We start from the raw sequence: 72089 nt of genomic DNA, 5'->3' as shown, positions 1-72089 counted from the left end.
AGTGTTAGGGTGACTGAGTGACTAAAGATGATGGCAGCAGCTGCGGTCTTGGATATTCCCCATCAGTGTGTGCGTGTGTCGGATAATGTGTGTGATTCTGAGGGGCATGCTAAATATAGTGTGTGTTACATACAGGGCAGTGAAGGGCCTCCTCAGGCTTAAGACTCTCCCGTCTCCGTACACAGCCTCAGTTTGTACCAACTGCTGTTGTTGACAGAGTGCTGGTCAAACACATACACCACACAAAACACACATCACAACACACACACACCACACTACAAACACACACACACACTTCCTGAAGGGCCGCCCCCAGGTGGTAAGGGTAGGTAACAACACATCCGCCACCCTGATCCTCAACACAGGGGCCCCTCAGGGGTGCGTGCTCAGTCCCCTCCTGTACTCCCTGTTCACTCGTGATTGCACGGCCAGGCACGACTCCAACACCATCACAACAGTGGTAGGCCTGATCACCGACAATGACAAGACAGCCTATAGAGACCTGGCCATGTGGTGCCAGGACAACAACCTCTCCCTCAACGTGATCAAGACAAAGGAGATGATTGTGGACTACAGGAAAAATAGGACCGAGCATGCCCACATTCTCATCGACGAGGCTGCAGTGGAGCAGGTTGAGAGCTTCAAGTTCCTTGGTGTCCACATCACCAACAAACTAACATGGTTCAAGCTAGAGGTCGACCAAATATGATTTTTCAACACCAATACTGATTATTGGAGGACCAAAAAAAGCCGATACCAAATAATATATGTATTTATTTATTTATAATAATGACAATTTTAACTTAATTTAATACAATAACATCTATTTAGTCTAAAATAAAAAATGAAACATGTTCAATTTGGTTTAAATATTGCAAAAACACAGTGTTGGAGAAGAAAGTAAAAGTGCAATATGTGCCATGTAAAAAAGCTAACGTTTAAGGTCCTTGCTCAGAACATGAGAACATATGAAAGCTGGTTGTTCAATATTCCCAGTTAAGAAGTTTTAGGTTGTAGTTATTATAGGAATTATGACGTGTCTACTATTTCTCTCTATACCATTTGTATTTATGGTGTTTATGTTTTTATGTTTATGGTTAGCTACATTTGTGCAAAGATTGTGGGTTTTTTGGCAATGTGTTTTTGTTAAAACATTACCCGTTTGGCGAAGTTGAAGTAGGCTGTGATTCGATGATAAATTAACAGGCACCACATTGATTATATGCAACGCAGGACAAGCTACTTAACCTAGTAATATCATCAACCATGTGTAGTTAATCACTAGTTATGTGAAGATTGATTGTTTTTTATGAGATAAGTTTAATGCTAGGTAGCAACATACCTTGGCTCCTTGCAGCCACAAGGTCCATTTGACGCTGCATTTGCTTAACAGGTGGTCAGCCTGCCACACAGTTTCCTCATGGATTGCAATGTACTCTGCCATAATCGTTGTCCAAAAAGCCCGATTACCGATTGTTATGAAAACTTGAAATCGGCCCTAATTAATCAGTCATGCCGATTAATCGGTCGACCTCTAGTCCAAGCACACCAAGACAGCCGTGAAGAGGGCACGACAAAACCTTTTCCCCCTCACGAGACTGAGAAGATTTGGCATGGGTCTTGAGATCCTCAAAAGGTTCTACAGCTGCACCATCGAGAGCATCCTGACTGGTTGCATCACTGCCTGGTATGGTAACTGCTTGGCCTCTGACCGCATGGCAATACAGAGGGTAGTGCGTACGGCCCAGTACATCACTGGGAATAAGCTGCCTGCCATCCAGGACCTCTACACCAGGTGGTGTCAGAGGAAGGCCCTAAATATTGTCAAAGACTCCAGCCACCCTAGTCATAGACTGTTTTCCCTGCTACCACACGGCAAGTGGTACCGGAGTGCCAAGTCTATGTCCAAGAGGCTTCTAAACAGTTTTTATCCCCAAGCAATAACACAAAACACAAACCGGCTGCGCGCGTGCGCCATCGTGCGCTATCGTGCATAAATGTATTTTGGCCCCCCACACCAAACGCGATCACGGCACGCAGGTTAAAATATCAAAACAAACTCTGAACCAATTACATTAATTTGGGGACAGGTCGAAAAGCATTAAACATGTATGGCAATTTAGCTAGTTAGCTTGCACTTGCTAGCTAACATTAATTTGTCCTATTTAGCTAGCTTGCAGTTGCTAGCTAATTTGTCCTGGGATATAAACATTGAGTTGTTAGTTTACCTGAAATGCACAAGGTCCTCTACTCCGACAATTAATCCACACATAAAACGGCCAACCGAATCGTTTCTCGTCATCTCTCCTCCTTCCAGGCTTTTTCATCTTTTAACTTATATGGTGATCGCATCTAAACTTTCATAGTATTACCACGACATCCGGCAACAAAGTTCTTCTTTCAATCACCCACGTGGGTATAACCAATGAGGAGATGGCACGTGGGTACCTGCTTCTATAAACCAATGAGGAGATTACTTTCAGCAAGATCTGCGTCAGAATTAGGAATGACTTCTATTTTAGCCCTTGGCGTCGCAGACGCTCGTTGGCGCGCGCGAGCAGGGTGCAATAATTGAATAACATGGATTTCTAATTGTATTTTGTGACGCTCGCGCACGCGACATGTCCGGTCTGGTCAGCATGTAAGACTCCCGAACATCCTGAACATCTTGCTACCAAGACTATTTGCCCCCCTTTTATGACGCTGCTATTCTCTGTTATTGTTACGGTGAGTGAATGAGGACCCAAAAGCGAACTAACTTAAACAGAGCTTCTTTAATAACCAAACATAGGTAGGCTCAGATAGACCGGCAGATTCCGACAGGACAGGACAAGGTTACAGCAAACATGACGATAGTCTGGCTCAGGCATGAAACACAACAAACAAGAATCCGACAAGGACAGGAACAGAAACAGAGAGAGATATAGGGACCTAATCAGAGGGAAAAAGGGAACAGGTGGGAAACGGGGTGAATGGGTAGTCAGAGGAGACAAGGAACAGCTGGGGGAAAGCGGGGGAGAAAAGGTAACCTAACAACGACCAGCAGAGGGAGACAGGGTGAAGGGAAAGGACAGAGACAAGACACAACATGGCAGTACATGACAGTACCCCCCCACTCACCGAGCGCCTCCTGGCGCACTCGAGGAGGAAACCTGGCGGCAACGGAGGAAATCCTCGATCAGCGCACGGTCCAGCACGTCCCGAGAGGGAACCCAACTCCTCTCCTCAGGACCGTACCCCTCCCAATCTACGAGGTACTGGTGACCACGGCCCCGAGGACGCATGTCCAAAATTCTACGGACCCTGTAGATGGGTGCGCCCTCGACAAGGATGGGGGGGGGGGGGGGGAAGACGAGCGGGGGCGCGAAGGACGGGCTTGATGCAGGAGACATGGAAGACCGGGTGGACGCGACGAAGGTATCGCGGAAGAAGAAGTCGAACTGCGACAGGATTAATGACCCGAGAAATACGGAACGGACCAATGAACCGCGGGGTCAACTTGCGAGAAGCCGTCTTAAGGGGAAGGTTCTGAGTGGAGAGCCAAACTCTCTGACCGCGACAATATCTAGGACTCTTAGTTCTACGCTTATTAGCAGCCCTCACAGTCTGCGTCCTATAACGGCAAAGTGCAGACCTGACCCTCTTCCAGGTGCGCTCGCAACGTTGGACAAAAGCCTGAGCGGAGGGGACGCTGGACTCGGCGAACTGAGATGAGAACAGCGGAGGCTGGTACCCGAGGCTACTCTGAAAAGGAGATAGCCCGGTCGCAGACGAAGGAAGCGAGTTGTGGGCGTATTCTGCCCAGGGGAGCTGTTCTGACCAAGACGCAGGGTTACGAAAAGAAAGACTGCGTAAGATGCGACCAATAGTCTGATTGGCCCGTTCTGCTTGACCGTTAGACTGGGGGTGAAAGCCGGAAGAGAGACTGACGGAAGCCCCAATCAAACGGCAAAACTCCCTCCAAAATTGAGACGTGAATTGCGGACCTCTGTCCGAAACGACGTCTGACGGAAGGCCATGAATTCTGAAAACATTCTCGATGATGATTTGTGCCGTCTCTTTAGCAGAAGGAAGCTTAGCAAGGGGAATGAAATGAGCCGCCTTAGAGAACCTATCGACAACCGTAAGAATAACAGTCTTCCCCGCTGACGAAGGCAGTCCGGTGACAAAATCTAAGGCGATGTGAGACCACGGTCGAGAGGGAATAGGAAGCGGCCTGAGACGGCCGGCAGGAGGAGAGTTACCGGACTTAGTCTGCGCGCAGACCGAACAAGCAGCCACGAAACGACGCGTGTCATGCTCCCGGGTGGGCCACCAAAAACGCTGGCGAATGGAAGCAAGCGTACCCCGAACGCCAGGGTGGCCGGCTAACTTGGCAGAGTGAGCCCACTGAAGAACGGCCAGACGAGTAGGAACGGGAACGAAAAGAAGGTGATCTATGCATAGTCAAATCACAAACTTTAAGTCGTTTGGCAGAACGGATGTACTCAAGGTTCCTAACCAAACGACAAAAGGAACGGTCGCCATTCGCCTAGGGCTAACCGGATACGTTCCGACGGCGATGCGCATGGGTGGACCTTGTCGTCAGAGAGGGAGCGCTGAGAAAGGATGGCTCCCACGCCCACCTCTGACGCGTCAACCTCGACAACGAACTGTCTAGAGACATGTAACAAGGATAGGAGCGGATGTAAAACGATTCTTGAGGAGATAAAAGCTCCCTGGGCGGAAACGGACCACTTAAAGCACGTCTTGACAGAAGTAAGGGCTGTGAGAGGAGCTGCCACCTGACAAATTACGGATGAAACGACGATAGAAGTTCGCGAAGCCGAGAAAGCGCTGCACTAACGGGCCAATCAATGACAGCTTGGACCTTAGCGGGATCCATCTTAATGCCTTCAGCGGAAATAACAGAACCGAGAAATGTGACGAAAAGTGCACTTCTCAGCCTTCATGGCTGGAGGACACGTCGAACGTGCTGAACATGAATCTGGAGTGACGGTGAAAAAATCAGGATATCGTCAAGGTAAACGAAAACAAAGATGTTCAGCATGTCTCTCAGGACATCATTGACTAATGCCTGAAAGACAGCTGGAGCGTTAGCCTACCCCGGGGGGGGGTGGTTCCCGGAAGGAGATCAATACTACAATCATACGACCGGTGTGGAGGAAGAGAGGTGGCCCTGGACATTTATTAAGGCACTGCAGGAAGCTTTAAACTGCACCCGAGCCGGCAGAGGAAGATGGTAGTGATGCGGAGAGGGAGGCGACGGAGAGCGCGAGCTCCTACGAGCTCGGTGACTCAACCCGTCGCTCAATGCGAATAGCGAGTTCAATCAAGGAATCCACGCTGGAAGGAACCTCCCGGGAGAGAATCTCATCCTTTACCTCTGCGCGGAAACCCTCCAGAAGACGAGCGAGCAAGGCCGGCTCGTTCCAGCCACTGGAGACAGCAAGAGTGCGAAACTCAATAGAGTAGTCTGTTATGGATCGATTGCCTTGACATAGGGAAGACAGGGCCCTGGACTCCTCCCCAAAAACAGATCGATCAAAAACCCGTATCATCTCCTCCTTAAAGTCCTGATACTGGTTAGTACACTCAGCCCTTGCCTCCCAGATTGCCGTGCCCCAGAGCCCGTCCAATAAGGAGAGATATGACGTAGGCGACACGAGCAGTGCTCCTGGAAAGTGTTGGGCTGGAGAGAAAACACAATATCACACTGGGTGAGGAACGAGCGGCATTCAGTGGGCTCCCCAGAGTAACACGGCGGGTTATATTCCGGTGGATCGAGGCGGAGATGGTGAACCTGTTCTGTGAGGTTGGAGACTTGGGTGGCCAGGGTCTCAACGGCATGTCGAGCAGCAGACACTTCCTGCTCGTGTCTGCCTAGCATCGCTCCCTGGATCCCGACGGCTGAGTGGAGAGGATCCGAAGTCGCTGGGTCCATTCTTGGTCGGATTCTTCTGTTACGGTGAGTGAATGAGGACCCAAAAGCGAACTAACTTAAACAGAGCTTCTTTAATAACCAAACATAGGTAGGCTCAGATAGACCGGCAGATTCCGACAGGACAGGACAAGGTTACAGCAAACATGACGATAGTCTGGCTCAGGCATGAAACACAACAAACAAGAATCCGACAAGGACAGGAACAGAAACAGAGAGAGATATAGGGACCTAATCAGAGGGAAAAAGGGAACAGGTGGGAAACGGGGTGAATGGGTAGTCAGAGGAGACAAGGAACAGCTGGGGGAAAGCGGGGGAGAAAAGGTAACCTAACAACGACCAGCAGAGGGAGACAGGGTGAAGGGAAAGGACAGAGACAAGACACAACATGGCAGTACATGACAGTTATTATGATCTATGCATAGTCACTTTAATAACTCCTACATGAACATATTACCTCAACTAACCGATGGCTCCGACATTTTTTAAACTGCATTGTTGGTTAGGGGCTCGTAAGGTAAGCATTTCACTGTAAGGTAACCTGTTGTATTCAGCTCGTGACTAATACAATTTGATTTGATGGGCCAGTTGCATAAAGGCTGGTATCCATGCTGAGTAGATATAGCCTCAAATCAATTAACGATCTGATTCCCAATAATTATTTCTAACCAACATTCCCTCTCCCTTAATCTATTCTGGTTGGTGCGGTGTACAATTCACTTCCACTCCTGTTTGACAAGAAACCATCATGTCCTGATAATACTTGGTTTGTAAGGATAATGGTTTTGTATCACAACCTTATTCGCATGTCAAAATCATTTCTCTGATTACCAACCCGTTTCTCATAGTTATTCAGAGTTAATTTCCATTACGGTACATCAGCATGTCAATATCATTCAATGTTAGAGGGATGGATGGAGGAGCTGGAAGGGAATGCTCTCTTTGGTAAATTCTCTAGCTATCAAATGTCCCGCCACAGTGGAATATTTGATCTGAGAGACGGTCACACACACACACACACACACACACACACACACACACACTGCCCTTGCTCTAGACAACGGATCAAAATGAGCGTGGGAAAAAGCCACCTTGTTCGAAGTGGACAGATACAGCTAGAACATTGAGTTTTCCAAATTGATAAAGTGCAATGCTGACCTTGTGGAGCAGCCACAAAGCTTCAGTCTCCTGACTACACTGGATATTGGCTTCATTTAGGCTAAATATTGCAGTAGTAATGTCTGTCAACAATTTCTTTAAGGATGGGTGGTAGTCATGGTTTTAAAGGGGGATAGGGGTGTATTTCCAGGAGTGACGATTTCCTTTCTGAATGAGTGTAATGTTCTCCAGCATTGGGATTCGTTGTGACTAGATTGGATACATGAGTGCTTAATGCGCTGTTGTGTTTTTCTGCTGCTAAATTAATTAGCTACATCACTGCACACACACTCATACACACACACACACACACACACACACACACACAGAGAGAGAGAGAGAGACAGAGACACACTGTATGAAAACACACTAGACTAGAGCTATTGTAATTATTTTGTGGAGAAGTCTTGGCATCTGCACTCGGGTTGACCTACAATTCTTATAAAGATAGGGGACATTGTAGCAATCATTATGTTCCAGCCCTTTTAAATGTTATTAATTGCAACCAATTCATTATTCTATTATATATAATTTGATTTATGAAATACATTTATGGAATAGCATCATGGAAACATTTGCATTTGTACTTCGCATCGCATGTAATAGTGATTCACTTTTTTGTAAAATTGTTTTGTTTTGTCTCAGGCTCGGGTTAACTACGATATTTGGAATTGGCCTATTGATAAACGAAATATCAAGGAATCTGTAGTTTGAGCGCCTATTGCTGGTGAACTGGATTTTGTGTCAGATTGACGAAAATGAAAAGGTTTTTCAAATCAAACTGTAGGCCTATTGGTCGCGTAAACAGTGTAGCAGATGTTATAGGAGGTGCAGCGAAATGCTTGTGTTACCAGCTCCCAACAATGCAGTAAACATGTCATACAAGTACACAAATAATAATAAACAACTAGAAACAAGAAAATCACGAATGTCAGGACGAATCCAGTTAACAAACCAAAACACTGCTTTTGTGTATCGTTTTTTCCGTATTTGGTCACTTAATTTAGGTTTATGAATAAACATAAATATAGGTGGCCCGGCTCCTCACCTTTCTGTTTGACATGCTGCGGTTTGAGCACCACGGACTCGTTTCCACAGGTGGTGATGTTTGTGAGTCCCAGACTGACGTTCATTGTTCTGTTTGACGCAGCGCCTTGCGCTCCCACACACTCCAAGAACGTAGAGGTCTCGTTCAGTGTTCGTAAATCCATTTTGAGAGTTAAAGAAAAATGTCAGAAGTGCACATTATATTCGTGCTATGTGCGAGCATCTGCTTTGGTCAAATGACTGCGTCCATAGAAATCCACCAAAATATTTTTAAGTGGTCTAATTCTTTCCCCAAATTATCCAACCAAATGATTGCTTACTTTGTCTGTAGATGTTCCAAAGTATATTTCCTACTTTACCCATTTATTGGGCATCCTTGAAGTTTCCAGTTGACAGTTTTCACCCCGGAGTTGAAAGGATCTCTGCTTTGCTGTAGGTTCGGGGATCCCACCTTTCCGCTGCGCTTCGTTGGTGACTGTGGCTCGGACTGCAGCGGTGAGGTTATGGGGGACAGCTGAGTGCGTGGGAAGGTGGGGGGAGTAGTTTGGGGATGGGGGTGCTGCGTTTGGATGCAGTGGTGGATACAGCATTTTTTTTAAATTGACGGCACAGAAGATGTCTGTATTTGTCGCTAATACTGGACCAGTAAAGCACTACTTGTGTGTGAGAAAAAAATAACTACATGTATTTGAGTGTTTACCAGCTTTTGTAATTTGAGTCTGATAATTATCTGTACAAAACAGTTAATCTGATAATATGTGTGGAATATAAAAATACCTTCTTGAATATATGTTTTCCAGTTTAAAAAAAATACTTTGCAAATGCATCTTATTTCAATGTGAAAGCTATAATGGTCTAGTCATTCCTTTTCCATAGACACTCTTATCCAGAGCAACATATAGTAGTGAGTGCATACATTTTCCGTACTGGTCCCCATGGGAATTAAACCCACAACCCTTGCAGTGCAAGGGCCATACTCTACCAACTAAGCCAGATCATCACACAACCACGTTGTCTCAATGTACTCAATTACTGTATTGTGCATTGTTTTTCTTTATGGTGATGAAAAGTCTACAAACGTAGATTACCAGCAAATGTACAATACCATAATGTACATTTGTGGTTTGTACGGATGGTAAATGAATACTGCACAAAAAGTGGTTGTTTTCCATGTTATTGGATCAAGAACAACATCTAATTGACGTGGATGTTTTGTGTCTTTGACCATAACTTTGCACCTTTTGATGTAAATATTTTAGGATAGGATTGTGTTCTTTCTGGATTCCATTAGCCAGCAGCATACCACCCTGCATACCACTGCTGTCTTGTTTCTGAAGCTAAGCAGGGTTGGTCCTGGTCAGTTCCTGGATGGGAGGCCAGATGCTGTTGGAGGGCCAGTAGTTGGAGGGCCACTCTTTCCTCTGGCCTAAAGAAATATATCCCAATGTCCCAGGGCAGTGATTGGGGTTACTGCCCTGTGTAGGGTGGGGTGTTAAAAGGGAGTCCTGACTCTCTGAGGTCATTAAAGACCCAATGGCACTTATTGTAGGGGTGTTAACCCCAGTGTCCTGGCTAAAGTCCTAATCTGGCCCTCAAACCATCACGGTCACCTAATAATCCCCAGTTTACAATTGTCTCATTTCTCCCCTGTAACTATTCCCCAGGTTGTTGCTACAAATGAGAATGTGCTCTCAGTCAACTTATCTGGTAAAATAACAGATAAATAATTAGAATGACAATCCCAGAAAAAGGTACAGGGCAACAAGTCTTACAACTATTGAATCCTGCAAGATACGGTTCTTAATTATACTGTTTTGCCTGTGCTACAGATGTCTATATCGGTCTTCTAACACAAGTAAAGGCCCAGTGCACTACTTTTGTGAGAAAAACAACTCATCAATCAATCAAATGTATTTATAAAGCCCTTTTTACATCAGCAGATGTCACAAAGTGCTATGCAGAAACCCAGCCTAAAACCCCAAACAGCAAGCAATGCAGATGTAGAAGCACAGTGGCTAGGAAAAACTCCCTAGAAAGAAACGTAGAGAGGAACCAGGATCTGAGGGGCGGCCAGTCCTCTTCTGGCTGTGCCGGGTGGAGATTATAACAGTACATGGCCAAGATGTTCAAATGTTCATAGATGACTAGCAGGGTCAACTAATAATAATCACAGTGGTTGTAGAGGGTGCAACAGGTCAGCACCTCAGAAGTAAATGTCAGTTGGCTTTTCATAGCTAATCATTCAGAGTTAGAGACAGCAGGTGCGGTAGAGAGAGAGAGAGTTGAAAACAGCAGGTCGGGACAAGGTAGCACGTCCTGTGAACAGGTCAGGGTTCTATAGCTGCAGGCAGAACAGTTGAAACTGGAGCAGCAGCACAACTAGGTGGACTGGGGACAGCAAGGAGTCATCAGGCCAGGTAGTCCTGAGGCATGGTCCTAGGGCTCAGTTCCTCCGAGAGAAGAGAGAAAAGAGAGAAAGAGAGCGAGAGTTAGAGGGAGCATACTTAAATTCACACAGGACACCGGATAAGACAGGAGAAATACTACAGATATAAGAGACTGATCCTAGCTCCCCGACACAAACTATTGCAGCATAAATACTAGAGGCTGAGACAGGAGGGGTTGGGAGACACTGTGGACAGGGCCAACCAGGCAAGATATAACCACACCCACTTTGCCAAAGCACAGCCCCCACACCACTAGAGGGATATCTTCAACCACCAACTTACTACTCTGAGACAAGGCCGAGTTTAGCCCACAAAGATCTCCCCCACGGCATGAACCTGAGGGGGGCACCAACCCGGACAGGAAGATCACGTCAGTGACTCAACCCACTCAGGTGACGCACCCCTCCTAGGGACGGCATGGAAGAGCACCAGTAAGTCAGTGACTCAGCCCCCGTAATAGGGTTAGAGCCAGAGAATCCCAGTGCAGAGAGGGGAACCGGCCAGGCAGAGACGGCAGGGTGGTTCGTCGCCCCAGTGCCTTTCCGTTCACTTTCACACCCCTAGGCCAGACTACACTCAATCATAGGAACAACTGAAGAGATGGATCTTCAATAAAGACTTGAAGGTCAAGACCGAGTCTGCATCTCTCATATGGATAGGCAGACCATTCCATAAAAATGTATTTATATAGAAGAACCCTGCCTCCAGCTGTTTGCTTAGAAAGTCTAGGGACAATAAGGAGGCCTGTGTCTTGTGACCGTAGGGTACGTGTAGGTATGCACGGCAGGACCTAATCGGAAAGATAAGTAGGAGCAAGCCCATGTAATGCTTTGTAGGTTAGCAGTAAAACCTTGAAATCAGCCCTTGCCTTAACCAGGAAGCCAGTGTAGAGAGGCTAGCATTGGAGTAATATGATCACAGTTTTTGGTTCTAGTCAAGATTCTAGCAGCCGTGTTTAGCACCCCCCCCCCCCTCTAACTCTCACCTAAATCCAGGTTTTGTTATATCAGGTCATACATTCCTGGAAGAGACTCTCGCCACAGGCATATCTGTTTTTATGTCCCCCGCGTGTAGGTAATATAATGCTAGCAAAGAGTATGCCGAATGGGTTAATGTGAGACGTCAACGTCACTACTAAACCCCCTTTTCATGTTGTATGGAATCCTTTGTGCTCTGGGAACAGTAGAAGAATAGCTAGCTGGCACGAGATGCTACAGCTAACAAAGGAATAGCAGCCATTTTGTTTTCCTGTGTCACTGCCTAACACTTTTAAATAATATCAAAATTGATTGGTTTTCTACAGAGACAACTTAATATTTTACAATATTAACCTAGATGAACCAACCTCTCAGGTTAATTAAAGTTTAATTCCCAAATAGTCTATACAGGTTTGATTTATCATTAACATTGATTAAGTCAGTAAAATTTGCTTTTGCAAAGTTTATTCAGGACTACCCAGTACTGAAAGAAGTACCGACTCCAGCAGGTATCCCATGTGGCTGCGGCCAAAGGGAGAAGTGAACCTAGTGGTGAATGTACCATAACATTTGCTCAACTGGTTACACTTATGATAATCCAGACAATCTCAGTTGATTGGATATCATCGTATTAATCAATTAAAATACATAAATTGTTGAACATACCTTTTCGAGTTCTTCCAAATAAATGAGACATTATAAACTTAACAATATTAACTTAAATGAATTCACTTCTCAGGTTAATTCAAGTTTAAATTCCCAGATAGCCTATCCAGTTATGGTTAATCATTATCATTGACTAATCAATTCAATTTGCTTTGAAAATGAATTCACATTTCCAACTTTCTTTCTTTATTATAATGATAATTATTTTTATTGGTATGTAACTGTTATGAAAGTTTGTCCGTTTTGTTTTGTTTTTAAACCCCACTTTAAATGTGTACATGACACTGCAACAAAATGTCCCCATGGGGACAATAAAGTCAGTAAAGTAAAGTACTGATGGTTCATTAAAGCCTATAAATACATTACAAACGTTGTTGCAGCTTCCAACGTATCCAAAACCAAAAGTTTGGAAAAATAGGAAATGGGAAACTTTTTTTTTTCTCTCCTCTCAAATGTTCTGCAAGCTATCAAGCTAATTAGTGAAAACTCACCAATAAAAGGACTGATCTCTGACCTCAGCAGTGATACTAACTATGCCATTAGCGGAAAAAAAGTAGAAATCGGAGACAAACGCCCTCCAAAATCAACCATTGGACTCAGGCCTTGTAAAGGTTCTCTCCAGTTTAGCCCTGATGTCTTGCCATCCAAGATTAGCATCGCTCCAAAACTGCAGTGCACAGATGAAGCACAAGCATCTCCAGTCTTCGAGGGCCTGATTGGTGTCACACTTTTTCTCCATCCCTAGTAAACACAGCTAATTAATCAAATTGCATTCTAAACTGAAGATCATGATTAGGTGATGCATTTTTTTTTAAATTGTTTTATTTATGTTATTTTGCCAGGTAAGTTGACTGAGAACACACACACACACACAGGCTACAACAGCAAAACTGTGACACCAATCAGGCCCTCGAGGACTGGAATTGCCCATCCCTGACATAAAGGGACAGCTGGAGAGAACAGGGAAACTGATGACAAACGCAGAAAAGGGAAAAATTCTGCTAGCCATCGAACTGCAATTGAAAAGTGAACAATTAAACGTAATTGCAAAAACTTATGACAATGAACAAGAACAACCTCTTCAACAAAATCGTCTTCTACAGGAACAAAATCGCATTCTACAGGAACAACTCAATTTAGCCAAAACTAAATAAGATGATGTCCACGCCAAAACTAGATAAATCTGAAGAGTTATCTACAGACAGGAGCGCTCAACTTGATAACATGCATGCAGTTTTGTTGAACACTACTCAAAGTAACAATGTTCTACTCAACATGCTGCAGACCAAAGACGATCAGTTAATGAACAGAATGACTAAGTTGGATGACAGGTCAGCAGAACTCATTGAAGTCACTGACCAAATTACTGATAAGAGAACTCAGGTGACGAACTCAAGCAACCGGAGCCCGGTACTCAAAGGAGGGAAGACGATAGAAGGTTTCAGACTTTGCCTCCCTCATGTGTCCCTCAGTCTTCTCCTCTTGGCCATTCGGCACTGAGTAATATGGCGCCTCATCTCCAACAAAGCCAAAGCTTGGCTTCTCCTCTTGGCCTTTCGGCCCCAATTTCCCCACAGGCCATCCCTCTCCACCTGCTTGGCGCTGAACACTAACAAACTCGTCAAGAATTTTCACTTTTGACCCCGTTCTAGGTCAGCCAAACGATACTGAGACGTTCCTAACTGACATAAAGGCATTGGATGGCTACCCGAACTTTACGGGTTCTGACAGGGTATACCTGTTGAAGCGAACATTGAATAGATGTGACGAAGTTAATTAGTCTACAACAGAAACACATGCTTAACGACTACTATAAACTTGCCAGAACTTAGAAATTAGAATTCAGTGGTTCTGCGACTCACAAACACGATAGCTCACTAGCTAACACTGTCAAACAATCTCAGAATGAACACCCCTAAGCTTCTTCACTGAAACAGGAATGAAAGAGCTGTTACCATTCAAACAAATGTTTCTGTCGAACATGTATCCCATCTTCATTACCTACTTGGGCCCTACAGCCCACGTTGGTTTCCCTATCTTACAACTCAGAGAGCTTGCAAGCACAGCTTTTGAGGCATCAAAAGCTGACAACGCTAAGAGCCCTGACCACTCAGTTTTGAAGTTTGTTCAGGAGCACTCTCTCCAGTTAGAGGGTGCATTATCAGGTATTGGAGCGTTGAGAGATGACACACAACAACAGTTTCTACCATGAAACCACGATTCCAATAACCACCGCAATCAAAATAACTGAAGTACGTCGCCATCGAAACGACTACCGCTACAATTGACCTGTTTGCTACGTTCCTGCACCCAACCCACACAAAGTGTCAGAGCACAGCAACTGACCCGATGACTCCCACTGGTTAAACACTTTGCAATATCACAGACAGATATCCTTGTCTCAGTTTGCAGGAACCTCTTGGTTCTTTCCCTGGGCATGTGCACTTATGTAAGCATGAATGCACACGTACAAAGGAACATTTAATGAGGATTTAAGGTTCAAACAAAATACCAGCGTTAGTAAAGTTAAAAATGTACTCTGACGCCTTTGACTCTTCAGCTACAGTACTCACCAGTTTCTCCACAGAGGTCCATAGGTCATCCCTGTAGACTTCCCGAAGCTGGTTCCTTGCAGCTGTAGACTTATCATGTAGTTATCAACTTAGGATAGTGCCCTAAACAACACATCGCAAATTAGGAACACCCTAGATATGACATTAGACCAATGCCATGATATGGTCATTTTGCCAGGACCTAGAACGTATATAGAATACAGTCCAATTAGATGATTAAGGTGTGATAACTATATTTTATATATCTTTTGTTTATGCTTTCATTAGGAAGTGATAGAGCCATAAACAAGTTTCCCATACAACCATCACTCAGTGCCACAACGCTGCTCATTTGGGAAGAAATGTAATTATATATTTTGTGATTGTGTGTGCGTTGTTAACATCTGCCTAAGTTACTGCCCTGATCTTCCAGTCTGGACAACCGGACGACAGGCCCGGAATGGCGATCCCAATCCGGACATCCACTGACCATTTTTGTGGCGGCCTGTTCCATTGGCAGAAATCCTACACGGGTCAACCACCAGAGGGGGACTGGAACGGCAATTACCAATGGGACATCCACCGCCCATCCTTGTGTTGGACTGCTCCGCTTTCAGAGAGCCTACCAAGGTAAACCACCAGAGGGGGACCGTAACGGTATCACCAACCAGGACATCCCCTGGCCATTCCTGTGGTACTTTGCAGCTTCCAGGAAACCTACCAGGTAAACCACTAGAGAGGGACGGCAACGGTGATCTCAAACCAGACATCCACTGCCCATCCTAGTGGTGGACTACTCCGCGTTCAGGTCAACCACCAGAGGGGGACTGCAATGATGATCTACAACCAGGACATCACTTGGTCATTATTTTATGTTGGTTTGCAACTTGCAGGATAATCACAAGATTTAAACCACCAGAGGGGAACTGTCATGACATGGGCCGTTCTGGGTATAGATCATGGACCTCCCCTTCTCTCTCTCTCCTAAACCCAGGTTTTGTTATCTCAAGTCATACATTCCTGGCAGAGACTATCTCCCCCTGGTCATGCAAAAAGAGAGGGAGAGAGCACAGAGAGAGAACAAAGGAGTTCACTTGGCCAAACTTCTAAATCCCCAAAATGGGAGAATTAAACAATCTCTACTTTTAAAAATGTGGGAAGGGTCTATGGACACTTATGGTACAGTTATGACTAGTGTGTTTCATTTGGTGATCTCATGAAGGACATGAAACACACATAACTGTATCTCTTAAAGTGTACATTAACCAGCTTTCAGGTTTACATCTAAACATTGTGAAACGTATGTGATCAAACCTGAAACTATTTAGGAAAAGATGTAATGTTAACCTTCAAAATGAGAGTATGGATTTTCATATAAAGATTAACTAGTCAGTGGCCACGCCCACGTGAGCATAGACATTACGTTGGCGTAATGGACCGCCCTTCTCTACTGAAACGCATAAAACCCACTCCTAATAAAATTCACAACAGACCACGCAAACCCCGGTGTAAGCTAGGTTGCAAATGGTTGAATTTCTAAGACCAAAACATGCCGGGTGATGCTGGTGTGTGAAGGGGTTTATTCTACAACTCTACCAAAGGACAGACTATACCACATGGAAATGGTTCAACTATACACGGCTGGAAATGGTTCAACTCTGAGACTATCGATCACTACAGAATAAGAGCAAATCTTAGACCTATAATTACTAGTCTGCATCTAGACATTACGTAAACCTAGGATGAGAATACCGACACCCGCCGAAGTATCTATTCTTTGAGAACATTTCTGAATGGTACTCTGAAGTATCCATTCTAACCATGTACAACGAGGAAAGACTTTGTGACTACAATGAAAGTTAACCAGAGACTCTGATGAACCTTGCAGGACGATCGAGGATTCCAACAGATAAGACAACAAACACACACGGGCGTAAGCATAATTATAAACTGTGTGTGGTGAATCCATGTCTTTCCCGCTCTTTCTCAGTCCCACCCCTTTCCTTTTGTCTACTAAGCTGTCATATCGGTTTAGCCCACTAGGGACTTTTCTGTCATTGTTAGTAACCAATATCTACTGTTTGTTTGTTATGTATTTCTGTGATTATTTAGTTAGTAAATAAATTATTAAGACAATTTGTATATTGCTGAGTCATAATTTATGCTAGGGTTCGTGCAGATAACCAAGAATTTTATGACATTCAGATGAGACTGATAGAAGGTAAAGAATAATTAATGATTGACTGCTATTGAGAGATAGCTCTATATCAACTAATGCGTCTAATAAGTTAGTAATTGCCTGATTCATCTAATCAAATAATTCAACTTTAGGTAATCGATTTGAAAATAGCATGTCATCTCATTTAACCATAGTAAAGACACGACATGTCTGAAACACAGGATTCCAGGGTGGGCAATTTTGGGGCTTCACCATGTTTCATAGAAATGTACAGCTCTGTATCGTCTGCATAGTGATGAAAGTTAACATTATGTTTCCGAATGACATCACCAAGAGGTAAAATATATAGTGAAAACAATAGTGGTCCTAAAACGGAACCTTGACAAAACACTGAAATTTATAGTTGATCTAAACCAGGCTAGAACTTGTCCGTGTAGACCAATTTGGGATTCCAATCTCTCCAAAATAATGTGGTTATTGACGGTATCAAAAGCAGCACTGAGGTCTAGGAGCACGAGGACAGATGCAGAGCATTGGTCTGACGCCATTAAAAGGTAATTTACCACCTTTATGAGTGCAGTCTCAGTGCTATGATGGGGTTTAAAACCAGACTGAAGAGTTTCGTATATATTGTTTGTCTTCAGGAAGGCAGTGAGTTGCTGGGCAACAGCTTTTTCAAAAACTGTTGAGAGGAATGGGAGATTCAATATAGGCCAATCATTTTTAAAAATTTTTGGGTCAAGGTTTGGCTGTTTCAAGAGAGGCTTTATTACTGCCACTTTTAGTGAGTTTGGTATCTGGTGGATAGGGAGCTGTTTATTATGTTCAACATAGGAGGTCGAAGCACAGGAAGCATCTCTTTCAGTAGTGTAGTTGGAATAGGGTCCAGTATGCAGCTTGAAGGTTTAGAGGCCATGACAATTTTCATCAATGTGTTAATTATATATTGTATAAAAAAACCTGTCTCTCCCCTGATCCCAGGTCCTGGCAGTGTTGTGCAGACTCAGGAAAACTGAGCTTTGGAGAAATACGCAGATTTAAAGAGGAGTCTGTAATTGCTTTCTAATGATAATGATCTTTTCATCAAAGAAGTTCATGAATTGATCACTGCTGAAGAGAAAGCCATCCTCTCTTGCGGAATGCTGATTTTTAGTTAGCTTTGTGACAGCAACAAAAATACATTTAGGATTGTTCTTATTCCCCTCAATTAAGTTGAAAAATAAGATGATCGAGCGGCAGTCAGTGCTCTTCGATACTGCACGGTACTGTCTTTCCAAGCTAATCAGAAGTCTTCCAGTTTGGTGCAGCGCCATTTCCGTTCCAATTTTCTGGAAGCTTGCTTCAGGACTCTGTTATTTTCTGTATACCAGAGAGCTAGTTTCTTATAACAAATGTTTTTTGTTTTCAGGGGCGCTACTGCATCTAGGGTATTACACAAGGTTAAATTGAGTTCCTCAGTTAGGTAGTTATACAGATTTTTGTACTCTGACATCCTTGGGTAGGTGGAGGGAGTCTGGAAGGGCATCTAGGAATATTTGGGTTGTCAGAGAATTTATAGCACGACTTTTGATGATCCTTGGTTGGGGTCTAAGCAAATTATTTGTTGTGATTGCAAACGTAATAAAATGGTGGTCCGATAGTCCAGGATTATGAGGAAAAACATTAAGATCCACAACATTTATTCCACGGGACAAAACTAGGTCCAGAGTATGACTGTGGCCTTGAGTAGGTCCGGAGACATGTTGAACAAAACCCACTGAGTCGATGATGGCTCCGAAAGCCTTTTGGAGTGGGTCTGTGGACTTTTACATGTGAATATTAAAGTCACCAAAAATGTCAATATTATCTGCCATGACTACAAGGTCCGATATGAATTCAGGGAACTCGGTGAGAAATGCTGTATATGGCCCAGGAGGCCTGTCAACAGTAGCTATAAAAAGTGATTGAGTAGGCTGCATAGATTTCATGACTAGAAGCGGAAAAGACGAAAATGCAGTCATTTCTTTTTTTGTTAATTGAAATTTGCTATCGTAAATGTTAACAACACCTCCACCTTTGCGGGATACGTGAGGGATATGGTCACTAATGTAACCAGGAGGTGAGGCCTCATTTAACACGGTAAATTCATCAGGCTTAAGCTATGTTTCAGTCAGGCCAATCACATCAACATTATGATCAGTGATTAATTAATTGACTATAACTGCCTTGGAAGTGAGGGATCTTACATTACGTAGCCCTATTTTGAGATGTGAGATATCACAATCTCTTTAAATAATGACAGGAATGGAGGAGGTCTTTATTCCAGTGAGATTGCTAGAGCGTACACCGCCATGTTTAGTTTTGCCCAACCTAGATCGAGGAACAGACACGGTCTCAATGAGGATTGCTGAGCTGACTATACTGACTGTGCTAGTGGCAGACTCCACTAAGCTGGCAAGATGGCTAACAGCTTGGTGCCTGGTCTGCACTCTATCTCATTGTGGGGCTAGGGGAGTTAGAGCCCTGTCTATGTTCATAGATAAGATGAGAGCACTCCTCCAGCTAGGATGGAGTCTGTCACTCCTCAGCAGGCCAGGCTTGGTCCTGTTTGTGGGTGAGTCCCAGAAAGAGGGCCAATTCCCTACAAATTCTATATTTTGGGAGGGGCAGAAAACAGTTCTCAACCAGTGATTGAGTTGTGATAATGCTGTAGAGCTCATCACTCCCCCTAACTGGGAAGGGGGCCAGAGACAATTACTCGATGCCGACACATCTTTCTAGCTGATTTACACGCTGAAGCTATGTTGCGCTTGGTGACCTCTGACTGTTTCATCCTAACATTGTTGGTGCCGACATGGATAACAATATCTCTATACTCTCTACACTCACCAGTTTTAGCCTTAGCCAGCACCATCTTCAGATTAGTCTTAACCTCGGTAGCCCTGTCCCCTGGATGATTCTTTTAAAGTCTAATACGTCTAATGGAGTCGCCAATGACTAGGGTTTTTAATTTGTCAGAGCTAATGGTGGGAGGCTTTGGTGTCTCAGACGCCGTAACGGGTAGAGGAGAGACCAGAGAAGGCTACAGCATTTCCTTTCAGAAGCCATGAGAAAATTATCCGTCTGTGGGGACTGTGCGAGGGGATTTCTACTACTATCTGTACATATTAGTGGCACAGACACTGTTTCATCCTTTCCTACACTTAAATTACCCTTGCCTAACTATTGTGTCTGAAGCTGGGCTTGCAGCACGGCTCTGCTCACCATAAGGCGATCGTTCTCCTGTATATTATGAGTACAGCGACTGCAATTAGAAGGCATCATGTTAATGTTACTAATTAGCTTCGGCTGGTGGAGGTCCTGTAGAACCATGTCCAGATAAAGCAACATGTTAATGTTACTATTTATCTTCGGCTGGTGGAGGTCCTGTAGAACCATGTCCAGATAAAGCATCATGTTAATGTTACTATTTATCTTCGGCTGGTGGAGGTCCTGTAGAACCATGTCCAGATAAAGCATCATGTTAATGTTACTATTTATCTTCGGCTGGTGGAGGTCCTGTAGAACCATGTCCAGATAAAGCATCATGTTAATGTTACTATTTATCTTCGGCTGGTGGAGGTCCTGTAGAACCATGTCCAGATAAAGCGTTCGTGATGAAAAGGTTGAATGAAAAAAGTTGAGCGAGGGAAAAATAAAAATACGAAACGATAATTCAAAAGTAACTGTAAAGTTGGCAGGTAGCAAAGTAACGTTAGCAACAAACCGCACAGCAGCACGTAATCAAGTTCACATGTTGTGGCTGTGAATGACCTAACTGAAAATCAAAAAAAAAAATGTATTCATATTTTTTTTAAATTCATATTTTTCAGTGGGTGCTGCAGCACCCCCAGAACCCCTACTTACACGGCTATTGGAAGTAGGGGATTGGTAGTGGAGTCTGTTTGCAGCCACGTTTGACTCAGGTAGAAAGTTATGAATGACAGGTTGAACAGAGCACTACAGTGGCTCCCTCAAGTGGTGAGTAAACAAAACACATTGATTTTACAAGCTCAGATTCCAGAATGTGTCGGCTGTCTACAGGGCTCAATATTGCAGGGCCTTGGTTATCACAATCGACTTCTACTTTATGACTTCAAGAGATCTATATATTGATACTGTAATTTAATAATCTCCCAATGTAGATATGAAACTTGACATAGGTTGTTATTTCATGTGTGAAATGCAGCCGATCCAAATCTCACAGTTTTCACACAATGCTTTTCCCATCAAGGAAGTGGGCCTGCACAGATGTTTATCTATTCCATAGATTAGAATGACAATAACAAACTATTGTCATATAGGCTAAGACACATTATTCTATCAACTCACTTCCAATGGAACAAGCTATTTATTGTCTGCATGGCTTCCCTGCACTGTTTCCCTTAAAAGCAGGCAGAGATGAATGGGCCGCTGGATTGGCGGTAACACCTGCTGTATTATAATCAAAGGACCTGTTGTACAGTAGCAGATATCTAGCTGCCTGCTGAGGCGTGTTATTGCTCTGCAGAGAAGGGACTCATCCAAAGGCCTGTGGTGGGGTTATATGAACGCAAACTGCTCTCCCTCAGAGAGAACCATGACTGATTATTACTTCTCCAGACCGCAGAACCAAATCTATCCAAAGCTTTAATTACCCCAGTTCAATATGCAGCCAGTCAATCTGCAGGTGCAATTACCCACATAAACAACCCTATGAGAATGCCAATCAAAGGAGAGAGAAGGAGAGAGAGAGAGAGGGTTGAGTGCTATTCATCATGGTGTCTCTGAGAGGAGTGTGATTCATCACGGTCTCTCTCTGAGAGGAGTGTTATTCATCATGGTCTCTCTCTGGGAGGAATGTTATTCATCATGGTCTCGCTCTGAGAGGAATGTTATTCATCCTGGTGTCTATGGGAGGAATGTTATTCATCATGGTCTCTCTCTCTCTGGGAGGAGTGTTATTCATCATGTTCTTTCTCTGAGAGGAGTGTTATTCATCATGGTCTCTCTCTGAGAGGAGAGCTATTCATCATGGTCTCTCTCTGAGAGGAGTGTTATTCATCATGGTCTCTCTCTCTCTCTCTGGGAGGAATGTTATTCATCATGGTCCCTCTCTCCCTGAGATGAGTGTTATTCATCATGGTCTCTCCCTAAGAGGAGTGTTATTCATCATGGTCTCTCTCTGTGAGGAATTTTTATTCATTATGGTCTCTCTCTGAGTGAAATGTTATTCATCATGGTCACTCTCTCTGGGAGGGGTGTTATTTATCCTGGTCTCTCTCTCCCTGAGAGGAGTGTTTTTCATCATGGTCTCTCTCTGAGGAGTTTTATTCATCATGTTCTCTCTGGGAAGAGGATTATTCATCATGGTCTCTATCTCTGAGGAGTGTTTTTCATCATGGTCTCTCTCTGGGAAGAGTGTTATTCATTATGGTCTCTCTCTGGGAGGAGTGTTGTTCATCATGGTGCCTCTCTAAAAGGAGTGTTATTCATCATGGTCTCTCTGTGAGAGGAGTGTAATACGTCATGGTCTCTCTCTGAGAGGAGTGTTATTCATCATGGTCTCTCTCTGGGAGGAATGTTACTCATCATGGTCTCTCTCTCTGAGAGGAGTGTTATTCATCATGGTTTCTCTCTAGGAGGAGTGTTATTCATCATGGTCTCTCTCTGGGAGGAATGATATTCATCATGGTTTCTCTCTCTGAGAGGAGTGTTATTCATCATGGTTTCTCTCCCTGAGAGGAGTGTTATTCATCATGGTCTCTCTCTGAGAGGAATTTTTTATTCATTATGGTCTCTCTCTCTGGGAGCGGTGTTATTTATCCTGGTCTCTCTCTCTCCCTGAGAGGAGTGTTTTTCATCATGGTCTCTCTCTGGGAAGAGTGTTATTCATTATGGTCTCTCTCTGGGAGGAGAGTTGTTCATCATGGTGCCACTCTAAGAGGAGTGTTATTCATCATGGTCTCTCTGTGAGAGGAGTGTTATTCGTCATGGTATTTCTCAGAGACGAGTGTTATTCATCATGGTCTCTCTTTCTCTCTGGGAGGAGTGTTATTCATCATGGTCTCTCTCTGGGAGGAATGTTATTCATCATGGTCTCTCTCTCTCTGGAAGGAGTGTTATTCATCATGGTCTCTCTCTCCCTGAGAGGAGTGTTATTCATCATGGTCTCTCACTGAGAGGAATTTATATTCATTATGGTCTCTCTCTCTGGGAGGGGTGTTATTTATCCTGGTCTCTCTCTCCCTGAGAGGAGTGTTATTCATCATTGTCTCTCTTTCTGGGAGGAGTGTTATTCATCATGGTCTCTCTGGGAGGAGTGTTATTTATCACGGTCTCTCTCTGGGAGGAGTGTTATACATCATGGTGTCTCTCTCTCTGGGAGGAGTGTGATTCATCACGGTCTCTCTCTGAGAGGAGTGTTATTCATCATGGTCTCTCTCTGGGAGGAATGTTACTCATCATGGTCTCTCTCTCTGAGAGGAGTGTTATTCATCATGGTTTCTCTCTAGGAGGAGTGTTATTCATCATGGTCTCTCTCTGGGAGGAATGATATTCATCATGGTTTCTCTCTCTGAGAGGAGTGTTATTCATCATGGTGTCTCTCTCTCAGGGAGGAGTGTGATTCATCACGGTCTCTCTCTGAGAGGAGTGTTATTCATCATGGTCCCTCTCTGGGAGGAATGTTATTCATCATGGTCTCTCTCTCTGAGAGGAGTGTTATTCATCATGGTTTCTCTCTAGGAGGAGTGTTATTCATCATGGTGTCTCTCTGGGAGGAGTGTTATTCATCATGGTCTTTCTCTGAGAGGAGTGTTATTCATCATGGTCTTTCTCTGAGAGGAGTGTTATTCATCATGGTCTCTCTCTGAGAGGAGTGTTATTCATCATGGTCTTTCTCTGAGAGGAGTGTTATTCATCATGGTCTCTCTTTGAGAGGAGAGCTATTCATCATGGTCTCTCTCTGAGAGGAGTGTTATTCATCATGGTCTCTCTCTCTCTCTCTGGGAGGAATGTTATTCATCATGGTCCCTCTCTCCCTGAGATGAGTGTTATTCATCATGGTCTCTCCCTAAGAGGAGTGTTATTCATCATGGTCTCTCTCTGTGAGGAATTTTTATTCATTATGGTCTCTCTCTGAGTGGAATGTTATTCATCATGGTCACTCTCTCTGGGAGGGGTGTTATTTATCCTGGTCTCTCTCTCCCTGAGAGGAGTGTTTTTCATCATGGTCTCTCTCTGAGGAGTTTTATTCATCATGTTCTCTCTGGGAAGAGGATTATTCATCATGGTCTCTATCTCTGATGAGTGTTTTTCATCATGGTCTCTCTCTGGGAAGAGTGTTATTCATTATGGTCTCTCTCTGGGAGGAGTGTTGTTCATCATGGTGCCTCTCTAAAAGGAGTGTTATTCATCATGGTCTCTCTGTGAGAGGAGTGTAATTCGTCATGGTATTTCTCAGAGAGGAGTGTTATTCATCATGGTCTCTCTCTGGCAGGAATGTTATTCATCATGGTCTCTCTCTAATAGGAATGTTATTCATCATGGTCTCTCTCTGGGAGTAGTGTTATTCATCATGGTCTCTCTCTCTGGAAGGAGTGTTATTCATCATGGTCTCTCTCTAATAGGAATGTTATTCATCATGGTCTCTCTCTCTGAGAGGAGTGTTATTCATCATGGTCTCTCTCTGAGAGGAGTGTTATTCGTCATGGTCTCTCTCTCTGGAAGGAGTGTTATTCATCATGGTCTCTCTCTCCCTGAGAGGAGTGTTATTCATCATGGTCTCTCTCTGAGAGGAATTTTTTATTCATTATGGTCTCTCTCTCTGGGAGGGGTGTTATTTATCCTGGTCTCTCTCTCTCCCTGAGAGGAGTGTTTTTCATCATGGTCTCTCTCTGAGGAGTTTTATTCATCATGTTCTCTCTGGGAAGAGGATTATTCATCATGGTCTCTATCTCTGAGGAGTGTTTTTCATCATGGTCTCTCTCTGGGAAGAGTGTTATTCATGATGGTCTCTCTCTGGGAGGAGTGTTGTTCATCATGGTGCCTCTCTAAAAGGAGTGTTATTCATCATGGTCTCTCTGTGAGAGGAGTGTTATTCGTCATGGTATTTCTCAGAGAGGAGTGTTATTCATCATGGTCTCTCTCTGGCAGGAATGTTATTCATCATGGTCTCTCTCTCTCTGGGAGTAGTGTTATTCATCATGGTCTCTCTCTAATAGGAATGTTATTCATCATGGTCTCTCTCTCTCTGAGAGGAGTGTTATTCGTCATGGTCTCTCTCTCAGGAAGGAGTGTTATTCATCATGGTCTCTCTCTCCCTGAGAGGAGTGCTATTCATCATGGTCTCTCTCTGAGAGGAATTTTTTATTCATTATGGTCTCTCTCTCTGGGAGGGGTGTTATTTATCCTGGTCTCTCTCTCTCCCTGTGAGGAGTGTTTTTCATCATGGTCTCTCTCTGGGAAGAGTGTTATTCATTATGGTCTCTCTCTGGGAGGAGAGTTGTTCATCATGGTGCCACTCTAAGAGGAGTGTTATTCATCATGGTCTCTCTGTGAGAGGAGTGTTATTCGTCATGGTATTTCTCAGAGAGGAGTGTTATTCATCATGGTCTCTCTCTAGGAGGAGTGTTATTCATCATGGTTTCTCTCTAGGAGGAGTGTTATTCATCATGGTGTCTCTCTGGGAGGAGTGTTATTTATCATGGTCTCTCTCTGGGAGGAGTGTTATTCATCATGGTGTCTCTCTCTCTGAGAGGAGTGTTATTCATCATGGTCTCTCTCTGGGAGGAGTGTTATTCATCATGGTCTCTCTGGGAGGAGTGTTATTTATCATGGTCTCTCTCTGGGAGGAGTGTTATTCATCATGGTGTCTCTCTCTCTGAGAGGAGTGTTATTCATCATGGTCTCTCTCTGGGAGGAGTGTTATTCATCATGGTGTCTCTCTCTCTGGGAGGAGTGTGATTCATCACGGTCTCTCTCTGAGACGAGTGTTATTCATCATGGTCTCTCTCTGGGAGGAATGTTATTCATCATGGTCTCTCTCTCTGAGAGGAGTGTTATTCATCATGGTGTCTCTCTGGGAGGAGTGTTATTTATCATGGTCTCTTTCTGGGAGGAGTGTTATTCATCATGGTGTCTCTCTCTCTGGGAGGAGTGTGATTCATCACGGTCTCTCTCTGAGAGGAGTGTTATTCATCATGGTCTCTCTCTGGGAGGAGTGTTATTCATCATGGTCTTTCTCTGAGAGGAGTGTTATTCATCATGGTCTCTCTCTGAGAGGAGAGCTATTCATCATGGTCTCTCTCTGAGAGGAGTGTTATTCATCATGGTCTCTCTCTCTCTCTCTCTGGGAGGAATGTTATTCATCATGGTCCCTCTCTCCCTGAGATGAGTGTTATTCATCATGGTCTCTCCCTGAGAGGAATGTTATTCATCATGGTCCCTCTCTCCCTGAGATGAGTGTTATTCATCATGGTCTCTCTCTGAGTGGAATTTTATTCATCATGGTCTCTATCTCTGAGGAGTGTTTTTCATCATGGTCTCTCTCTGGGAAGAGTGTTATTCATGATGGTCTCTCTCTGGGAGGAGTGTTGTTCATCATGGTGCCTCTCTAAAAGGAGTGTTATTCATCATGGTCTCTCTGTGAGAGGAGTGTTATTCGTCATGGTATTTCTCAGAGAGGAGTGTTATTCATCATGGTCTCTCTCTGGCAGGAATGTTATTCATCATGGTCTCTCTCTCTCTGGGAGTAGTGTTATTCATCATGGTCTCTCTCTAATAGGAATGTTATTCATCATGGTCTCTCTCTCTCTGAGAGGAGTGTTATTCGTCATGGTCTCTCTCTCAGGAAGGAGTGTTATTCATCATGGTCTCTCTCTCCCTGAGAGGAGTGTTATTCATCATGGTCTCTCTCTGAGAGGAATTTTTTATTCATTATGGTCTCTCTCTCTGGGAGGGGTGTTATTTATCCTGGTCTCTCTCTCTCCCTGAGAGGAGTGTTTTTCATCATGGTCTCTCTCTGGGAAGAGTGTTATTCATTATGGTCTCTCTCTGGGAGGAGAGTTGTTCATCATGGTGCCACTCTAAGAGGAGTGTTATTCATCATGGTCTCTCTGTGAGAGGAGTGTTATTCGTCATGGTATTTCTCAGAGAGGAGTGTTATTCATCATGGTCTCTCTCTCTCTCTGGGAGGAGTGTTATTCATCATGGTCTCTCTCTGGGAGGAGAGTTGTTCATCATGGTCTCTCTCTCTCTGGAAGGAGTGTTATTCATCATGGTCTCTCTCTCCCTGAGAGGAGTGTTATTCATCATGGTCTCTCTCTGAGAGGAATTTATATTCATTATGGTCTCTCTCTCTGGGAGGGGTGTTATTTATCCTGGTCTCTCTCTCCCTGAGAGGAGTGTTTTTCATCATGGTCTCTCTCTGAGAGGAATTTATATTCATTATGGTCTCTCTCTCTGGGAGGGGTGTTATTTATCCTGGTCTCTCTCTCCCTGAGAGGAGTGTTTTTCATCATGGTCTCTCTGACATGGAGAGGTGTGTTATTCATCATTGTCTCTCTTTCTGGGAGGAGTGTTATTCATCATGGTCTCTCTCTCTGGAAGGAGTGTTATTCATCATGGTCTCTCTCTGAGAGAAATGTTATTCATCATGGTCTCTCTCTCTGAGGGGTGTTATTCATCATGGTCTCTCTCAAATGTAGAGGTGTGCTATTCATCATGGTCTCTCTCTGAGGAGTTTTATTCATTATGTTCTCTCTGGGAAGAGGATTATTCATCATGGTCTCTATCTCTGAGGAGTGTTTTTCATCATGGTCTCTCTCTGGGAAGAGTGTTATTCATTATGGTCTCTCTCTGAGAGGAATTTTAATTCATTATGGTCTCTCTCTGAGTGGGATGTTATGAATCATGGTCTCTCTCTCTTTGAGGTGTGTTATTTATCCTGGTCTCTCTCTCCCTGAGAGGAGTGTTTTTCATCATGGTCTCTCTGACGTGGAGAGGTGTGTTATTCATCATTGTCTCTCTTTCTGGGAGGAGTGTTATTCATCATGATCTCTCTCTCTGGAAGGAGTGTTATTCATCATGGTCTCTCTCTCCCTGAGAGGAGTGTTATTCATCATGGTCTCTCTCTGAGAGGAATTTATATTCATTATGGTCTCTCTCTCTGGGAGGGGTGTTATTTATCCTGGTCTCTCTCTCCCTGAGAGGAGTGTTTTTCATCATGGTCTCTCTCTGAGAGGAATTTATATTCATTATGGTCTCTCTCTCTGGGAGGGGTGTTATTTATCCTGGTCTCTCTCTCCCTGAGATGAGTGTTTTTCATCATGGTCTCTCTGACATGGAGAGGTGTGTTATTCATCATTGTCTCTCTTTCTGGGAGGAGTGTTATTCATCATGGTCTCTCTCTCTGGAAGGAGTGTTATTCATCATGGTCTCTCTCTGAGAGAAATGTTATTCATCATGGTCTCTCTCTCTGAGGGGTGTTATTCATCATGGTCTCTCTCAAATGTAGAGGTGTGCTATTCATCATGGTCTCTCTCTGAGGAGTTTTATTCATTATGTTCTCTCTGGGAAGAGGATTATTCATCATGGTCTCTATCTCTGAGGAGTGTTTTTCATCATGGTCTCTCTCTGGGAAGAGTGTTATTCATTATGGTCTCTCTCTGAGAGGAATTTTAATTCATTATGGTCTCTCTCTGAGTGGGATGTTATGAATCATGGTCTCTCTCTCTTTGAGGTGTGTTATTTATCCTGGTCTCTCTCTCCCTGAGAGGAGTGTTTTTCATCATGGTCTCTCTGACGTGGAGAGGTGTGTTATTCATCATTGTCTCTCTTTCTGGGAGGAGTGTTATTCATCATGATCTCTCTCTCTGGAAGGAGTGTTATTCATCATGGTCTCTCTCTGAGAGGAATGTTATTCATCATGGTCTCTCTCTCTCTGAGGGGTGTTATTCATCATGGTCTCTCTCAAATGTAGAGGTGTGCTATTCATCATGGTCTCTCTCTGAGGAGTTTTATTCATCATTTTCTCTCTGGGAAGAGGATTATTCATCATGGTCTCTATCTCTGAGGATTGTTTTCATCATGGTCTCTCTCTGGGAAGAGTGTTATTCATTATGGTCTCTCTCTGGGAGGAGAGTTGTTCATCATGGTGCCACTCTAAGAGGAGTGTTATTAATCATGTTCTCTCTGTGAGAGGAGTGTTATTCGTCATGGTATTTCTCAGAGAGGAGTGTTATTCATCATGGTCTCTCTCTCTCTGGGAGGAGTGTTATTCATCATGGTCTCTCTCTGGGAGGAATGTTATTCATCATGGTCTCTCTCTCTCTGGGAGGAGTGTTATTCATCATTTCTCTCTCTGGAAGGAGTGTTATTCATCATGGTCTCTCTCTGAGAGGAATGTTATCCATCATGGTCTCTCTCTCTGAGAGGAGTGTTATTCATCATGGTCTCTCTCTCTCTGGGAGGAGTGTTTTTCATCATGGTCTCTCTCTGGGAGGAATGTTATTCATCATGGTCTCTCTCTCTCTGGGAAGAGTGATATTCATCATGGTCTCTCTCTGGAAGGAGTGTTGTTCATCATGGTCTCTCTCTGAGAGGAATATTATTCATCATTGTCTCTCTCTCTGAGAGGAGTGTTATTCATCATGGACTCTCTCTGAGAGGAATTTTTATTCATTATGTTGTCTCTCTGAGTGGAATGTTATTCATCATGGTCTCTCTCTCTGGGAGGGGTGTTATTTATCCTGGTCTCGCTCTCCCTGAGAGGATTGTTTTTCATCATGGTCTCTCTGACATGGAGAGGTGTGTTATTCATCATTGTCTCTCTTTGTGGGAGAAGTGTTATTCATCATGGTCTCTCTCTCTGGAAGGAGTGTTATTCATCATGGTCTCTCTCTGAGAGGAATGTTATTCATCATGGTCTCTCTCTCTGATGGGTGTTATTCATCATGGACTCTCTCTGGGGAGTTTTATTCATCATGTTCTCTCTCTGGGAAGAGGATTAAGTGAATAAGTGCATCTCTGATCTGAGATAGTGTGAGGGCGATGTGTAGAATAGATAACTACGTTCTAGTACCATTCTCCAGACAGACGTCCAACTAGAGTGAAGTACATTTAAATTTATACCAATCCAATGACCCAATTTTGTAGCAGAAATTGGACCCTGTTTCTGACACAAACAACTATTGGTTGAATCTAATGAGACTTGGTGTCTCTGTATCCACATATGCGCGCACACACGCACGCTCGCACACGCACGCACGCACGTGTAGAGGGTGATGAATAGTGAAATAAGTCAGGCAGTAGTGTTTGGTCAAGCTGAAGATGATCTCTGTCTCTCTCAGACACACTGTCAGTCTGCTGGCCCTGCATGTCTCCTGTCCTGTGCCCCTCACATCAATCTGTACAAACACAGCTACAGGCCCCTGCTGAGTACCTGCTTGGCCAGAGGGTCACCTTTCTCTCTCGCCCTGGCTGCACAATGCACCATCCGGTCTCTAATGTTTACCTCAAGGACACACACCTGCGTCTGGAGCCTCATTCCTCATCAGTCTGTGTGTGTGTGTGTGTGTGTGTGTGTGTGTGTGTGTAAACAGACATCCCGTGACTGACCAGCAGCCAGCTCTTGCCCATCAGACTCTCTGTCTCTGACCTAACTGACACACACACACACACACACACACACACACACACACACACACACACACACACACACACACACACACACACACACACACACACACACACACACACACAATAACACACCTATTAACACACATCTCTTTCTCTCCCTCTCATCAATCGCGTATCACTAAAATCAAAGACTTTCCTGGGAGGCAGTTGTCTTACAAATGGCTTTCCTCTTGAGGGAATCATTTTGAATCCCCTCTTGACAGCAGGTGGCAGAGATCAGTTGAAAGGAGAAATGTTCTCAAACTCCCTCTGTTACATGGACCCATATTCCCTTCTGCAAGGTACATAATGGTCCAAGTCCAATTATTACAGTCCTTCAAACCCTAAACTCAACTTAAACATTTCATCCAAAGCTACATTGTCAAAAGATGATATTTTTGATTGTCATACTGATAACTGAGTTGAGACGCGTTTAGATATTGTTGGTCGGACAAGCTGTGTGTCTGGGCTTATAGTGTCAGTGAGCAAGAAGCAGACCAGTATTACCAAAGTTGCTCACCTGACAACAGTGGTGGCTGGTGGGAGGAGCTATAGGAGGATGGCTGGAATAGAATGAACGGAAAGGTGGTTTCCATATGTTTGATACAGTTCCATTTATTCCATTCCAACCATTACAAAGAGCCCATCCTCCTATAGCTCCTCCCACCAGCCTCCACTGCCTGAGAATAACAGTCTTCACAGATCAATCAACCAACCATTACATCCAAGACTGGCTTCAGAGGCATCAAGACATGCCTATTGCCAATGGTTATATTTATTAATTTTCTGATATAAATATACATTACACACTATAGTTTGAGATAAAGCATACTATACTGGGGGACTATCCCACAGATAAGCGCATTTCCACCATAAAGCATGGAATTCTTCCATCCAGGCAATACGCCCAGTCAGCCAGTCTTTTCTCCCGCTAATCCATCATCACTGCTGTTATTGTTATTGGGTTGTTGTGGTGACGTTGCCAAGTCTTGATCCTTGACATTGTCAGTAGCTTTCTCCACCCCCCTCTGTCATATTTGACCATTCTAAACAGATGACTGGGTTGTGATTAACACAGTGGTTTTAAAGGGATACCTGGACTGTTTAGACATGTGTCTCCCAAGATGCCACGAGACACTGTTAAATAACTCAGCCTTTAAGTTCAACTTTGACCTGTCAAAGTCCTTCAGAGAGAGAGAGAGAGAGAGAAAGAGAGAGAGAGAGAGAGAGAGAGAGAGAGAGAGAGAGAGAGAGGAGTAATGAAATGAGAGTGTGAGAGCAAGAGCGAGAGAGAGAGAGAAATTGGGAAGAAACAGAGATACCACCTTAACAACAGAAGATCCTCCTCTGGACTGGGACTGGGACGAGAGACAGGAGTAGGTGAGGGAATGTTCTACTCTTTCTCCTATTGTTGTGGTCTATCAAATGAATCACGTATATATTATGTTTAGTTACTTAGCTTTTGATGCTAATTAATGCTATATTTGTTAACATGATCAATTCTACTATTTGCTCAGTGTTTTGATATCACATGCACTGGTTATCTTATGTGTGGTGGTGGGCAATGGCAGGTGTTTAAGACTGACTATGATGGACATACAGTTAAAGTCGGAAGTTTACATACACTTAGTTTGGAGTCATTAAAACTAGTTTTTCAACCACTCCACAAATTTCTTGTTAACAAACTATAGTTTTGGCAAGTCAGTTAGGACATCTACTTTGTGCATGACACAAGTACTTTTTCCAACTATTGTTTACAGACAGATTATTTCACTTATAATTCACTGTATCACAATTCCAGTGGGTCAGAAGTTTACATACAATACACTAAGTTGACTGTGCCTTTAAAACAGCTTGGAAAATTCCAGAAAATGATGGCATGGCTTTAGAAGCTTCTGATAAGCTAATTGACATCATTTGAGTCAATTGGAGGTATACGTGTGGATGTATTTCAGGGCCTACATTCAAACTGAGTGCCTCTTTGCTTGACATCATTGGAAAATCAAAAGAAATCAGCCAAGATCTCCACAAGTCTGGTTCATCCTTGGGAGCAATTCCAAAATGCCTGAAGGCACCACGTTCATCTGTACAAATAATAGTACGCAAGTATAAACACCATGGGACCACGCAGCCGTCATACCGCTCAGGAAGGAGACGCGTTCTGTCTCTTAGAGATAAACGTACTTTGGTGCGATAAGTGCAAATCAATCCCAGAACAATAGAAAAGGACCTTGTGAAGATGCTGGAGGAAACAAAAGTATCTATATCCACAGTAAAACGAGTCCTTTATCGACATAACCTGAAACGCCGCACAGCAAGGAAGAAGCCACTGCTCCAAAACCGCCATAAAAAATCCAGGCTACGGTTTGCAACTGCACATGGGGACAAAGGTCGTACTTTTTGAAGAACTTTCCTCTGGTCTAATGAAACAAAAGAGAATAGAACTGTTTGGCCACAATGACCATCGTTATGTTTGGAGGGAAAAGGGGAAGGCTTGCAAGCCAAAGAATACCATCCCAACAATGAAGTACAGTGGTGGCAGCATCATGTTGTGGGGGTGCTTTGGTGCACTACACAAAATAGATGGCATCATGGGGAAGGGAAATTACATGGAAGGAAAATTACGTGGATGTATTGTTTGACCCAAGTTAAACAAATTAAAGGCAACGCTACCAAATACTAATTGAGTGTATGTAAACGTCTGACCCACTAGGAATGTGATGAAAGAAATAAAAGCTGAAATAAATAAATAATTCTCTCTACTTTTATTCTGACATTTCACATTCTTAAAATAAAGTGGTGATCCTAACTGACCATTTTTACTAGGATTAAATGTCAGGAATTGTGAAAAACTGAGTTTAAATGTATTTGGCTAGGGTGTATGTAAACTTCCCACTTCAACTGTAGGTAGCGTAGCGGTTAAGAGCGTTGGACCAGTAACTGAAAGGTCACTGGTTCAAATCCCTGAGCCAAATAGATTTTTCACCTATCTTCTTTTTCACCCAAATTGCTCCTGTAAGTTTCTCTATAAGAGTGTCTGCTAAATGACTCACATGGAGATATAGAGCAACAACAGAGACACAGGTGCAGTGGATAGAGGGGCTCCAAATAACAATACAGGACACTTTGGGGTTAGTACGTGACATGTGCCCCCACAATGAGGATTCAATCTCTGGGGAAAGGACCATGGTTCCACTCAATGTAGATGGCGTTTCCCTGCAATTGTCATCTTGGGTTAGTTTATAGGACTGCATCTACTTCCAGGAAACAGTCTCCCTAAAAACAGCAGTCTACAGTGACTGTGTCAGGGATTAAATGATAGAACTAGATTAGCAAAATGTAGGAACAGACACATCAGCACACTGCCACACACAGACTTACACTACACCTGAACACAAACACACACACAAACACACATCCGTCACGTCTTACTTTCTCTCTGTGATAACAGTGTAATAAACATTTCAAGGATTCTCATGTTGACCATCTTTATTGGGGGGTCAAATTCACACATTCCAGTTAAAAGAGCCCTTCGCACCTTCAGCTGGCCCTAGCTGCTGTTAACCATTAACAACCCATGGCCATGTGAGAGGTAGCATAGCAGGTTAACCTTCTTCTAGAGCTATCAGCACTTTGCTACACTATTAAAACACGAGTGTAGATCGTGGTGTGTCTGTGTGCGTGTTTGTGCGAGATAGGGATTCAGCGTAATGGTTCGCAGTATACACTCTCTAGAGATCTTTTGTCAGTAAAGTATCAGTGTAATCAATGACATTGAGCCCAACCCTACACTGACCTATGTGGTCTCTTATCTCTACGGGATATCCAGTCTTTTAATATATGTGTTTATATCCCTGTTATATCTCTCTATATTGCCAATCAGATTTCTGTTGTGCAAATGTTCCATTCCACCCCCGATTTACTGCAATTTATCTGATGGTGACGTTGCTGTACAGTACATACCTTTGAGTTGCTACAGTATAACTCACAGGAGGTTGGTGGCACCTTAATTGGGAGGATGAGCTCGTGGTAATGGCTGGAGCAGAATCGGTGGAATGGTTATCAAACACATGGTTTTTACAAGTATGTGTGTGATGCCATTTCATTCGCTCCGTTCTAGCCATTATTATGAGCCGTCCTCCCCTCACCAGCCTACACTGGTATAGCTCCAGTACCATTCAAAAGCTTGGACACACTTACTCATTCCTGGGTTTTTCTTTGTCTTTACAATTTTCTACATAGTAAAATAATAGAAGACATCAAAACTATGAAATAACATACAGAATCATGTAGTAACCAAAAAAGTAGCCACACTTTGCCTTGATGACAGCTTTGCACACTCTTGGCATTCTCTCAAACAGCTTCATGAGGTAGTCACCTGGAATGCATTTCAATTAACGGGTGTGCCTTTTTAAAAGTTCATTTGTGTAATTTCTTTCCTTCTTAATGCGTTTGAGCCAATCGGAAATGAACTGCACCTCAGATTGCAGCCCAAATAAATGCTTCACAGAGTTCTAGTAACAGACACATCTCAACATCAACTGTTCAGAGGAAACTGCGTGAATCAGGCCTTCATGGTCGAATTGCTGCAAAGAAACCACTACTAAAGGACACCAATAAGAAGAGACTTGCTCTGGCTAAGAAACACGAGTAATGGACATGTCCTTTGGTCTGATGTGTCCAAATTTGAGATTTTTGGTTTCATACGCTGTGTCTTTGTGAGACTCAGAGTACGTGAATGGATGATCTCCACATGTTTGGCTCCCACCGTGAAGCATGGAGGAAAAGGTGTGATGGTGTGGGGGTGCTTTGCTGGTGACACTGTCTGTGATTTATTTAGAATTTAAGGCACACTTAACCAGCATGGCTACCACAGCATTCTGCAGCGATATGCCATCCCATCTGGTTTGCACTTAGAGGGACTATCATTTTGTTTTTCAACACGACAATGATCCTCAACACACATCCTGGCTGTGTAAGGGCTATTTGACCAAGGAAAGTGATGAAGTGCTGCATCAGATGACCTGGCCTCCACAATCACCCAACCTCAACCCAATTGAGATGGTTTGGGATGAGTTGGGCTACAGAGTGAGGGAAAAGCAGCCAACAAGTGCTCAGCATATGTGGGATCTCCTTCAAGATAGTGGGGGAAGATTCAGACATTGAGATTAGATAGAATGGGGTTTACCACTGATACACACAGTGGATTATTTGATGGTCAGAATTTTTTGGGGGGGTGGGGAAGAGAAGGTAGGTTTGTGTGTGTCAGCGCTCTCGCATTCTGGTCTGTCATACAAGACATGGCAGGGTAAAAACAGAGCGTGACTGTGCTCACCTGTGTGTGTGTGTGTGTGTGTGTGTGTGTGTGTGTGTGTGTGTGTGTGTGTGTGTGTGTGTGTGTGTGTGTGTGTGTGTGTGTGTGTGTGTGTGTGTGTGTGTGTGTGTGTCTTGTATTGTATTCATACCCTGTGGTCTCTGTGCAGGACATGGCTGGGTACAGGCCGAGGGTGATAGTGCTGAGTAAGAAGCCAGGTCAAAGTTTTGGCTTCCTCTTGAGGGTGGAGCAAGGAGAGGATGGTCACCTGATCAGGAACCTGGAGAGGGGCAGCCCGGCCAAGCTGGTGGGTTTGAAGGACGGAGACCGCATCCTCCGGGTCAACGGGACCTATGTGGACGAGATGGACCACACACGGGTGAGGAGGGGGTGAGGGGAAACTGACAGGGCTAGCAGTTGTCCGATTCCACATAAGCCCTAGACCCTCCCTCTTTTTTTACTGTATTGAAATTATAAAGATGTAAGAAATATAGTAATAGTATGGTAATAACCTTGTCTGCTTATATTGTTCACACCTATCAAGTCCTTTAAAGTGCCTGGGGTAAGGTATCAGTATAAGTTAGGTAAATGTGGAATTACTAGAGAACACATGTAGCAATAAGTACTGTACTAATGTAGCAACATACCATACTTTGTCCCATCTCTTTCTCCTGTGCTGTGTGTCCTGGGTTAGGTAGTGGACCTGGTGAAGGAGAGTGGTGCATCGGTCACCTTCCACGTTCTGGATGTGGCATCCTACAAGCAGGCTAAGACTGAGGGGGTGGACCTGTCTGACCCACACGCCACACCCACCCAGCACGCCATGAACGGGGTGGGAGGAGGGGCGCCCAAACCCAAACTCTGCTACCTGGCCAAGTCCAGCGGGGGCTACGGCTTCTCTTTGCGCTCTATCAAAGATGAGAGGGGTGGGACATGCATGCGGACACACACACACATTACACACACGCACACGCACACACACATACACAGTAATTGTGTATCTCTTTGATTGTGATATTGCTGACAAGAGAGAAGAACCAAACTGACAACAGCAATTATTGTAATCTCTGAGGATTCATATTAAATTGTTTTGCTTGTTGATCAAGCATCAAATTAACACATTATCTTCGTCTCACATGGCGTGGGCCCTTAACATACATTCCTGTCTTCTTTATGTCCAATGATAATGAATTTAGGATTGTGAATTTCTTTCCTCCATTTCCTGTCCCAGGTGACGTGGGCATGTTCATGACAGAGGTGGCTCCAGGGGGTGTGGCCGGGAGGGCAGGGGTCAAGACCAACGACCGCCTGATAGAGGTCAACGGGGAGAACACGGAGAACGCCACTCATGACCAGATAGTTGAAAAGGTCAGGGTTCAGTCCTTATTTACACTACTCTGTGGTTAACTTTTAACTTCAATATCTGGCATATTATTCTACAGCCTGTCAACGCATTTTGTTCACTCAGAATACAGGAGTCAGGACAGGGATCATTTGGCAAATCAGTGTTAATTCCATTTGGTTTCCCTGGGCAAATCAGCCTTGAGGGCAGAAACAAATGTGATTGGTTACGTTCAGTCAAGATATGTCGTAAGTCTTTATTTTACATGACAGATAAGAATGTTTACTCTTCTTCTGTTCATTTTGATCTAAAAGTTATTTAACTTTGCGCCCGCCCGAATGAGCCCGTTGTGTGATCTCTGTCAGGTCAAGGCATCAGGCAGCAGCGTCATGTTCCTATTGGTGGATGAGGACACAGACAGGTTCTACAAGATAAAACGCATCAGGATAGGGGCGGGGCTAGCCACAGCAAAGCTCCTCCCACTGAAGCCACGCATCGCAGACTTGGTCAAAGGATCAGACGGCTATGGATACTTCCTAAGGACTGAGCCTAACAAGACAGGTCTGTGTGTTTGTATGGTGTGTGAATTTGGATGCTCAGTAGGTATCCAAAGAAAACTTGGTTACACTACTATAAGCAAACGGGTATAATGCATTATGATGCGGTTATAATGACTTTTCATAAGCGTGTATGAACCCCTTATAATGTCTTATAACAACACATCTGCCAATAGCCACATAGGATCATCACTGTTAAACTATTCACCAACAACAATAGCCATCTGTCTGAATCATTTTACACAATAACACCATCTTAATATCATCCTACCTGCAGGCCACTTCATCAGGGACATTGACAGGGGTAGCCCAGCCGAGAGGGCGGGATTAAAGGAGATGGACAGGCTGGTTGCCGTGGAGGGTGTGGAAGTGGATGGCTGCAGCCATGAGCAGGTGGTGGACAGGATCAGGCAGTGTGGCAGCAAGTGCTGCCTCCTGGTGGTTGATGAAGACACTGACAAGCTCTACAAGATGGTGAGGGTTCTGGGATCCATCTTTCTTGTTGGATTTAGGAAATAAATGTATGCAACAACGGTCATAGGAGTGGGCTCAAGCACATTGGTCTAAACATCTGGCCCCATATTTACATAGTATCTTAGAGTTGGAGTGCTGATCAAGGATCAGTTTTTCCTTTGGGATTATAATGAAGCTGTGGCTGATACTGATGAGCACCACAACGCTGAGAAACTGTTTGAACCCCCTGTGAAAGTTACCACCCCTTCCGCTTTACTTCCGGATCACATCCACTCATCTTTTGAAAATGCTTCACAATTATGTCATCAAACTCGTGGAAACTCGGTCATTTCTATATATATATAGTTATACATATATATATATAGTATATAGTTATATATACAGGATTTAATGTCACATCCTTGCAAACTTAAAACCCAACAATGCAATAATCAATAACAAACTATTACTAGAAAAAAAAGATGAAATGAGAATAGGAAATATGAAATACACAATAAAGTAAAAAAGTAAGTAAGCATACTATGTACAGAAAATATTTAAAAAGTCAGGAAGTGATGGAGGTAGATATGTACCAGGGATTCATGATGGAGGTAGATATGTATGTAAGGTGACAGGGATACTGGAGTGATGGAGGTAGATGTGTACAGAGGTAAGGTGACAGGGATACTGGAGTGATGGAGGTAGATATGTATAGTGGTAAGGTGACAGAGATACTGGAGTGATGGAGGTAGATATGTATAGAGGTAAGGTGACAGGGATTCTGGAGTGATGGAGGTAGATATGTATGTTAGGTGACAGGGATACTGGAGTGATGGAGGTAGATGTGTACAGAGGTAAGGTACAGGGATGGAGTGATGGAGGTAGATATGTATAGTGGTAAGGTGACAGGGATACTGGAGTAATGGAGGTAGATATGTATAGATAAGGTGACAGGGATACTGGAGTGAGGAGGTAGATGTATGTTAGGTGACAGGGATACTGGAGTGATGGAGGTAGATGTGTACAGAGGTAAGGTGACAGGGATACTGGAGTGATGGAGTCAGCCAGCCACCAATTGTGCAAGTTCTCCCACTTAAAAAGATGAGAGAGGCCTGTAATTTTCATCATAGGCACACTTCAACTATGACAGACAAAATGAGAGAAGAAAATCCAGAAAATCACATTGTAGGATTTTTTAATTAATTTATTTGCAAATTATGGTGGAAAATAAGTATTTGGTCACCTACAAACAAGCAAGATTTCTGGCTCTCACAGACCTGTAACTTCTTCTTTAAGAGGCTCCTCTGTCCTCCACTTGTTACCTGTATTAATGGCACCTGTTTGAACTTGTTATCAGTATAAAAGACACCTGTCCACAACCTCAAACAGTCACACTCCAAACTCCACTGTGGCCAAGACCAAAGAGCTGTCAAAGGACACCGGAAACAAAATGATAGACCTGCACCAGGCTGGGAAGACTGAGTCTGCAATAGGTAAGCAGCTTGGTTTGAAGAAATCAACTGTGGGAGTAATTATTAGGAAATGGAAGACATACAAGACCACTGATAATCTCCCTCGATCTGGGGCTCTACGCAAGATCTCACCCCGTGGGGTCAAAATGATCACAAGAACGGTGAGCAAAATCCCAGAACCACACGGGGGGACCTAGTGAATGACCTGCAGAGAGCTGGGTCCAAAGTAACAAAGCCTACCACACACTACGCCGCCAGGGACTCAAATCCTGCAGTGCCAGACGTGTCCCCCTGCTTAAGCCAGTACATGTCCAGGCCCGTCTGAAGTTTGCTAGAGAGCATTTGGATGATCCAGAAGAAGATTGGGAGAATGTCATATGGTCAGATGAAACCAAAATATAACTTTTTGGTAAAAACTCAACTCGTCGTGTTTGGAGGACAAAGAATGCTGAGTTGCATCCAAAGAACACCATACCTACTGTGAAGCATTGGGGTGGAAACATCATGCTTTGGGGCTGTTTTTCTGCAAAGGGACCAGGACGACTGATCCGTGTAAAGGAAAGAATGAATGGGGCCATGTATCGTGAGATTTTGAGTGAAAACCTCCTTCCATCAGCAAGGGCATTGAAGATGAAACGTGGCTGGGTCTTTCAGCATGACAATGATCCCAAACACACCGCCTGGGCAACGAAGGAGTGGCTTCGTAAGAAGCATTTCAAGGTCCTGGAGTGGCCTAGCCAGTCTCCAGATCTCAACCCCATAGAAAATCTTTGGAGGGAGTTGAAAGTCCGTGTTGCCCAGCAACAGCCCCAAAACATCACTGCTCTAGAGGAGATCTGCATGGAGGAATGGGCCAAAATACCAGCAACAGTGTGTGAAAACCTTGTAAAGACTTACAGAAAACGTTTGACCTCTGTCATTGCCAACAAAGGGTATATAACAAAGTATTGAGATAAACTTTTATAATTGACCAAATACTTATTTTCCACCATAATTTGCAAATAAATTCATAAAAAATCCTACAATGTGAGTTTCTAGTTGAAGTGTGCCTATGATGAAAATTACAGGCCTCTCTCATCTTTTTAAGTGGGAGAATTTGCACAATTGGTGGCTGACTAAATACTTTTAGGGGTAAGGGGACTAGGCGACAGAGTAGCAGCAGCTTGCATGTGAATGGGTGTGCGTGTGTGTAGTCAGTATAAAATTATGTGCATATTATGTGTGAGTGAGCAAATGATGGTGTGTGTGTGTGTGTGTGTGTGTGTGTGTGTGTGTATGTGTGTTGGAGTGACAGTGTGTAGAGCCCTGTGAGTGTGCATAGAGACAGTGGAAAGATTGAAATAAAAGTTCAATAAAGATTTTTTATTTATTGATTTATTTCACCTTTATTTAACCAGGTAGGCAAGTTGAGAACAAGTTCTCATTTACAATTGCGACCTGGCCAAGATATAGCAAAGCAGTTCGACACATACAACGACACAGAGTTACACATGGAGTAAAACAAACATACAGTCAATAATACAGTATAAACAAGTCTATATACGATGTGAGCAAATGAGGTGAGATAAGGGAGGTAAAGGCAAAAAAAGGCCATGATGGCAAAGTAAATACAATATAGCAAGTAAAACAATGGAATGGTAGATTTGCAGTGGAAGAATGTGCAAAGTAGAAATAAAAATAATGGAGTGCAAAGGAGCAAAATAAATAAATAAATACAATAAAATACAGTAGGGAAAGAGGTAGTTGTTTGGGCTAAATTATAGGTGGGCTATGTACAGGTGCAGTAATCTGTGAGCTGCTCTGACAGTTGGTGCTTAAAGCTAGTGAAGGAGACAAGGGTTTCTAGTTTCAGAGATTTTTGTAGTTCGTTCCAGTCATTGGCAGCAGAGAACTGGAAGGAGAGGCGGCCAAAGAAAGAATTGGTTTTGGGGGTGACCAGAGAGATATACCTGCTGGAGCGCGTGCTACAGGTGGGTGATGCAATGGTGACCAACGAGCTGAGATAAGGGGGGGCTTTACCTAGCAGGGTCTTGTAGATGACATGGAGCCAGTGGGTTTGGCGACGAGTATGAAGCGAGGGCCAGCCAACGAGAGCGTACTGGTCGCAATGGTGGGTAGTATATGGGGCTTTGGTGACAAAACGGATTGCACTGTGATAGACTGCGTCCAATTTGTTGAGTAGGGTATTGGAGGCTATTTTGTAAATGACATCGCCGAAGTCGAGGATTGGTAGGATGGTCATTTTTACAAGGTTATGTTTGGCAGCATGAGTGAAGGATGCTTTGTTACGAAATAGGAAGCCAATTCTAGATTTAACTTTGGATTGGAGATGTTTGATGTGGGTCTGGAAGGAGAGTTTACAGTCTAACCAGACACCTAGGTATTTGTAGTTGTCCACGTATTCTAAGTCAGAACCGTCCAGAGTAGTGATGTTGGACAGGCGGGCAGGTGCAGGCAGCGATCGGTTGAAGAGCATGCATTTAGTTTAACTTGTATTAAAGAGTAATTGGAGGCCACGGAAGGAGAGTTGTATGGCATTGAAGCTTGCCTGGAGGGTTGTTAACACAGTGTCCAAAGAAGGGCCAGAAGTATACAGAATGGTGTCGTCTGCGTAGAGGTGGATCAGAGACTCACCAGCAGCAAGAGGGAAATCATTGATGTATACAGAGAAGAGAGTCGGTCCAAGATTTGAACCCTGTGGCACCCCCATAGAGACTGCCAGAGATCCGGACAGCAGACCCTCCGATTTGACACACTGAACTCTATCAGAGAAGTAGTTGGTGAACCAGGCGAGGCAATCATTTGAGAAACAAAGGCTGTCGAGTATGCCGATGAGCATGTGGTGATTGACAGAGTCGAAAGCCTTAGCCAGATCAATGAATACGGCTGCACAGTAATGTTTCTTATCGATGGCGGTTAAGATATCGTTTAGGACCTTGAGTGTGGCTGAGGTGCACCCATGACCAGCTCTGAAACCAGATTGCATAGCAGAGAAGGTATGGTGAGATTCGAAATGGTCGGTAATCTGTTTGTTGACTTGGCTTTCGAAGACCTTAGAAAGGCAGGGTAGGATAGATATAGGTCTGAAAGATACAAGGTAAACTCAGTCTGTGTAGCTAAATTGTTAGCTAATTATCAGTTGTATTGCTTGGAAGCTGTTCACTTATAGTCATGTTGGCAGATTAATTTACTTCTGCCAAATGCCGTTTTGCACTTTAAAGACCATTCAAAAAGCCTACTAAAGTTGAAAAACTTCAAGGCTGAGGGGCAGTCATTTCATAGTGTATATAGGCTCAGGAACTGTCCAGAAACAGAAGTGCAGTAAAGAAGACTGGATTGAGATATTGGTCTGAGATGAATTGTGATCTTCCACAGGGAGGCGTTTCTCCTCTGTTCTACTTGGAAGAGATTACGGAATCCCTCCTTCCAGCAACCCCTCCACCCAGCTACCCAGAGAGCGTGCCGGCCCCGGTTCCAGACCCTGTTACCACAGACCTCCTCAAGCTGTGCAAGATGGAGAAGACCTCCGCCGGGTACGGCTTCCACCTCAACGGTATACAGGGAGTCTTTGGCCAGTATGTCAAAGAGGTAACTACAATGAACAGAGCACCTACCTACAGTACCAGTCCAAAGTTTGTAGAATAATAGTGAAGACATCAAAACTATGAAATAATACAGAATCATGTAGCAACCAAAAATGTGTTAAACAAATAAAAACAATGTAGCCACCCTTTGCCTTGCTGACATCTTTGAACTCTTGGCATTCTCTCAACCAGCTTCATGGAGATAGTCACCTGGAATGCATTTCAATTAACAGGTGTTAAAAGTACATTTGTGGAATTTCTTGCGTTTCAGCCAATAAGTTGTGTTGTGACAAAATAGGGCTATCTTCTGTGTAACAACCCTATTTGGTAAAAGACCAAGTCCATATTATAGCAAAGAACAGCTCAAATAAGCAAAGAGAAACGACAGTCTATCATTACTTTAAGACATGGAGGTCAGTCATTCCAGAATATGTGAAGAACTTTGAAAGTGCAGTCACAAAAACCATCAAGCGCTAAGATGAAACTGGCTCTCATGAGGACCGCCACAGAAAAGGAAGACCCAGAGTTACCTCTGCTGCAGAGGACAAGTTCATTAGAGTTACCAGTCTCTCACGAGGACCGCCACAGGAAAGGAAGACCCAGAGTTACCTCTGCTGCAGAGGACAAGTTCATTAGAGTTACCAGCCTCAGGAATTGCAGCCCAAATAAATGCTTCAATGAGTTCAAGTAACAGACACATCTCAACATCAACTGTTCAGAGGAGACTGCGTGAATCAAGCCACTACTGAAGGGCACCAATAACAAGAAGAGACTTGCTTGGGCCAAGAAACATTAGCAATGGACATTAGACCGGTGGAAATCTGTCCTTTGGTCTGATGAGTCTTTGTGAGATGCAGAGTAGATGAACGGATGATCTCTGCATGTGTGGTTCCCACCGTGAAGCATGGAGGAGGAGGTGTGATGGTGTGGGGGTGCTTTGCTGATGACACTTTCAGTGATTTATTTATTCAAGGCACACTTAACCAGCATGGCTACCACAGCATTCTGCAGTGATACGCCATCCCATCTGGTTTGCGCTTAGTGGGACTAGAATTTGTTTTTCAACAGGACAATGACCCAACACACCTCCTGGCTGTGTAAGGGCTATTTGACCAAGAAGGAGAGTGATGGAGTGCTGCATCAGATGTCCTGACCTCTACAATCACCCGACCTCAACCCAATTGAGATGGTTTGGGATGAGTTGGACCGCAGAGTGAAGGAAAAGCAGCCAATAAGTGCTCAGCATATGTGGGAACTCCTTCAAGACTGTTGGAAAAGCATTCCAGGTGAAGCTGGTTGCCAACAGTGTGCAAAGCTGTCATCAAGGCAAAGGGTGGCTGCTTTGAAGAATCTAAAATATATTTTTATTTGTTTAACACTTTTTTGGTTACTACATGATTCCACATGTTATTTCAGAGTTTGATGTCTTCACTGTTATTCTACAATGTAGAAAATAGTAAAAATAAAGAAAAACCCTTGAATGAGTAGGAGTGTCCAAACTTTTGACTGGTACTGTATATCCAACAGGTAGCCTAACAGACAAGAGAATGCATCCCAAATACATTAACTACTATGGGAAAGATCAAGAGGCAAAGCACATGCTAGTCTCAATTCCGTACCTCTGAAACACTCCTGTCATTCAGCAACTGTCAACTGTTGTTTACGTTCCAAACCATTCACATCTCAGCTCACCCCTTGATGTCTTCTCTGTAAGGTGGTGAAGGGTGGAGCCGCGGACATGGCTGGTCTAGAGGACGAAGACATGGTGGTGGAGGTGGACGGTGTGAATGTGGAGCAGAGCAGTCACGAGCAAGTGGTGGGGTTGATCCGTAAGAGTGGCAGCTCGCTGGTACTCCTAGTTGCCGGGAAGCAGGCCAACGACCACTTCAAAGCCAAAGGGGTGGCCATCACTCCTCAGCTCTTCGTCCCGTCGTCCCAAGCCAGGTCCCCATCCCCAGCCCCGTCCCCGTCCCTAGCACGAAGCCACACACCAGCCCAGATAGACACTCCAGCCACTCTGGAGGAGGTCCAAGAGGAGGAAGAGGAGGAGGCAGCTGAGCCAGACACCGCACCGCACCAGGCACGAGAGAGGGTGAGTGACGTAACATAAGTGTGTTCCTTGAGTGCCTTGGTAGCTTCTAAACTAGATCCAAATTATCCAGACAAGCCAAAGTAGTTAAAAGCAAGTTTGTAGCAATTGTATTTTCCAACAGTTCTGTTACCGAAGAATATATGACTCTCTTTCTCTCTCATAGACTCCATCTGTGTCATCAGCAGCATCATCTTGCTCGAGCGATGATGAGAGACTCTGAGAAGTCACCAATGAGAAATAATTTCCTGTCAAGACTTTTTCTGTCTCCCATCAGCCTTTGCACCATGCTGGATAATGCAGGTATCTCTGCTCAAGAACTCTGATCAAACTTAATACATTTCGATGACAGAGGCTGGTTTTAGGTATCAATGCAAATCGGTTGAAAATAGCAATAAATAGCCATTAATGTATTGATCAGTTAGATAGCACTGTCGTCCAACCAGCGTATGGATCAGTATAATCTCATTACGACCACCTGCAATGTAGACCGAGAACACTAGTAATGCCAGTTCAATGTGTTTAACTGGAACAGTAACCATAGTGAGAGAGGCCTACTGTACTACACCTTAATAATAATGCTGTCTTTTAAATATCATTAAAAGGATCAAATACATTTGATTTGTTTTACCCAAAGAGCCATTGTGTCTTTCTGCTCTGATGTCAAATACTGCTCTCACAACGATAATAAATGATCCTGGACCAGATGCCTGTTTATAAGTGTGTATGTATAGGGGCATTGCAGTACTTACTGATTAAAATAAAGGGAACAGAGTAATGGATAACTAAGTCATTAATGACCACATCAGTTGGTTTATTCTGAAGCCTTCCCATCTGTCTTGGTAGAATAAATACAGTAGATATGCACGCCACCCCAGGTACATGGCATGTACAGGCTGGACATCATCAAATACGCTAACCAATAGCATCATGGACATTTGGGGGATAATGGTAGACATGTGTTACATTTAAAATTATCATTTGGATTATTCTGTTTGTCAAAAATAGAGTGTAAACACATATTTACAACCCCGTTCACAAAACAAGCTACTGTTGCAGTGAAGCTGGTCTGTGCTGTATACTAGACAGTTCTGCTCTGCTCAGATTGATTTAAGGATAGACAGAACCTCTGTCCAACGGGGCAACAGCACAATGAAATATCATCATCGTCGTAAAATATCCCATTTTCATTTTTGCAAAGAACAATTAAGTCCTGATTTCAAGTACTGTAGTTACATTATATGAGTCATTACCCCCACGTTCAACCCAACATTATACAAAATCCAGTCTTCCATGACTCCAATCTCCATTGACTCTCCCTGACACCAACGGTCCACATGACCACACGTCGGCCATTCCTGATTCAGGAAGCACAGGCGCTTCTCTCCACCACACAGACAGACAAGAGATGGATTTGGATCTGCTCTTAAAAAATAATCCAACAGAGAATCAAAGCCTCCAGGGAATGGTTGGAAAAGGGTCAAGGGTCAAGTTCAGAGTGGGGTCAGGGGGTCATGTGCTTCTCGGGTGCCTGTTTGTGGGCGAGGTAGAGGAAGAGGATGCTGGAGAGGGCGCTGACGAGGAAGATGACGTCGAACCATCGATGGTAGAAGTTGAACTGTAGCTCTCCCAGCACTTCGGTCACGATGGAGCGATACTCCAGAGGCATGCTCATCCTCATGAGGAGAACCGACGACACAAAGTACATACCCTGAGAGACAGAGAGAGAGAGGAGAAAGGAGAGAGAGAGAGACAGAGAGAAAGAGAGAGACAGAGAAGAGAGAAGAGGGAGACAGAGAGAGCGAGAGACACAGAGAGAGAGCGAGAAACACAGAGCGAGAGAGAGAGAGAGAGACACAGAGAGAGAGCGAGAAACACACAGAGAGAGAGCGAGAAACACACAGAGAGAGAGAGAGAGAGAGAGAGAGAGAGAGAGAGAGAGAGAGAGAGAGAGAGAGAGAGAGAGAGAGAGAGAGAGAGAGAGAGAGAGAGAGAGAGAGAGAGAGAGAGAGATACATTATTTACTGGTCACTTTGTTTCTTTCAAAATTGTTTTTCCATTTCACTTGCTTTGGCAATGCAAACATGTTTCCAATGCCACTAAAGCCCCTTGAATTGAATTGAGAGACGCAGAGAGAGATAGAAAGATGCAGAGGGACACAGAGAGAGAAACACAGAGAGAGAGCGAGAAACAGAGAGAGAGACACACAGAGACAGAGCGAGAGACACAAAGAGAGAGTGAGAAACACAGAGAGCGAGAGACACAAAGAGAGAGTGAGAAACACAGAGAGAGACACAGAGAGAGAGAGCGAGAGACACAAAGAGAGAGCGAGAAACACAGAGAGAGACACAGAGAGACACAGAGCGAGAGAGACACAGAGCGAGAGAGACACAGAGCGAGAGAGACACAAAGAGAGAGCGAGAGACACAAAGAGAGAGCGAGAAACACAGAGAGAGAGAGACACAGAGAGAGAGAGAGAGAGAGACACAGAGAGAGAGAGAGAGAGAGAGAGAGAGAGAGAGAGAGAGACACAGATAGACACACAGAGAGAGAGAGAGAGACAGACACAGAGAGAGAGAGAGAGAGAGAGAGAGAGAGAGAGAGAGAGAGAGAGAGAGAGAGAGAGAGAGACAGAGAGCGAGAGAGACACCGAGCGAGAGAACGAGAGAGCGCCACAGGGGGAAAGCGCGCCACAGGGGGAGAGCGCGCCACAGGGGGAAAGCGCGCCACAGGGGGAGAGCGCGCCACAGGGGGCGAGCGTGCCACAGGGAGCGAGAGAGCAACACAGAGAGAGAGAGAGACAGACAGAGACACACAGAGAGAGATTATGACACAGAGAGAGAGGAGGGAGAGAGAGATGTAATATTTACTGTTCACTTTGTTTATTTCACTTTTGTTTATCCATTTCACTTAAACATATGTTTCCCATGCCAATAAAGCCCCTTGAATTGAATTGAGACACAGAGAGAGATGCAGAGAGAGAGAGAGAGACGCAGGGTTAGGGTTAGATACAGCGAGAGCGAGACACAGCGAGAGAGAGATGACATACTGACCATAATTTGAGCCAGGACCAGCACTATAACATTGGAGGACTTGCTGCTGGAGATGGCATAGAAGAACTAGAAAGAAACAGACAGACAGGATTGGGGTTAGGGTACATTGTCACATGCCTATGTAGACTGACAACTTCCTGTCTGTAGATGACTTACCTTAGTGAGTGTGATGAGAAGGCCTCTAATAGAGGTGACAATGATGATGCCCACCAGGATGAAGGAGATGTGCTGAGACCAGAACTTCACCTGCAGAGGAGAACATATGTAAGGAACACTAGAGCAACAACAGAATATGCCAACACAACTACAGTTTTTGGACTTCCTAAACTGACTGTAAAACAATGTTGAAATAGATGAATCAGTCACCAGGAAAACCTGTACTGCAGAAGGACACTTTAATAAACTGACAGCTATTACCACAACCGGAAATGTTTTGTGACTGTGAGTGAGTGAGTGAGTGAGTGAGTGAGTGAGTGAGTACGTGCGAATGTGGAAAAGCCTACATCAAACTGAATGCCCAAGTAGTTAACTGTGATCTCAATCCCTCTCGTCACTGGATCAGTCTTCCCTACACGGTCGAACACAATGTTGATGGTGGCCTTAGAGGGACAAAAGGGGTTTTACTACAGATATACAGTTGAAGTAGGAAGTTTACCTACACCTTAGCCAAATACATTTAAACTCAGTTTTTCACAATTCCTGACATTTAATCCTAGTACAAATTCTCTGTCTTAGGTCAGTTAGGATCACCACTTTATTTTAAGAATGTGAAATGTCTGAATAATAGTAGAGAGAACGATTTATTTTAGCTTTTATTTCTTTCATCACATTCCCAGTGGGTCAAAAGTTTACATACACTCAATTAGTATTTGGTAGCATTGCCTTTAAATTGTTTAACTTGGGTCAAACGTTTCAGGTAGCCTTCCAAAAGCTTCCCACAATAAGTTGGGTAAATTTTGGCCCATTCCTCCTGACAGAGCTGGTGTAACTGAGTCAGGTTTGTAGGCCTCCTTGCTCGCACATGCTTTTTCAGTTCTGCCCACAAATTTTCTATGGGATTGAGGTCAGGGCTTTGTGATGGCAACTCCAATACCTTGACTTTGTTGTCCTTAAACCATTTTGCCACAACTTTGGAAGTATGCTTGGAGTCATTGTCCACTTGGAAGACCCATTTGCAATCAAGCTTTAACTTCCTGACTGATGTCTTGAGATGTTGCTTCAATATATCCACAGAATTTTCCATTCTCATGATGCCACCTATTTTGTGAAGTGCACCAGTCCCTCCAGCAGCAAAGCACCCACACAACATGATGCTGCCACCCGGTTGGGTCCCAAGAACACGGTTGGGATGTTGTTCTTCGGCTTGCAAGCATCCCCCTTTTTATGGCCAAACAGTTCTATTTTTGTTTCATCAGATCAGAGGACATTTCTCCAAAAAGTACCATCTTTGTCCCCATGTGCAGTTGCAAACCGTAGTCTGGCTTTTTTATGGTGGTTTTGGAGCAGTGGCTTCTTCCTTGCTGAGCCGCCTTTCAGGTTATGTCAATATAGGACTCGTTTTACTGTGGATATAGATACTTTTGTTCCTCCAGCATCATCACAAGGTCCTTTGCTGTTGTTCTGGGATTGATTTGCACTTTTCGCATCAAAGTACGTTTATTTCTAGGAGTCAGGTCCCATGGTGTTTATACTTGTGTACTATTGTTGTACATATGAACGTGGTACCTTCAGGTGTTTGGAAATTGCTCCAAAGGATGAACCAGACTTGTGTAGGTTTACAATTCTTTTTTCTGAGATCTTGGCTGATTTATTTTGATTTTCCCATGATGTCAAGCAAGGAGGCACTGAGTTTGTCGGTAGGCCTTGAAATACATCCACAGGTACACCTCAATTGACTTAAATGTAAATTAGCCTAACAGAAGCTTCTAAAGCCATGATAGAATTTTCTAGAATTTTCCAAGCTGTTTAAAAGACACAGTCAACTTAGTGTATGTAAACTTCTGACCCACTGGAATTGTGATACAGTGAATTATAAGTGAAATAATCTGTCTGTAAACAATTGTTGGAAAAATTACTTTGTGTCCTAATCGACTTGCCAAAACTATAGTTTGTTAACAAGAAATTTGTGGAGTGGTTGAAAAACAGGTTTTAATGACTCCAACCTAAGTGTATGTACAGTCATGGCCAACAGTTTTGAGAATGACACAAATATAAATTGAAAGTTTGCTGCTTCAGTGTCTTTAGATATGTTTGGCAGATGTTACTATGGAATTACAAGCATTTCAAGTGTCAAAGGCTTTTATTGACATTTACATGTTTGTAAGTGTGTGACTCACCATGAAGATTTTCCACACACAATAAATGGAGAAGAAGTAACCTAAGAAGTTAAAGTATTTCCCCTGGAATGTCTTGGAGTACTCGATCCGCTCCTACAGAGGCACAAAGACACCTTATTACTAAAAACCAAACGTACATTACAATAGCCTTAGTCCACTTCATACTATACATGGACATTGTGTGTGTGTGCAAGGCAAGCGTGCATGTCTCTGTGTGACAAGGAACATAATATTGGGGGGGGGAAATACAAATAATATATCATGATATCCCCACTGAGTGAATAACATTACACCCGTTAATTCACACTCAGAATTCGTATTTAGAATATGGTAATACAGAAAATAGAGTATGTGTTGAAAATAAATACTGTTTAATAGAATGTTACAGTTTAGAATGTTTGGTTGTTAGGCACCTTGTTTTCATTTGATTTGGAAGTCGACTCTTTGGTGACAACCCCAACCCCAAGACTTTCTGCTTTCCAAGATTATCCATTATTCAGAAATGAGCTTCAATAACCGCCAATTCAACCAGTCTGTACAATGGACGGTACCAGGACAGCCGTATCTTCCTGCAAGACCATCAGACTACATCAACAATGGTAAGAAATATTGTGTTCTTACCAGGAATTGGTTCATTGCTTATTTTAGTGTATCTCTCATTATAATTAGAATGCATTTAGGTACATAACCATAGATCTGGTTTTATGTGTGAATTTAGGTCAGGTCCTCCCAAGTCTTTCAGAGATCTACAACTGTGAGTGGTACTGGAAGTCCCAGTCCCTACAAATGGCCAGCTTCCGCTACCACAATCAGCACCTGCCTGAGCAGGAGAAACAACGTCTATTCCACAAACACATGGAGCTGAGGCGCAAAGTTGAATTTTACAGGGGAGTGACGAAGGCCTACCAGCCCAGATTGAGCTCTGGCGAGGAGTGGCCGCTCTTTTCTGAAGAAGACATTGAGAAACTGGAAGCCATTCCGGGGGTGTTGGAGTTGGCTGCAGTGATGGGCTTCCTGAGAATCTCTGAGCCCCGAATGAAGTGTTGAATTACTATTTATTAACTTTGTATTATTATTATTAATAGTAGTAGTAGTCGTAGTAGTAAGTTAACTATCTTAAGTGTGTGTCACATGGGTGACTATGTATCTGACTAGAAGCTGCCCTCTTACATTGCATTATATGCCCAAGCCAGAACCTTATTCACCTGGTATGTGTTTTACCCAGACATTTATAGACGCACACCTCTTTTGCCCCTTGTAAAACTTCCCCCTTTTGATCACAAGAGTAAGTAATTAAAGCTTCACGAAATTGGGACCGGTGAGTAGCTCGCACCTGTTCTTTATTTAAGGTGCGGGTCGGAAGCAGTGTGGGTCGATGTGAGCTGAGAGCAGAGCGGTTGCAGAGCCAGAGCCGAGGAAAGTGATGACGACATGCGGTGGCTGGAGCGGACCTGGACCAGAGCAGACAGAGAAAAGTCCCTTCCCAAAGCTAAGTACCTCTACATATCCAACTCCAACATAATGCCTGATAGGGCCGTATGTCGACATTCTCTGCTGTGTTGCGTACTACGCACTCATTCATGCCAATGTATCTGTGGATTGAACCTGTAGCTGTGTGGACACGACGACAAAGTGCCTTTGCGAACCGAATTGATGGCTGCCCGGCGAGCGGGAGGGACAGAGTTGAAGCCTTTTGGGAAATTGGGCGAGAGAACACTTCATCCTTCCTCAAAGCTAAGTACCTCTCCATATCTCATCTCCAACAGTTCTCCTGATAGCGCTGCCTGCCGACATTCTCTACAGGTTAACGTGCTACGCACTCATTAATGTGGGAACACCTGTGGACTGCATTTCTAGCTGCGTGGACCTGACTGGAAGACCACACACAACAGACGGACCTTAACACAACAAACTACTGTAAACCAGATTGAACCAGAGAGGAGGCCTGTTGGGGTGCTGGGAGGCTGAAACACATTCACCCTTCCCTAAGAGACTAGTCAAGGATCATATAACCTCCACCCTACCTGACACCCTAGACCCACTCCAATTTGCTTACCGCCCCAATAGGTCCCCAGACAACGCAATCGCAATCACACTGCACACTGCACACTGCCCTAACCCATCTGGACAAATCAAATCAAATTTTATTTGTCACATACACATGGTTAGCAGATGTTAATGCGAGTGTAGCGAAATGCTTGTGCTTCTAATTCCGACAATGCAGTAATAACCAATGAGTAATCTAGCTAACAATTCCAAAACTACTACCTTATACACACAAGTATAAAGGGATAAAGAATATGTACATAAAGATATATGAATGAGTGATGGTACAGAGCGGCATAGGCAAGATGCAGTAGATGGTATCGAGTACAGTATATACATATGAGATGAGTATGTAAACAAAGTGGCATAGTTTAAAGTGGCTAGTGATACATGTATTACATAAAGATGCAGTAGATGATATAGAGTACAGTATATACATACCCTATGTTATTTATCTCATATGTATATGTAAACATTATATTAGGTAGCATTGTTTAAAGTGGCTAGTGATATATTTTACAGCAATTCCCATCAATTCCCATTATTAAAGTGGCTGGAGTTGAGTCAGTGTGTTGGCAGCAGCAACTCAATGTTAGTGGTGGCTGTTTAACAGTCTGATGGCTTTGAGATAGAAGCTGTTTTTCAGTCTCTCAGTCCCAGCTTTGATGCACCTGCACTGACCTCGCCTTCTGGATGATACTGGGGTGAACAGGCAGTGGCTCGGGTGGTTGTTGTCCTTGATGATCTTTATGGCCTTCCTGTGACATCGGGTGGTGTAGGTGTCCTGGAGGGCAGGTAGTTTGCCCCCGGTGATGCGTTGTGCAGACCTCACTACCCTCTGGAGAGCCTTACGGTTGTGGGCGGAGCAGTTGCCATACCAGGCGGTGATACAGCCTGACAGGATGCTCTCGATTGTGCATCTGTAGAAGTTTGTGAGTGCTTTTGGTGACAAGCCGAATTTCTTCAGCCTCCTGAGGTTTAAGAGGCGCTGCTGCGCCTTCTTCACGATGCTGTCTGTGTGGGTGGACCAATTCAGTTTGTCTGTGATGTGTACGCCGAGGAACTTAAAACTTGCTACCCTCTCCACTACTGTTCCATCGATGTGGATAGGGGGGTGTTCCCTCTGCTGTTTCATGAAGTCCACAATCATCTCCTTAGTTTTGTTGACGTTCAGTGTGAGGTTATTTTCCTGACACCACACTCCGAGGGCCCTCACCTCCTCCATGTAGGCCGTCTCGTCGTTGTTGGTAATCAAGCCTACCACTGTTGTGTCGTCCGCAAACTTGATGATTGAGTTGGAGGTGTGCGTGGCCACGCAGTCGTGGGTGAACAGGGAGTACAGGAGAGGGCTCAGAACGCACCCTTGTGGGGCCCCAGTGTTGAGGATCAGCGGGGTGGAGATGTTGTTACCTACCCTCACCACCTGGGGGCGGCCCGTCAGGAAGTCCAGTACCCAGTTGCACAGGGCGGGGTCGAGACACAGGGTCTCGAGCTTGATGACGAGTTTGGAGGGTACTATGGTGTTAAATGCTGAGCTGTAGTCGATGAACAGCATTCTCACATACAGTGGGGAGAACAAGTATTTGATACACTGCCGAGTTTGCAGGTTTTCCTACTTACAAAGCATGTGGAGGTCTGTAATTTTTATCATAGGTACACTTCAACTGTGAGAGACGGAATCTAAAACAAAAATCCAGAAAATCAGATTGTATGATTTTTAAGTAATTAATTTGCATTTTATTGCATGCAATAGGTATTTGATACATCAGAAAAGCAGAACTTAATATTTGGTACAGAAACCTTTGTTTGCAAATACAGGGATCATGCGTTTCCTGTAGTTCTTGACCAGGTTTGCACACACTGCAGCAGAGATTTTTGCCCACTCCTCCATACAGACCTTCTCCAGATCCTTCAGGTTTCGGGGCTGTCGCTGGGCAATACAGACTTTCAGCTCCCTGCAAAGATTTTCTATTGGGTTCAGGTCTGGAGACTGGCTACACCACTCCAGGACCTTGAGATGATTCTTACGGAGCCACTCCTTAGTTGCCCTGGCTGTGTGTTTCGGGTCGTTGTCATGCTGGAAGACCCAGCCACGACCCATATTCAATGCTCTTACTGGCGGAAGGAGGTTGTTGGCCAAGATCTCGCGACACATGGCTCCCGTCCTGTCCCCTTTGCAGAAAAGCATCCCCAAAGAATGATGTTTCCACCTCCATGCTTCACGGTTGGGATGGTGTTCTTGGGGTTGTACTCAACCTTCTTCTTCCTCCAAACACAGCGAGTGTAGTTTAGACCAAAAAGCTCTATTTTTGTCTCATTAGACCACATGACCTTCTCGCATTCCTCCTCTGGATCATCCAGATGGTCATTGACAAACTTCAGACGGGCCTGGACATGCGCTGTCTTAAGCAGGGGGACCTTGCGTGCGCTGCAGGATTTTAATCCATGACAGCGTAGTGTGTTACTAATGGTTTTCTTTGAGACTGTGGTCCCAGCTCTCTTCAGGTCATTGACCAGGTCCTGCCGTGTAGTTTTAGGCTGATCCCTCACCTTCCTCATGATCATTGATGCCCCACGAGGTGAGATCTTGCATGGAGCCCCAGACCGAGGGTGATTGACCGTCATCTTGAACTTCTTCTGGTTTTATAATTGCGCCAAAGTTGTTGCCTTCTAACCAAGCTGCTTGCCTAATTGTCCTGTAGGCCATCCCAGCCTTGTGCAGGTCTACAATTTTATCCCTGATGTCCTTACACAGCTCTCTGGTCTTGGCCATTGTGGAGAGGTTGGAGTCTGTTTGAGTGTGTGGACAAGTGTCTTTTATACAGGTAATGAGTTCAAACAGGTGCAGTTAATACAGGTAATGAGTGGAGAACAGGAGGGATTCTTAAAGAAAAACTAACAGGTCTGTGAGAGCCGGAATTCTTACTGGTTGGTAGGTGATCAAATACTTATGTCATGCAATAAAATTCAAATTAATTACTTAAAAATCATACAATGTGATTTTCTGGATTTTTGTTTTAGATTCCGTCTCTCACAGTTGAAGTGTACCTATGTTAAAAATTACAGACCTCTACATGCTTTGTAAGTAGGAAAACCTGCAAAATCGGCAGTGTATCGAATACTTGTTCTCCCCACTGTAGGTATTCCTCTTGTCCAGATGGGTTAGGGCAGTGTGCAGTGTGGTTGAGATTGCATCGTCTGTGGACCTATTTGGGCGGTAAGCAAATTGGAGTGGGTCTAGGGTGTCAGGTAGGGTGGAGGTGATATGGTCCTTGACTAGTCTCTCAAAGCACTTCATGATGACGGAATTGAGTGCTATGGGGCGGTAGTCGTTTAGCTCAGTTACCTTAGCTTTCTTGGGGACAGGAACAATGGTGGCCCTCTTGAAGCATGTGGGAACAGCAGACTGTGATAGGGATTGATTGGATATGTCCGTAAACACACCAGCCAGCTGGTCTGCGCATGCTCTGTGGGCGCGGCTGGGGATGCCGTCTGGGCCTGCAGCCTTGCGAGGGTTAACACGTTTAAATGTCTTACTCACCTCGGCTGCAGTGAAGGAGAGTCTGCATGTTTTGGTTGCGGGCCGTGTCAGTGGCACTGTATTGTCCTCAAAGCGGGCAAAAAAGTTATTTAGTCTGCCTGGGAGCAAGGCATCCTGGTCTGTGACTGGGCTGGTTTTCTTTTTGTAATCCGTGATTGACTGTAGACCCTGCCACATACCTCTTGTGTCTGAGCCGTTGAATTGCGATTCTACTTTGTCTCTATATTGACGCTTAGCTTGTTTGCTTGCCTTGCGGAGGGAATAGCTACACTGTTTGTATTCGGTCATGTTTCCGGTCACCTTGCCCTGATTAAAAGCAGTGGTTCGCGCTTCAGTTTCACGCGAATGCTGCCATCAATCCACGGTTTCTGGTTTGGGAATGTTTTAATCGTTGCTATGGGAACGACATCTTCAACGCACGTTCTAATGAACTCGCTCACAGAATCAGCGTATTCGTCAATGTTGTTATTTAACGCAATACGAAACATATCCCAGTCCACGTGATGGAAGCAGTCTTGGAGTGTGGAATCAGATTGGTCGGACCAGCGTTGAACAGACCTCAGCGCGGGAGCTTCTTGTTTTAGTTTCTGTTTGTAGGCAGGGAGCAACAAAATGGAGTCGTGGTCAGCTTTTCCGAAAGGAGAGCGGGAGAGGGCCTTATATGCGTCGCGGAAGTTAGAATAGCAATGATCCAAGGTTTTGCCAGCCCTGGTTGCGCAATCGATATGCTGATACAATTTAGGGAGTCTTGTTTTCAGATTAGCCTTGTTAAAATCCCCAGCTACAATGAATGCAGCCTCAGGACATGTGGATTCCAGTTTGCAAAGAGTCAAATAAAGTTTGTTCAGAGCCATCGATGTGTCTGCTTGGGGGGGAATATATACGGCTGTGATTATAATCGAAGAGAATTCCCTTGGTAGATAATGGAGTCGACATTTGATTGTGAGGAATTCTAAATCAGGTGAACAGAAGGACTTGAGTTCCTGTATGTTGTTGTGACCACACCACGTCTCGTTAACCATAAAGCATACGCCCCCGCCCCTTTTCTTACCAGAAAGATGTTTGTTTCTGTCGGCGCGATGCGTGGAGAAACCAGCTGGCTGCACCGACTCCGATAGCGTCTCTCCAGTGAGCCATGTTTCCGTGAAGCAAAGAACGTGACAGCCTCTGATGTCCCTCTGGAATGCTACCCTTGCTCGGATTTCATCAACCTTGTTGTCAAGAGACTGGACATTGGCAAGAAGTATGCTAGGGAGTGGTGCGCGATGTGCCCGTCTCCGGAGTCTGACCAGAAGACCGCTTCGTTTCCCTCTTTTACGAAGTTGTTTTTTTGGGTCGCCGGCTGGGATCCATTCCGTTGTCCTGGGTGAAAGGCAGACCACAGGATCCGCTTCGCGAAAGTCATATTCTTGGTCGTACTGATGGTGAGTTGACGCTGCTCTTGTATTCAGTAGTTCTTCTCGACTGTATGTAATGAAACCTAAGATGACCTGGGGTACCAGACAAGAGGAATACCTATGTAAGAATGCTGTTCATCGAATACAGCTCAGCATTCAACACCATAGTACCCTCCAAACTTGTCATTAAGCTTGAGACCCTGGGTCTCGACCCCGCACTGTGCAACTGGGTCCTGGACTTCCTGACAGGTCGCCCCCAGGTGGTGAGGGTAGGAAACAACATCTCCACCCTGCTGATCCTCAACACTGGGGCCCCACAAGGGAGCGTTCTCAGCCCTCTCCTGTACTCCCTGTTCACCCACGACTGCTTGGCCATGCACGCCTCCAACTCAATCATCAAGTTTGCATACGACACTACAGTGGGAGGCTTGATTACCAACAACGGCGAGACGGCTAACAGGGAGGAGGTGAGGGCCCTCGGAGTGTGGTGTCAGGAAAATAACCTCACACTCAATGTCAACAAAATAAAGGAGATGATCGTGAACTTCAGGAAACAGCAGAGGGGGCACCCCCCTATCCACATCAACGGGGCAGTAGTGGAGAAGGTGGAAAGTTTTAAGTTACTCGGCGTACACATCACAGACAAACTGAAATGGTCCACCCACACAGACAGCGTGGTGAAGAAGGCGCAGCAGCGTCTCTTCAACCTCAGGGGGCTGAAGAAATTTGGCTTGTCACCAAAAACACTCAAACTTTTACAGATGCACAATCGAGAGCATCCTGTCAGGCTGTTGCAGCAGCTGCTCCGCCCATAACCGTAAGGCTCTCCAGAGGGTAGTGAGGCCTGCACAACGCATCACCGGGGGCAAACTACCTGCCCTACAGGACACCTACACCACCCGATGTCACAGGAAGGCAAAAAGATCATCAAGGACAACAACCACCCGAGCCACTGCCTGTTCACCCCACTATCATCCAGAAGGAGAGGTCAGTACAGGTGCATCAAAGCTGGGACCGAGAGACTGAAAAACAGCTTTTATCTCAAGGCCATCAGACTGTTAAACAGCCACCACTAACATTGAGTGGCTGCTGCCAACACACTGACTCAACTCAAGCCACTTTAATAATTTAAAATTGGATGTAATAAATGTATCACTAGCCACTTTAAACAATGCCACTTTATATAATGTTTACATACCCTACATTACTCATCTCATATGTATATACGGTACTTTATTCCATCTACTGCATCTTGCCTATGCTGAACGGCCATCTCTCATCCATATATTTATATGTACATATTCTTATTCATTCCTTCACACTTGTGTGTAAAAGGTAGTTGTGGTGAAATTGTTAGATTACTTGTTAAATACTACTGCATGGTCGGAACTAGAAGCACAAGCATTTCACTACACTCGCATTAACATCTTCTAACCATGTGTATGTGTAAAATGTGATTTGGAAGTTAGATAGCTTCCGCCGCTCTCATTTCAACCGCAGCCATGGTCAACCCTCGAATTCCACAAAGCCATTGGATTGCAAAACATTGTGAATTATAGCAAATTTTCTGACTGAACACTACCAGCTCACATCTGAATGATTTAAAATCACTAGTGTCCCCCCACGGGCTTTTGATCCAAAGACTATTTGTGAATAGACATTGTCCTTGAAAGGACATCCGATAACATTACCTGAGCTACAATCCCTTGACTCTCCATTTATTTTTTATTTACATTACCTTGTGTAAATTGATTTACTATTTTCCATTATCATTTGTTTCTGCTTTGATATTACTGTATTCCTTTAGTTAGTTTCTATTTTGGTTTATTGTGAATTGTGGAGTTGTGTATTTGGCCTACGGCACCTTAGCGCAACAGTGCCATTTGCTGACGGAATCTTTGTCTTTCACTCAGTACAACACGACCCAGCAGAGGCCTGCTGCATCTGGAACTGGACTGGAGCCCTCAAAGCGTGCCTGCCGTTGGGGGACCAGAACACTCCAAAAGGATTTTTTTTAAACTTTTACCTTTTTCCATTGCTCCAATTGGTGCATTTAGATATAGTTCAAATAAAGATGTGTGTTTGAATGATATACAGTCTGCTCCTCAATAGTAAATAGGGTTTTTATCAGGGTTCAACTGGACCGGTGGTCACGCTCCCATTATGAGAACGTGCACATGCGTTACCTTGGTGGCCTGCAGGTCTACTGTCTCCAGGAAGAGCTGGCGACTCAGCTCCTCCAGAGCATCCACTTCCTGCTGGATCAGAGACAAATCTGAAGAGGGGGGGTCAAGGAACTGTACACAGACACACAATAAAAACACACACACTTCCCATTAGGATGTGTGAAGGATACTCTCGCTGCCTGGTGGTGAGGAGGTGACACTCTTGATCATGCCCCAGAATCCCGTCTGTTTGTTCTGGTCCTCCCCTCGCTGGTACATCTGCCTCCGTGTCATGGCAATGCTGCACAGACAAAACAGAAAAGGCATGACACCAAACACTGGCACAGGAAAACAGAAAACTAGAGCCTGAGAATGATTTGATTATCAGAATAAGGTGAGGGTCTCTATGCTCTCTCTATAGAAATATATTCCCCTATCCCTGTTCCTCACCGTTTCTTTTTGCTGACGATCATGTCCATGGTCTGAAGAAGTCTCCTCTCCAAGGCAAGAATATCACTCTCTGTCACATTCCTGTAGATAAAGATGCATCACATAGGTATACAGGTAGTGAGGGTAGTAAGGATAGTGGGGAATGAGAGTGTAGGTTATTTAGTTGTGACAAGTAGAGTATGTGAGGAGTAGAGTAGTAGGCGTCTATGGGGAGTTAGAGAATGGGATTGTAGGTAATGTAGTTGTTTAATGCTGTTTTGGTCTATACAGACTTAGTGCACTAACCGTAGGAAGTAGGACATGTAGGTGTAAGGGCAGTTGACAGCACCAAAGCCGGACAATAGAGCCATCAGCGTGACCCCTATGACCCCAACACGACTGATCAGCTGCTCGATGGACAGGATACCTGAGGTACAGAAACAGGTATAGAATACAACATTATGTACAATCACTGTTACAATCCTTATAAGAATTTGGTGCTTATATTTGTCCTATTTCACACATGTACAAGTGTATATTAATATGCATGCATTTTTTGCATATCCCACTCTCCCAGAGACACCCTCAGTGTGGTCACAGCAAGGGTCTGCCATTAACAACAGCGAACCTGGAACAATTAGGGTTACTCAAGGGCACATCAACAGATGTTTCACCTTGTTAGCTCGGGGAATCGAACTAGCGACCTTTCAGTTACTGACCCAATACTGTAACCACTAGGCTACCTGCCAAACTTTCAGCTCTACAAGAGGTGACTATGATTAGTGGCTACGGGTTATTTAGAATAGGGCCTTAAACACAGCAGTGAGAATAGGGAGAGGGGGTAGGGAAGGCACTCACCATGTTTGGGACTGAGGATGGGGAAAGGGTCCCCCAACTTCCAAAAGAAATACATGAAGGTAAACCAGACGACACAGGCAAAGAGCAGCTTCTGTCTCTGCACTGAACACAAACACACACTTCAGAGACTGCGTGTGAGAATCCCCAGCAAGACAGCACCCATCATATACTCTGTACAGAAGGATCACTGGAATTATGCTACAGATGGAATAACAAGGATAAAATGTCACTCACAAAGGCGGATGTTGCTGACGACAAAGTAGCCGATATAAAATGGCACCACGAAGATTAGAACCAGTAGAATCACATACAGGTTGAACTTCCAGTGGAAATACCTGGAACTGAGGGACAAGGACATCTATGAGACATCAGCTAGCCTATGTTAGCTGGTTAATGGAGAGAAAAGTATCATACTGAATGAACGTGGTGACGTAAAGAATGAATTAAACCATTGTACTTACCTAGTTTCCAAGGCACCCAGTATCTCAAAGATGATGAGCTCAAACATGGTGCAGGAGAAGGCAAAAGTGATGGAGAACACCACTTGGACCACATACTGCCGTACCTGTTGACCGGAACATGACCACAGGGTTAGATCAGTCTCTGTAGATCACTGCTGTGTAAACACCCATGCTGATGGATCTGTCTGTTTCTGTTTCTTGCTGGTTCTCCCAACTGTTCTTAAACAAAAACGGTCCAGAAAACATAACGACACCTAGCTACAAAAATAAAGACAAGGCATGTAGATTAATGTCTACCAAATCATAACTAATATAACAGTACTTGTGTAGTAACTAAATAACATACCTCATAGTCTTTGAACAGCTGCCGCATGAAGAACAGCCACCCAAAGCCAAAGAAGAGCACCTGAGAAGTTGAAAGATTTCACGTTAGTAAATTGGCCCAAGACAGTGTATGTGCAATCATTTTAGCTGGCTAACATAATAGCTGGCTAAGCAAAGGGAGCCAAACGTGGTGTTATAGTAGCTAGCAGTTGTTTGTAAGGTTACAGTAACTGTTAGCTAGCGAGAAGAACAGCCACCCAAGAACAGCTAACGTTAGCTAGCAATTCTTACCTGTGAGGTGAACATGATCACAGAATCCATAAGAAACGACATTTTGATTGGGAAACCACGGACTAAAATTTATAGAATACGTTTAGTTCAAATGCTCTGCATTCAGCTCATGTATGACTACAAAAAAAATGTCAACAAACACGTGAAACGGTTATTTTGTTGATTTTTTTTGCATTGTGGAAACGCGTTGTTGAGCTGTCAACTTACTGGACTGTGAAGTACGTCATCAGAATGAGTCAGAGATTTGTCAATTCCGTCGCAATGCTGTGACGTCCAAAAATGAGTTTGGCTGGTTAATACGTTTTAATTTAAATATTGTACTTAATTTCAATATTATTTTGAGGGAATTAATTTCTATAATAAATCGGTTTCTTTCTAATTGATCTACACAGTGAAACTGTGTGGTTTGTGGCCTGCAGAGGGCGACAAAAACTATGGTCTAGGTTGGGGATCCGTTAAGGTTGAATACAGTCTGTTTGTTTATTTTTAAAATCCTTTCTTATAATATGTACCGTTTAATCATACCAAACCAAGATCATCTCGCATACGCACATGATCCTAACATCAACGTTAACAGACACTTCTCTGCAATCCAACTGGGCTCCCGAGTGGCGCAGTGGTCTAAGGCACTAGTGCTAGAAGTGTACTCTGAAAGGTTCAAGGCTGTATCACAACCAGCAGTGATTGGGAGTCGCATAGGGCGGCGCACAATTGACCCAGCGTTGTCTGGCCGGGTCAGGATTTGACCTGTGTAGGCCGTGATTGAAAATAATAGTTAAGTGAAAAAAAATCATATGATGACAGTGTAACTTGTTGTAGGATTGTTTGTTTGTTATTATTCTAAATACAATTTACAAATATCAGGCACACATGTTCATTATACAAATGATCAGTAATCAACTATTTACATCACTACATCAAACACTTCTACAACAAAACAAAACACATTATTATGATTCAAGAAGATGTCATTATTTTTATTATTTTTGTTATTTATTATTTTATTATTTTATTATTAATGTCTTAACTTGATGATTAAATTTGATCAGAAATATTTGTAATTTTGGATTAGATTTCTGGAAGAATAAAACAAATGCTGAATAATTTCAATGGTTTGTCATCATTGCAATAGTAACATACAATATCCTTCATGTCAAAAATATGATGTTCAAAAAGCTAAATAAGTACTCCGCAAGGTTTTCCCAAACATCTATCAGAGATTTACATCAACATCAACAAATTTGGACAACATGGAATAACATCTTATGTGAAATCTTAAAGAGCACTTCCTTAAAAGTGTTTGGTACACACTGAGTTTACAACACATTAAGAACGCCTGCTCTTTCCATGACAAAGACTGACCAGGAGAATCCAGCTATGATCACTTACTGATGTCACCAATCAGTGTAGATAAAGGGGAGGAGACAGGTTAAAGAGGGATCGTTAAGCCCTGAGACATGGATTGTAAAGGTGTGCCATTCAAAGGGTGAATGGTCAAGACAAAATATTAAAATTCCTTTGAATGGGGTATGGTAGTAGGTGCCAGGTGCATTGGTTTGAGTGTGTCAAGAACTGCATCGCTGCTGGGTTTTTCACTCTCAACAGTTTCTTGTGTGTGTCAAGAATGAGCCCCACTTTTTTAACAAACAAAAATATAAATAAATAAACAACTTTTTTTGGGGGGGGGTACCTGTTTTGCATGTTATTTTGGTATTAATACGTGTCACATATCAGTTTGCAAACAATGTAAAAAATATATATATCATTGAGTTAATAAAGCTGCATACAAACATGGTCTCTTTTTTGTTTTCTTGAGAAAGGCAGCTCAAAAATGCAGGTGTTTCAGTGCTTTCTGTGGTGGTAGGGCAAGCCAGCAGAAAAGTGTTGTGGCATGATTGGCTCAGTGTTCTCTCACTCATGGGGAAACTACGTCATTGCGAAGTGTAAGGAGAGGCCTTGAAAATCCTAACCCTTTGGCTGCTGATATTAGAAGTGCCCATCAAAGAAGGCTCAAGAACATTGGCCACAGATAAAATGACATCAAATCACATTATATGTACAGCAGCTTTGATTGGACTGATCATGTCAACATCATACGTACAGATTCTTAGCTAGCAGTCATCCTGAGTCAAGCTGACAAACAACTGGCAAATCATTTTCAGTCCTTGTGATATGAAGATAAATAATGAAGAGAAATTATAGATAAAACATATCGGTGCTCATCGTCCATTGGACATTAGCATTACACGACAAGTTGGAAATCGCAAATTCAACAATGAGTGGTTTGGAAGGAAGTGTGCACAGCCCAACACAGTGAGTCCAAAAATGTATTGTATACTTCTGAATTAATGATGCAATATGCCATGGCCCCGGAGGGTAGGACTGACGTTTTATCAGCTCTCAACCAATCATGTTATTTTGTTTGTTTTTTCACATGGTTCGTAACTTGTTTTGTACATAATGTTTTGTTACTACCGTCTCTTATGACCCAAAAGAGCTTCTGGGCATCAGAACGGGGATCATTCACCTCAAACTGGATGAGGAGTTCTTCTTCAATGACTCGGACGCGAGGGATATACTGCAGACACCTGACCAGGCCCCGATCCCCCTTATTCACTGGAGAAGGAAACTGAGATTTCGAGGCAAAAGATCAAGGCACCTTGCGAGGATCAGGCGACGAGTGGCTAATCTGCCCTTGCCTTCCGTTCTACTAGCTAACGTTCAATCGCTGGAAAATAAATGGGACGAACTGAAAGCACGTATATCCTTTAAAACTGTAATATCTTATATTTCACCAAGTCGTGGCTGAATGACGACATTAAGAACATACAGCTGGCGGGTTATACACTCAATCGGCAAGACAAAACAGCAGCCTCCTGTAAGATACGGGGTGGGGGTCTATGCATTTATGTAAACAACATAAATGTGCTGGTGCCAAATATCTAAGGAAGTCTCAAGGTGTTGCTCACCTGAGGTAGAGTATCTCATGGTAAGCTGTAGACTACACGATCTACATAGAGAGTTTCCATCTGTACTTTTCGTAGCTGTCTACATACCACCACAGCGAAGTTTGCACTAAAACCGCACTAAATGAGCTGTATTCTGCCATAAGCAAACAGGAAAACGCTCATCCAGAGGCGGCGCTCCCGGTGGCCGGTGACTTTAATGCTGGGAAACTTAAATCAGTTTTACCTCATTTCTGTCGGCATGTTAAATGTGCAATCAGAAGGAAAACAAATCTAGACCACCTTTACTCCACACACAAAGACGTGTACAAAGCTCTCGCTCGCCCTCCATTTGGCAAATCTGACCATACATTAACTCTATCCTCCTGATTCCTGCTTACAGGCAAAAATTGAAGCAGGAAGCACCAGTGACTCGGTCTATGAAAAAGTGGTCAGATGAAGCAGATGCTGAACGTCAGGACTTTTTTGCTAGCACAGACTGGAATATGTTCCAGGATTCTTTCGATGGCGTTGAGAAGTACACCACATCAGTCAATGGCTTCATCAATAAGTACATCGAGGACGTCGTCACCACAGTGACTGCACATACATAGCCCAACCAGAAGCCATGGATTGCCATGGACAGGCAACATTCGCACTGAGCTAAAAGGTAGAGCTGCCGCTTTCAAGGAGCGGGACTCTAACCCAGAAGCTTATAAGAAATCCCACTATGCCCTCAGAGGAACCATCAAACAGGTAAAGTGGCAATACAGGACTAAGATTGAATCATACTACACGAGAGCTGCCCAGTGACACGAGCCTACCAGACGAGCTAAAAAACTTGTTCACTTCGAGGCAAGTAACACTGAAACATGCATGAGAGCATCAGCTGTTACAGATGACTGTGTGATCACCCTCTCAGCAGCCAATGTGAGTAAGACCTTTAAACAGGTCAACATTCACAAGGCGGCTGGGCCAGACAGATTACCAGGACATGTGCTCTGAGCATGCACTGACCAACTGGCAGTGTCTTCACTGACATTTTCAACCTCTCCCTGTCTGTAATACCAATATGTTTTAAGCAGTCTTGTAAGTAAGCATTTCACTGTTGTATTTGTCACAAATACACTCATTGTGTATTTGGCACAAATACCTGTTGTATTTGGCACATGTGACAAATATATATTTTTTTTATCAAACTAGGCAAGTCAGTTAATAACAAATGCTTATTTACAATGACAGCCTTCCATGTAACAGTGGGCCTTGTTCAGGGACAGAATGACAGATTTTTACCTTGTCAGCTTGGGGACGCGATCCAGCAACCTTTCGGTTACTGGCCCAATGCTCTAGGCTACCTGCCACTCTGGTTTGATTTGACATGTATACTGTAGCTGAGTACAATGTTAGTAAGTGCATGTTGTGCAGTAAGCTTTTTGTAGCCCATGTGCCTCACGATAATATTTTGGTATTTTTTCCCTCTTATTTATCCTATAGCTTGTTTTAGAGAAATGTAATCATCAAATATTGTAAGATCTTTGATTGTCTGCTTATATGCCCCCATTATTTTTCCAAAGGTTCTGACTTGGTGTACAGGGAGAATACAGCCCATGTTATGGCCCATGTTCTGAATTTTGTCTCTGTACATTTCAAAAGTGCTGAACAGAACAAATAGTTATATTGACTAGTCTGTCCTAGCTCGCTCATTAATTTCTTAATTTAAATTACGGATTGCATCATATCCGCTCATCCTTCTCTTATGCCATAGTTTGTACATCTCAGTTGTCAGTAGAAACCACATTTGTTTAAACAAGTCAGCCATATCAGCTAGTTTTTTTAAAGGCAGTAAATGAGGCTGAATTAACTGTTTCACTGCCAGACAAGGCTCCGCTGATAGCCAGGTGTAGCAGTGGTAAGGTGTTGGGACTGCTGTTGGAAGTCTTATTTTGGGGGGGAAATTAATATGTTCTCTGACTAAGTGATTTTTAGATACAGTTGAAGTCAGAAGTTACATACACCCTAGCCAAATACATTTAAACTCAGTTTTTCACAATTCCTGACATTTAATCCTAGTAAAAATTCCCTGTTTTGGGTCAGTAAACAATTGTTGGAAAAATCACTTGTGTCATGCACAAAACTATAGTTTGTTAACAAGAAATTTGTGGAGTGGTTGAAAAACAAGTTTTAATGACTCCAACCTACGTGTATGTAAACTTCCGACTTCAACTCTAGATGTATTTCTAAATATTTAACGCAGTCCTTTACAGGAATAGTTTATATTTCTTTATTGTCAGAGTCATTTTCATGTTTAGAAGCATTCGGTTTGAATACAGACATAATAAAATATGCATTGATGGCATTAAGGACATGGGCGACCTGGTCTTTGTCTTTAAGAAATGTATCAGCCAGCTGGGAAATGTAGATTTCTCGGTCAGAACTGTATAAGCCATATGCAAATGTGCATTATTTAGAATATCTTGACATAGAAGATCCATTACCAAAATGAATAACAAACGCACATCTGGACATCCCTGTCATACACTTCTGTTGACACTGAATAGATGTATTAAGGTTCAGAGTCGCAGAACTATTTACATCTTTGTAAAACATGCAATTGACTTCGATACAATTTTCACCAAAACCAAAAAGTTTCAGAGACCAAGGTGTGTCAGGTGTTCCAGCTCTTTGACAAGTTTAATAGCTAAAACTGATTTTTAAATTTTAAGAAATCCCATTTACTCCCATGAACTAAGTCTCCTCTCGCAAAACGATCTTTGGCTAACGATTTGATGATTCCATTGAATATAGGATTTCTAAGAAGTGTGTTGTTTAATTTCGAATAGACTCAAATATCCTTAGATCTTTTAACAGCTTGTAAATTCAGGGAAATCAAATGATGATCAGAAAAGGGAGCAAATTGATGATTTACTGTACATCTATAACATTGATGATTTACTGTACATCTATAACATTGATGATTTACTGTACATCTATAACATTGATGATTTACTGTACATCTGTAACATTGATGATTTACTGTACATCTGTAACATTGATGATTTACTGTACATCTATGACATTGATGATTTACTGTACATCTATGACATTGATGATTTACTGTACATTTATGACATTGATGATTTACTGTACATCTATGACATTGATGATTTACTGTACATCTTTAACATTGATGATTTACTGTACATCTATAACATTGATGATTTACTGTACATCTACAACATTGATGATTTACTGTACATCTATAACATTGATGATTTACTGTACATCTATGACATTGGATGATTTACTGTACATCTATGACATTGATGATTTACTGTACATCTATAACATTGATGATTTACTGTACATCTATAACATTGATGATTTACTGTACATCTATAACATTGATGATTTACTGTACATCTATAACATTGATGATTTACTGTATATCTGAAACAAATTGTAGCAAAGGAATAAATCTATTCTAGATTCTGTGACGTAGTTTTGTTGGTCCAGTTGTAACCCCTTGCATCCGGATTGAAACAACGCCAGCCATCAACAGAGAGGTCATTGCATAATGTTGTGATAATATTAACACATTCTAGGAGAAAAACGAGCCTTAGAGTCATCAGGTGTTTTGAACTTCTTCAGGATCGCTGGGTCCTCCACGGGACGGTTGAGCTAACGTAGGCTAATGTGATTAGCATGAGGTTGTAAGTAACAAGAACATTTCCCAGGACATAGACATAACTGATATTGGCAGAAAGCTTAAATTCTTGTTAATATAACTGCACTGTTCAACTTAAAGTAGCTATTACAGTGAAATAATACCATGCTATTGTTTGAGGAGAGTGCACATTTATGAACTTTAAAAGTTATCTAGTGGCCAAAATATAAATTGTGCCTGGGCTGGAATAATACATTATGACCTTTCTCTTGCATTTCAAGGTTTTTATATTTTACCAGATCTAATGTGTTATATTCTCCTACATTCATTTCACATTTCCACAAACTTCAAAATGTTTCCTTTCAAATCGTATCAATGATATGCATATCCTTGCTTCAGGTCCTGAGCTACATGCAGTTAGATTTGGGTAGGTCATTTTAAGCGAAAATTGGGGGGAAAAGGGTTGGATCGTTAATTAACTATAAAGTGCTCAAATTCTTCTAGTTCAAAACCTTTTTCATTTCGGTGTGAAAATGGTCATTTCATTGTGTTTGACATGTGGCTATGAATATTTATTATTTAGTTCTGTTTTGTAAGGACAGGGTCCCCAGAATGTGACTACAACCAACCCATCATCTAGCATCCCAGATGTGTCAGTTGATGGATATACACAGTTAACAATGCTATTTTCATCATCTGTAAAGTGTATGAACCTAACTCACATGCTCCAAATAAGACCCTTTTTGCCCAACTTACAAGAAAATGACAGAATCTATGCAACAAATACTCAGAGGCTCGTCTTATTCTCTCAGGTGATTTTAACACTGTGGATTATCATCACAGCGGCTGGATAGTGTTTATTACTAGTGTGCTGGCTGTGGTTTGATTTCAATGGAGAAAGAGGTAAAGATCCAGTAAATGTACATTGTTTTGACCATCTTTTCTTGACAAAATGATATCTCGGTATACAACGTAAGTTGTAAATTGTACAGTATCCCCCCGAGGTCACCCCTCCTCCAGATAGCACTGTACATGTTATAAACCAGTCCCATGGCAAAATATGTAGAATAGTAGGACATTTGCTCTAATCTAGCAATATTTATCTTAGGCTCATGGCAAAATGTGTAAAATAGCATGAGGGTAGCTATAAAACGGAACTATTTTATCTCTGCCCATTTAAAAAAAAAATCTATCCCCCAGAAAACGTTTTTAAAAAGCCCAAATGTACTTACTCTCAATTGAATTAAAGTCTGGTTTCTATAAACAAATGATCTGAACTGCAACGCCTGCTTAGTTTCACTTCAGTGTGTCTCTGCGTCTCTGTAGTGATAGAAATGGTCGTACACTCCCAATGTACTTTAAATGTAAACCACTAGATGGCAGCACTCTTACACCTCACGCTGTTGAAGCGATAGGTGCGCCTTTTTGTCCCCACTGTACACAAGTGCGATAAAAAGAACATGCAATTAATTCGCCCCAAAGCATGACTAGTGTTGGAACCATGACGTTCATACATTGAGAAAATACACATATTTCAGTTGTTGCCCAACATCCTTTCTTATGCACACTATTTGGTCCTGATTTGTAGACTCACAGATGGGCGGTGTTTCATCTGGAGCTGCTCTTTACAACCGTAATAGACAGTCTATGAAATAGATGTAAATACACGGACCATGAGAGTACAGTGATCGGGACTAGCTGCCAAAGTAACGCCCGCAAGCTACAACAGAGGTAAGCTTTTAATTATATTTTAAGATAACGTTTCAGGATAGAAAGTGGCTTGTAGTGCCCAAAGTCGCTCTAATTATTTGGATTCTACTTTGGATTTTTATATTCTGCATCATACACCAGTGAAATCTTTGTTTAAATGTTGATCCTTCATTGTTATTTGTTCCATAGCTTATACTAGCTGTATTTGGCTGGGGTAACAGGTATATTGTATCACTAATATGGTCCACTTAAATGTTGGTCGGCTAATGAGTTCCTTTAATGTTGTGACAACATCAATGTAGTAGCAACAATATATAGCCTATTTGTAGCTAAAGAAAATAGTTTTCAGAGAGATGTGAGATGATTCCGTGCTCCCTTTTGCTCTGGTCAAATTGACAAAGCAAAATGGGATTGTGTTCATGAGCTAGCAGGTTTTTTTTTTTACAGTAATTATTTTAAAGATTGTCAGGTGGCTTAATCTTATTCAAGAAATTGAAACACAGCCTTCTGGGTATGACTCAAAACAGCCTTTATTTTCACTGTGGAATCAAGGTTTTTCTTTTACGTGTGTTAGGCCTAATTACGGGCTGTGCTGGGTCAGAAGTGATCATTTATCCTCAATGGAGCAAGTGGAGACTCATTCTGCCAGAGAAAGGCAGCTGGCCTGTGTGTAATGGCCAGTCCATTGATGGTAGAATGAAGCCCTTCATTTTGCCTTCACATTTCTAAGGTTAAGTAACTGATCCCATGTTAACAGTTCAGAGGCAGATTTCCACACTGGATTAAGCCAGATTCGTGGATGTGTGTGTTTGTTTCACCCTCTGTGTGTTCTCCTTATCTTTCATAGGAGACGTGTGTCAAGAGCAGATGTAAGATGAGGCTTGTTTAAACCACTCAAACAGTGTTCAGATCTGTAAGGTAACATCCTTTCAGATGATTGTACAGAAACATGGTTATTTAAAATGATTTTAGTCCGTGGGGGCCTACCCTGGTCCTGGAAAGCTTTGAACTTTGACCCCCGTCCATGAATGTCTACTCTGCCCAATGCAGACTATGATGTGTGAGTCCTCCCTGGTGCGATGCCTGCAGCTGCTTGTGTCCTTACTGATGGTGGTCAGACTGCAGGGTGAGTGGACATAGCACTAGACAGATTGACACATTTTTATTTCTATTAGTAAGTTCACCACATTATTGTGGTTATGCATGTTTCCACCAAACAATATGTTGTGTACAGTGTTACACATTTACAGTGTCTTCAGAAAGGATTTATATTTCCTTTGTCTTATTCCACATTTTGCTTTGTTACTGCCTGAATGTATTCAAATAAAATAAATGGCTCACCCATCTACACACAATACCCCATAATGACAAGACGGAAACATGTTTTTAGTCATTTTCGCAAATTTATTGAAAT

The 72089-nt window shown here is 43.4% G+C and overlaps 4 protein-coding genes across 7 annotated transcripts in view; 2 read left to right on the top strand and 2 right to left on the bottom strand.

Moving 5' to 3' along the window:
* Positions 1 to 8359, bottom strand: part of LOC139406138 (cholecystokinin receptor-like) — a 39658-nt gene extending 31299 nt beyond the window's left edge. The window contains exon 1 of the mRNA XM_071148621.1: positions 8148 to 8359. Coding sequence (XP_071004722.1) covers positions 8148 to 8310 — 163 coding nt within the window. The 5' untranslated portion in view covers positions 8311 to 8359. The remainder of the gene's footprint in view (positions 1 to 8147) is intronic.
* A 23633-nt stretch (positions 8360 to 31992) lies between these two features.
* On the top strand, positions 31993 to 46091 carry LOC139403892 (Na(+)/H(+) exchange regulatory cofactor NHE-RF3-like). Its single transcript, XM_071147090.1, has 9 exons — positions 31993 to 32024; positions 36128 to 36337; positions 36653 to 36884; positions 37190 to 37326; positions 37666 to 37861; positions 38135 to 38331; positions 43158 to 43370; positions 45081 to 45458; positions 45622 to 46091. Exons 2-9 carry the CDS (start codon positions 36131 to 36133, stop codon positions 45676 to 45678), a joined length of 1617 nt encoding a protein of 538 aa, XP_071003191.1. The 5' UTR covers positions 31993 to 32024; positions 36128 to 36130; the 3' UTR covers positions 45679 to 46091.
* A 161-nt stretch (positions 46092 to 46252) lies between these two features.
* Positions 46253 to 62589, bottom strand: LOC139403903 (Golgi pH regulator). The gene is made up of 14 exons (XM_071147101.1): positions 62357 to 62589; positions 62088 to 62147; positions 61742 to 61845; positions 61515 to 61621; positions 61281 to 61382; positions 60729 to 60849; positions 60444 to 60524; positions 60185 to 60294; positions 60015 to 60103; positions 50845 to 50937; positions 49012 to 49107; positions 48665 to 48754; positions 48509 to 48574; positions 46253 to 47166 (listed from the first exon to the last, which is right to left on the bottom strand). Exons 1-14 carry the CDS (start codon positions 62396 to 62398, stop codon positions 46960 to 46962), a joined length of 1368 nt encoding a protein of 455 aa, XP_071003202.1. The 5' UTR covers positions 62399 to 62589; the 3' UTR covers positions 46253 to 46959.
* A 7965-nt stretch (positions 62590 to 70554) lies between these two features.
* Positions 70555 to 72089, top strand: part of LOC139403870 (OX-2 membrane glycoprotein-like) — a 24896-nt gene continuing 23361 nt past the window's right edge. For 2 of the 4 annotated variants that reach the window (XM_071147053.1, XM_071147069.1), the window contains exons 1-3: positions 70555 to 70696; positions 71523 to 71588; positions 71726 to 71801. In XM_071147053.1, the coding sequence (XP_071003154.1) occupies positions 71729 to 71801 (73 nt within the window). In that variant the 5' untranslated portion in view covers positions 70555 to 70696; positions 71523 to 71588; positions 71726 to 71728. Of the gene's footprint in view, positions 70697 to 71522; positions 71594 to 71725; positions 71802 to 72089 lie in introns of all 4 variants that reach the window. The other 2 variants (XM_071147060.1, XM_071147078.1) reach the window with 2 other exon arrangements.

The sequence above is a fragment of the Oncorhynchus clarkii genome, chromosome 3 (assembly GCF_045791955.1).
Source record: "Oncorhynchus clarkii lewisi isolate Uvic-CL-2024 chromosome 3, UVic_Ocla_1.0, whole genome shotgun sequence".
Taxonomy (NCBI): domain Eukaryota; kingdom Metazoa; phylum Chordata; class Actinopteri; order Salmoniformes; family Salmonidae; genus Oncorhynchus; species Oncorhynchus clarkii.
This window is presented reverse-complemented; position numbering and strand designations above follow the sequence as displayed.

Coding starts and splice junctions, on each gene's coding strand:
- LOC139403892 (XM_071147090.1), top strand. CDS start 36,131: ATGGCTGGGTACAGGCCGAGGGTGATAGTGCTGAGTAAGAAGCCAGGT. Junction 38,332..43,157: donor CTGACAAGCTCTACAAGATG/GTGAGGGTTCTG, acceptor GATCTTCCACAG/GGAGGCGTTTCTCCTCTGTT. Junction 43,371..45,080: donor TTGGCCAGTATGTCAAAGAG/GTAACTACAATG, acceptor CTTCTCTGTAAG/GTGGTGAAGGGTGGAGCCGC.
- LOC139403903 (XM_071147101.1), bottom strand. CDS start 62,398: ATGTCGTTTCTTATGGATTCTGTGATCATGTTCACCTCACAG. Junction 61,383..61,514: donor CGTCAGCAACATCCGCCTTT/GTGAGTGACATT, acceptor GTTTGTGTTCAG/TGCAGAGACAGAAGCTGCTC. Junction 48,575..48,664: donor TTCTCATCACACTCACTAAG/GTAAGTCATCTA, acceptor GTTTCTTTCTAG/TTCTTCTATGCCATCTCCAG.